The following is a 72089-nucleotide window of genomic DNA, read 5'->3' as shown; positions in this document are numbered from 1 at the left end:
GGCAACAGGTTTAAGGAATATGTGTTATAACACCATTAGAATTGTTTACTAATAAGTTACTATACCTGGCCTCTGTTTCAGGGCTTCTACAACAAGTTCACAAAATCTACAAACTATAATAAAGCTGCAAACAATGAACAAGTAATCCAAAGCAGACTGGTGTCAGTTCTGTGACTGAGGACAAAGAGGAACTGAAGCTTGAAGCTCAGTTAGGTTTTGCTTGTAAAGACTGTCTCTAAATTCAGCCAAATGCTGAACAGTCTTAACAAAGATGAGCTGAAATTTCTCTTCAGCCTGATGACTTTTTTCCTACGGTTACTTTATAACCTTATTTCTCCAATCGAGAAAATCTCTCTCCACACATGGAATGTTACATATTCTATGTGGACGGAATCACCCGTACATGAGGCAGGGTTTTGAAATTCTTTAATACACTCTGGTTTACAAGGTCACACCTCACGGCTTAGTTTGATAGGAACATGTCTCCAAAAGCCCTTGGAGCTGGAGAGATAATCTCTCACTCAGAAAACCAAGGTTTTTGTGGGCCTTTTTTAGCTTTATTGTACAGAGCAGTGAAGAATGACAGGGGAGAGAAAAAGGCGAAGACATGTGGCAAAAGACCATGGGTTGGACTCAACCCAGGCCATCCACTCTACGCAATGCAGTAAATGGTTGCCATCTCAGTGAGCTAATCCGGCGCCCGAAAACCAAGGTCACAAAGTATTTTTACGTTCTCTATCACATCAAGCCTATGTCTCCACTCTGGTATATGTGCATGGGGTAACTCTCCCCGTGAACAGATGGTGCAGTCCAATACTTAAGGACATTACATACACACTAGATCAGGGCCCTGCCAGATGCGAAGGCCAACCCCTGAGAGCAGAGGGGCTATCTGTCTGCAAGATACAAGACTGACACCTAAGAGTCCTTCAAGATGCAGGGACCAACTGTAATAGAGAAGACACTTTGTTCAGCCTGCAAAACGCCAGGCTTACTGTGGAGATGATGCCTTGTTTGCTGTTGCTGAGATCCACCCAGCACCCACTCTCAAAGGAGGGGCTGGCTGCTACATATTGGTGTCAAGACTGTAGAATCTGGAATCACACCACTGCACAAATGAGGCCCCTGCAAAATAAAAAAAATAAAAAATGTATTAATCCAGAGAGAAATCGAGAATACTGTATGCTTTTTTCTTGATGAATTAAAAACATTTAAAACACTAAAATCCAATAAATTCAGACCTGCAATGATTGTGTTTAATTTAAGAAGAAGCAGTAAGTAATAAAAGATCAAAGTACAAACATGACAATATGTTGTTATATATGTTTTTCTTCTTCAGAACAGGCTTTAATGTCTAAATTTGTGCAGAAGACTGGTGGTGGTTACCATCTGCTCTACCACATCTATTGATAGTTCAGGTCACCTACAAAAGAGGAAATGCAGCCTGTGGTTTCAGTCTGAGATCTTCTGTTCAGCAGATGTCTTGTTTTATGTTATCAGCTCACAGCAGATAGTTAACGAGGAATTAAGACACATGTAACAGTGATAATTATTACTGCTATTCTAGCACAGACAAAAATGTGCCTTGCATACAAAGGCCGAAGTGCAATTCACACTGTGGTATCTAAGTATACTTGTCACAGTGTGAAAACAGGTAAAAGTGGAGTCATCGTGGTGATCACATACTAAAGAGAAAACAATGTATGTGTGCATCAAGAGAAACTGAGAAGCTTGTTTCTCATGCTGAAAAGCAGCTGCCTTTAAAAGTCTCTGTATGTACAAGCTGTAGCTGTTCATCCATCCATCCATCCATTCTCTTAGAATTATCCTTGTCAGGGTTGAGTGGGTTCTTTCCATGTAGATGTTCATAATTGTGTAAATTAAATTAAATACGCTATATTTTCATCTTGCTGATATGATTTTCTTCTTATTGAAACTCCAAAACAAGCCAGTCCATCTTCCCATATTAACAACATATAAGACATAACTCTAAAGTATAATCAGGTTTGTAACCTGTCAGTAAAGTAAAAAGTTGTAGGTAGTCCTGTGAAAATGGTCAGGTACAAGGAAGGTACTGAAAATGAGGGAAATTTTTTGTAATCCTTGAGGAAATTATGTGGTCACAGTTGCTCCACGACAGTGAGAACAGTAACTGACTAAATTAAATAATACAATATATTACAAAGTTACAAAATATAAGAAATAGCTTTAACATGTGCAAATAATTCAATTATAAATATCCCAGAATAAGGCAAATAAATAGAATAGAAAAGAATAGAATAGTATAAACCTTTATTAGCCCACAAATTAGAAAATTGGGTGTCACACAGCTCTTATAGCGAGAGGAATATAAACTATAGAAGGAAGACACAAAGTGGTCCTATGTATATAAGCAAATGAAATTCATATGTACAGAAATTGTACAGAGATTTGTACACAAGTGTGAATGTGTGAATGTTTCTGGTGAAATATACATTGAACAAATAAGCTGTAAGTGAGTACGTGCAATTAAAAACATGTGATATATCAGTTAAACAGGTGATGAGTAGGATAACCATGTTAAACTGTTATAGAGTCTGACAGCTGCTGGTAAGATTGTATTATTATCCAGTTTGTTATTGAGGTGAACACTAGGGATGTGTCGGTCGCGAATGAAATGGCTCTTAGAGCCGGATCTTTGACGTGAACGTCAAAGATTCTTTCTCTCACCCTCTCTCTCGCTCTTTTTTTCCCGCTTCACTCCGCACGTGAGCCTTGTGCTTTACGCACAGGGGGGAGGGGCGGTAGTTACACTCAGTAGCACATATGTCTGTGAAGGTTCTCAGTCATCCAGGTCATCGTAGTCTAAGGAGCTTGGAAAGAAAAGCGTCTGGACTTCTTTAAGTTGCTTGAAGACGTTTCACCTCTCATCCGAGAAGCTTCTTCAGTTCTAAGGTCAAATGGTGGAGAGTCCCAGATATAAACCTAGTGGGAGTATCCCCCCACAGAGGGACAAAAGGACCCCCTGATGATCCTCTAATCGCCTGAGCCAAGGTGTGAAATTGGGTGTGGGTCCCAATCAGCCAGAGTTTTGGGTGAGTTCATTGTGAAACCTGGCCCCACCTTATCATGCGAATTCCTGAGATCAGATGGCCCAGGATGTGAGTGGGCGTTAAGGCGTCTGGGGAGGGATCTCAAAACTGGATTATAGATGGCAGAGAGTTGGTGTCGTAAACCACCGCCTCTGTTCAAAGATGGTCGCTCACAGTGGACATAGATGGCTTCTTTCACTCCTCTTTCAAACCATCTGTCCTCTCTGTCCAAAATGTGAACATTGGCATCCTCGAAAGAGTGTCCTTTATCCTTAAGATGCAGATGGACTGCTGAGTCTTGTCCTGTGGAGGTGGCTCTTCTGTGTTGTGCCATGCGCTTGTGAAGTGGCTGTTTGGTCTCTCCAATGTGTAGAGGTCTGGGCATTCCTCGCTGCACTGTACAGCATACGCCACATTGTTAAGTTTGTGTTTTGGCGTTTTGTCTTTCGGGTGAACCAGTTTTTGTCTGAGCGTGTTGCTGGGTCTGAAATGCACCGGGATGTCATGCTTGGAGAAAACCCTCCTGAGTTTTTCTGATACACCGGCTACATAGGGGATGACAATGTTGTTGCGTCTGTCCTTCTTATCCTCCCTCGCTGGTGTCTGGTCTTCTTTTCTGTGCCTCTTTGCTGACTTTAAGAATGCCCATTTAGGATAGCCGCACGTTTTGAGTGCGTCCTTTACATGTGTGTGTTCCTTCTTTTTTCCTTCAGGCTTAGAGGGAACACGTTCTGCCCGGTGGTGTAGGGTCCTAAGTAGCACAGGAACAGAGCAGGAGGGAAAGAGAGAGAAAGAGAGCCAGGGACAGCAACGTCGCATTAGTACGGAGCCCCGCAGGGGACATGGGAGAAAAAAAAATTAAGACGGACTTTTGCGAGATCTCGCAAAACAAACTCGGGATCTCGCAAAACTTTTAGCCGCATTCTTCGCATTCTTAGCCGCATTCTTCGAAGCCGACCGGGAGGTCGAGGCACGATGTGCCAGGAAAGCGGTGTTCCTCCCTGTTGTGATATTTTGATACCACGGTTAGCATTTACAGGATATTGTTTTATACAGGAAAACTGTTACTCAATAAGGCCCATCTACTAGTTGTTTTTCTCTTTCTCTGTGACCCAAGAATTAATGTGTAAGACTCACAAGCTGGTACCCCAAGGTCGAAAATACCACAGAGACGAGACCACTTCCTTACTCCCATCCTCCCTTTTTCTTTATCTCTTAGAAAAAGGCTCGTTAAAGGCCAGGTGGTTTGTTTCAGAATTCACTAATGAAAGAACTCTGTATTCTATGTCTAGGAGTGTATTTTGCTGGGATGATCATAAATTGTAGCTGAACTGATAAACTACACACAGGATACTTCTTTGCTCACAAGGCAGGAAGACGTTTCCTTATTTGGTCTGTACCGGAACTTGCTGACACACGAACCTTTTTTTCCTCTATATAAGCTGTTGTATACTTAATAAACCTTTGAGTCGATTGGGAAGGCAACCTAAAGCAGTCTCTGTTTTCTTGTTCTCCCAAGCTGCTCCCGAGCTCGTACTAACACGCTGAATGGCATACCTGAGTGTTACTTTAAATAATTAGGAATCTTAGAAGGAAAGGACAGAACTCTGCTTATCGCTCGTGCCTTGGAGGGAAAACCGGGATGGACATTTTTTTCCTTCAATTTGGCGTCAGAAGTGGGATGGACTGACAGAAGGTAAATATGCGTCTTTCATATTTATATAAAGACCGTATTATACCTCTCTCAGTGATCGATCCATAAAAAACGGGATATGCTGACGAAGTTTCACTTAGTGATCCAGAGAGATACACTGACGACTTCCTCAGTCCCCGAATAAAGTAAATTAACCCTTGTGTGGTGTTGGTGGACACAGGAAGTTGCCTGTTGTCTTGAAACGTACGTTAAAAAGTGAGAAGTTGCTCACTCAGAGAAAGCTAGCAAATAATTAAATTTAATTTTGTTAAAAAAAAAACAAAAAAAAAAAACGAAAGAAAAAAACGAAAGAAAAGAAAACTGAACACGGGTCTCACAGACCCGATTACCATACAAGGGTTAAAAGCAGTAAATTAAAAGCAGAAAGACACAGGAAGTTGCCTGTTGTTTTGCGAGAAGTTGCTCGTTAAGTGAGAAGTTGCTCACCAAAAAGTGACACAGGAAGTTGCCTGTTGTTAAGCGAGAAGTTGCTCGTTAAGTGAGAGTTGCTCACCCAAACAAAAATTGCTAGCAATAAATTTAAAGTGACCTCAGCTGTGCCGCAGCGAAAATACTAACCTAAATCCTCCTAGCGTGTAAACCCCTCTGGAAATCACTGAACATGGGTCAGAATTATTCAAAGACCACAGACAGGTCCGATAAAAAATCTAAAGTACCTGTAAAACCAAAAATTAATAAAATACAAAATAAAGTCTCAAATAACGGCTCAGTACAACTCCCATTTCCGGTTACGTGTAACCTACGTCCGCGAATCGGTGAAGACGTCCATGATCACGTATCCAGAACATGCGGAAGTGCTTATGTGACTGACTTTGTTTACAACTTACGGACTGTAAGTACAATGCATTCTAATTTCTTTTCGGAGCCCTATCCCGAACGATTATCGCCAGAAACCAGGTCAGTAGAAATGTTGAATATCATTTGTGATAAGAAAAGTAGTCTGCTTAAAAAGTCCTGTAGAAAATATATGATAGAATGCCGCGACGTGATGCATCAAATGTTACCGCTATGGACAAAAGGACCGGAACCAGGTGTAGATACTTTTACATCAAATAAAACTAGTGCAGGCTCCAGCATAGAAAATAAATCTACTGCGGGAAAAGCTAGTCTTGCATGTTCAGCCGTTCAGCCTACAGCCCCACACCCTTACGATGAGACCGAATTAATAGTCGCTGTAGCAGCTGCACGCAAACAATGTCAGCATTCTGATCCAACCAGCTCAAAAGAAAGCGACGAAAAATCTGAATCACATGCAACGGATCTTAGACACCTAATTGAACAAGATCAGGAAAAACAATATATACGCCGCAAGGAAGAATTAGCAGAACATAAAAAAAGAGAAAAACTTTTGAAAGAAGAATGTGAGGAACTTATGAAAAACAATTTAGACGACTATGAAGAAAAACTTTTGCATCAGGCAGTGTCCACGATAGACACCCACATGAAATGCCACGATATCGTAGCTAGAGGTTTAGAGGTAGCTAAAGAAATACCTGTTACCCGAACTTTAATAAAGACTTATCTAAAAGGAAAAAAGGAAAAACAAAGCCGGAATGACAAAGGTCCTCACGCCAACACTCGCGGTAGTAAACAAACAGAACCAAAATCTAGTGACGTCAATGACACTTACCCCTTTATGATAATAGGAGATCAGTGTTGTATTCAGCCCCCTAAAATCTCAGAATTAGTGACAACTATTAAAGAGCTTCCCGATCCTCTTAAAAATCCTACAGCCTTTGTCTCTGCACTACAGAGAAGTACCAGATATCACCATTTGGGTGGTCCGGATTACAGGTACATATTGTGTCAATGCATTCCTGGAGTAACCGAGTCACAACTCATAAGAGAGATAGGTGAATTAGACCCAAAGCATGATAAAGCATCCACAACTGCAGAGTTTTTGTGGGTAAATAATGACAAAATCACCGATTTCTTTAAGAATCTAAAGAAATTCCTGCTAACAATGTCCAGAGACAAAATTGACTTAAATGCAGTAACTATGTGTAAACAGAAGCCTGATGAATCTATCCTAGTATTCATAAAACGCTTTATGCACTGTTGGACAAGCTAGAGGTGCAAATTTAGCTCAGTTTTCCAGCAGCCGCAGACACCCAGAGCAAAAATGAATTTGTGTATTTCATTTAACATAAAGGGTGAAATGTTTGCTGACACTGATAACAGCTTATGTTTTCTCTGCCCTATGTACCGACATGATGGAGAAGGAACATCCTCTGTGTCAGCTGGACCCTCAGCAGAGAATGAACTCAACATCCTTTTTGTCCGGTACTCTATGTCACACACTGTGCCAAAAAAACGTGTACAGACGCCACTACCAGGTAATCCCATGACTGGGAGCCACACTTTTGTTTCTCTAAGGTCAAACAGTGATTTTGTCACATAACTCAGACATAGTTTATGACATAACTACACCATGTCGACACATAGATCTAACCTACCCTATCCACTGTACTATTTCTGCAGTTACATTGCCAGCTGAATACCAGAATATGACATTATGGTCAAAAAGTGAGAATGATATAGGATTTATTGACTGTACACTTTATCACGTACACCTATTAAAATACAACAAGCCAGTATATGTCAAGCAATGTCCCATTTCCACGGAAAAAGCCGCAGCTCTAGATGTCATGATAGGAGATTTATTGACTACAGGAGTAATAAAGCCCACACTCCTGTCAATCCTGTGCCAAAGCCTAACAAACCTGGCGTATGGCGTTTCATACAAGACTTAAGGCAAATTAATGCAGTCAACATTCCTCTGCCACCTCTCGTTTCAGATGTTCACAGCATATTGACATGCATTGCATACACATTTTACCGTGGTGGATTTATGCTCCGCTCCTTTTTCTCAGTACCTGTGCATGAAGACACACAGCCGTTATTTGCATTCACACATAGAAATAAGCAGTACACTTGGACTCGTTTGCCCCAAGGCATGATAGACAGCCCTGCTGCTTTCTCAATGGTGCTTCACTCCTCCAGGGCTGCACCCTGATCCACATGTGGATGACCTCCTCCTCTGTGCTGAAAGTGAAAAACTATGTCAAACTGCTACACACATGCTTCTCCAGCACCTCCAAAAGACTGGCCACAAAGCATCAGCAAAGAAAATGCAGTACTGTCAGACTTCTGTTCAATATTTGGGATTCACACTGTCTCACGGAAAACGTTCCATGACTGCAGACAGGGTCAAAGCTGTGACCTCCGTCCCTCGTCCCACTACACAGAAGGAAATGTTGTCCTTCCTGGGCATGGTGAACTATTGCAGACAGTGGATACCAGACTGTTCTTTTCATGACCACATTCTGCGTGACTGTTGTAAAAAAGACAAGCCTCCTCGAATACTGTGGTCCACAGAAATGACTGCCTCTTTCAATGCATTAAAGGGAGTGCTGATCTCCGCCACTCAAAGGTGCTGTCCGTGGTTGTTCAGGGAATGCCGGCCTGCCTGAGGGCAGTAGCAGCTTGCTCTATCATGATAAGGGACTGCGAGAAGCTCACACTCTCACATGACACTATTCTACACACCAATCACCAGGTCACGACCATTCTAGCAAACATAACTACACAACATATGCAAATCTCACTATAAAAGCGAGCAGCACACCTGATTCGCCAGCACATTTATTGATCCTATGCTGTGTTCTTCTGACCGACAGGATGGCTCAGACAGGCTTGATGATCATGACTGCATGACACGTATACAGGAATCCACAGCACCACGTCCAGATTTAGAGCAAACACCTATCCCAGACTCAGCCACGGTTTATGTGGACGGGTCCTGTTCAAGGCCGAGTGACAACTCATTTCTTTGTGGCTATTCAGTGGTAACAGTGCCTGACATCATACTAGAGGCTCACTCATTACCATTTCACTCAGCACAAAAAGCAGAGCTCATGGCTTTAATACGCGCCTGTGAGCTCCATGTGGATAAGCATGTGACGATTTACACAGACAGCCGCTATGCATTTGGCGTTGTGCATGACTTTGGCACATTGTGGAGACAGAGAGGATTTAGATCTGCTGATGGAAAATAAATTGCTAAATTCTGATTTTGTTCAAAGACTTTTTCAGGCTATACAGCTACCATCGGCCGTTGCAGTTGTAAAAAACGAAAGGACACAGTACAGCTGACACAGACGAAGCAACAGGTAATGCCTTAGCAGACGTGACTGCCAAGGCTGCAAGGCAGCTCCCACCTCCGCAGGAAGTATTATCTGTGCCCGTACAGCTGCCACTTGTTAAACTCCCAGACTATTTAGACACAAATGTTGATTTAAAATTCATACAAGAGCAAGCCTCTGCATGTGATTACACCTATTGGGAGAATAATGACTGTACCTTAGATGACAGAGATGGCTTATACAAAATCTTAAGGGTTTGATTGCCCTCCCATATTCCCTGATGCCAGTCCTTGCCCGACATTTTCACTGTGTGAGTCATGTCGGACAAAGAGGGGTAATAGGGGCAATAAAATCAAGATTTGTAATTGAGAAAACATCACATGCAGTAAAAGCATATTAGCAACCTGTCTAACATGTGCACGAACTAATGTAGGAAAATCAAAAGCAAAACATCAGCATTTACCACAACCAGATTTTCCATTTCATACATTACAAATTGATTTTACACATATGCCAGCACAAGGAAGCATCAAGTACTTACTGGTAATAGTGGATCAATTTAGTAAATGAGTAGAAGCTTATCCAACCTCAAAAGAAACTGCAGAAGTAGTCTGTCAAAAGTTGAGCAATGAAATAATACCCAGATTCGGAATACCTCACCAAATTAACAGTGATAGAGGATCTTCATTCACATTAGAAGTAATTCAAAAGTGTGCTAAAACTTTAATGACCTGGGTCAAATTACTTCCTCAAGTCCTCTGTGAGATTAGAATGACTCCATCTGCAGTAACCAAATTATTTCCATTTGAAATAAGACTATTTCCAACACCATGGTCAGCTTCCAGAGGGGCACCGCTAGTAGAAGGTGATGTATATTGCATTGTCCACTGATGTTCACAACCTGGTAGAAACACTGAATAATAACTATCAGAAAGTTTGTCTCTCTCAGCCTTTCCCCTCCACAGTTCCACCAGTGGAAACAAGGAGATGCGTGTTGGAGAAGTTGCTAAAACCAAGGACACTCTGGGAGGCCGCGCGTGTTCCAGCCCCAGACTGTACTGGCAGTGACGAAGAACCAGCATCCTCACAGACGGACAACCTCAGTGGATTCATGCCAGCAGGGTTAAGACCAGCCCAATCGGACCATCTCAGGCGTCGGATCAAGCAGATGACATCTCCGGCGGGCCAACGCCCGGAACCAGAGCAAATAAACACACGGGTAGATGACATCTCAGGCGAGCCAGCGCCCGGATCCAATGTACATACACACACGCAATCACTGATTAACACACAACGTCTGAAAGAACAACAACAAGGTACTCAAACATCCAGCAGGAACAGAAAGCCGGAAGTACCACATGATGTCTAACCTGATAAAGCTAGACTCATTCCATCCTGATAATGGAGAAAATGAAATGCCCATTGTCATCACACGACGCTTATTCTGTGTCTCTCGAACCTGGGACCAGGCCAGGAGACGACTGAAGAACTGTTTTTCTTATATATTTAGGTTATTTATCATATCTATCGCATTAACCTTAGGATTTCTCTTTGCTATTTTGTATTGTAGACTGCAACCATGTTCACATTTCTGCAGGTCATATTTTGCTGACGATACCTCATGCTCCATTTTGCAAGACACCTACTTAATGCACTCATTACGTTCCCTAAAATCAGTAAATGACAACATAGACGCCACTAATAAACCATTTTATGCACCCTCTAGAGCAGGAGCTAACGCCTGGTATGAAAATGCCAAAACAGCCGCTCGTGATTTAGGAAACAGTAACTGTTATGTCTGTTCAAAGGCTAATCCAGAACAGGTAATAGTAGGATACCCCATATCCGGTTTCCCCCTCACTGAGGGACTAGAGAAAATTGGTGGAGATAATGCTCTCCTTAAAGACACTTTACAGTTGACTCTGAGCCCTCTCGACTGCCTACTTAGACACACACACACACCAACTAACCCTGAGACTCCATTAGGCGAATTATTGAAGTTATCTAATGACACCGCAGGGACCTGCGCCCCAATGAAACGCCCTAAGAATAGGTTAAAACCCTCACTGCCCTTAGGACAGATCCCTCTCCATTTTAATACTAGTATGATATGTCTGCGCAGACTAAAGTTAACTGGCCCAGACACACACATAGATTATACAAAGGATAACTATACATTCTTCTCTGACTCCCCAGGTGCACGCTGTAATGAGACATGGCTAGCTGTCTCTGTGGCTGAAGTCGTATCATATCTGGAGGAACACACACACAGTTCAAGTTCGAGCGGAGAATCGATCATTGTTCCCCCAGAGGGTGTATTAAATGACACTGACTGGGGGGAGTTAGTTAAATCACACATGGTCACGCGCCTAACTAGAGCAATCCCACATGCTTATTGGATGTGCAATAATACTCTTAGATTAGCTCTACCTGTTAATTGGACCGGTACCTGTGGTCTAGTAACCGTTGATGTATGCTGTACTTTCATTCCCAATAATACCGCTCCTAACGGTCCATTCACACAAGCTATGAATAAACTTGAAGCATTGCAGATAGAACTAATTGCCGATACAGGTCACGGTCAGTGGCTAGATAAGTGGCTACAGGACACGTTTGGAAAATGGAAGAAACTAATTGTAGCCTTTGTAACCGTTGCAGCATGTTTTCGATGATTATTGTCCATTGTGTGATACCATGTATACGCTCTCGGAATTTTTGATATTAAGCTTGCTCGAAGGACCAGTTACAGTTATGATTTGTTTTATGTTTATGATTTGTCTTTATATTATGTTATTACATTCTGTCTTTATACTATGTTATCATTTCATGATAAAAGGAGAGAACTGTTGTGATATTTTGATACCACGGTTAGCATTTACAGGATATTGCTTTGTAGTGAAAACTGTTACTCAATAAGGCCCATCTACTAGTTGTTTTTCTCTTTCTCTGTGACCCAAGAATTAATGTGTAAGACTCACAAGCTGGTACCCCAAGGTCGAAAATACCACAGAGACGAGACCACTTCCTTACTCCCATCCTCCCTTTTTCTTTATCTCTTAGAAAAAGGCTCGTTAAAGGCCAGGTGGTTTGTTTCAGAATTCACTAATGAAAGAACTCTGTATTCTATGTCTAGGAGTGTATTTTGCTGGGATGATCATAAATTGTAGCTGAACTGATAAACTACACACAGGATACTTCTTTGCTCACAAGGCAGGAAGACGTTTCCTTATTTGGTCTGTACCGGAACTTGCTGACACACGAACCTTTTTTTCCTCTATATAAGCTGTTGTATACTTAATAAACCTTTGAGTCGATTGGGAAGGCAACCTAAAGCAGTCTCTGTTTTCTTGTTCTCCCAAGCTGCTCCCGAGCTCGTACTAACACGCTGAATGGCATACCTGAGTGTTACTTTAAATAATTAGGAATCTTAGAAGGAAAGGACAGAACTCTGCTTATCGCTCGTGCCTTGGAGGGAAAACCGGGATGGACATTTTTTTCCTTCACTCCCGGCTGTAGTAGGTCTCGACCTCCCGTTAGCTCGAAGCTAACGGGAGGTCTGCAGCTAAAACTTTTGCGAAATCTCGCAAAAGTTTTGCGAGATCCCGAGTTTGTTTTGCGAGATCTTGCAAAACTTTTGCGAGATCCCGAGATAGTTTTGCGAAATCTCGCAAAAGTCCGTCTTAATTTTTTTTTCTCCCATGTCCCCTGCGGGGCTCCGTACATTAGAAAGGTATAGTAATCATCCACAACTATTTTCAGTTGCAGATGATAAAGGATTCAGAAAGTTTATACATGCAGGTTCATATGACAGAGAATATGCATGTTCTTTTTGTTTTCATATTTTAATTTATATTTAATTGTTTTGTGATTTGCAGTGTTTTGTGTTGTTAAATTTGTTTAAAAGGAAAAAGCTGAAAATTTAAATAGTTAAAAGTTGAAATGTGACTAGTTGGTTTTTGTATTATATGATTTATTTATTACATTTTATGTGGAGTGAATAAATAAAAGTGTATTTACGGTGGCCCCTACAGACAAAGCAGCACGCACAAACTTCAAAACACATCAAGACTCAGAACCACGTAAAAACTCCAAAACACGTACAAAACACAACAGAAGTGCTCCAGGATGCTAGGCACAGTGTTGAGCTTTTTCTTTACCTAGAGGCTACACAAGCCAGCAAGTACCAACGACTGGATTTGGTGTGTGGTAGTAACAGGTAAATTAACATTTTTTTTTAAATTATTTGAATATATATGAGTGCTTGTGTATAAATACACAAACAATACACATATGCTTTCAATTGTGTAATTTAAGTGATCTAGGGTAGCTCTGTTTTGAAGTTCAGTTAACGCTAGAAATGTGTTTTGGAGCCACCGTATATATTTATATATAAACATATATAAATAAAACCACTTTTTTTTTACATTAGTAATTCCTTTTGTGCATAATTTTATATTATTGTTAATAATACATTAATTAACGCAACAAAACAACCTGAAGAGCCGGTTCGGAGCCGAAAGACCGGTTCTCTAAAAAGAACCGGAAATCCCATCACTAGTGAACACCCAGGTATTTGTACCCTTCCAGCATTTCATGGCATGCTTGCTTACTTACATAAAAGATGGCGCCAGCAGTATGCACGGCAACATTTCTGTTGACATTGCATCCATCAACTCTGCCAGCTTTGCGTTGGCTTTCGCTAGCTTTATCTTTTTCTACATTATCCCAAAATGCCCTTGGTTTACATGTGTACAATCGCCAGCTACCTTTTATAAGTTAAAGCATCGTATGATCTGGTTTTTAGTCAAACAATGACAGGAGATGATTATGGACCTCCTCCACCACTTTTTGAGCCCCCTATTCTGGCCTATCTGTGCCAACACTCCTACACCACTTCCTGGAAGAATCGCCCAAGGAAACAAGGAAAGTGGGCTGGTACACTTATCCGAGTCAGGGCTCTTCTCCATGCTTCCTGTTGAACTACAGGACCAGCAGAGTGCATCTTTAGATGGATCCTGTCTGTTGTCCCTGTAGCTCCCACAAACAAGACGTTTGTATTAAACGACTTCCTAAAGTCACAACAACTGGACTTCCTGTTTCTGACAGAAACATGGCTTCAACCCTGTGAGTCTCTGTAGCTTTTTTAGAAATGGTTCCTCCTGATTGCTCATTCTTCAGCCTCCCTCGCTCCTCTGGAAGGGGGGAGGCTTAGCCACCGTGTTCAACACTCGATTTCATTGCCATCAAACATTACAGCACTATTCCTTTTCTAGTTTTGAACTCCAGCTGTTTGAGTTAGGATTTTATCAGTTTTAACAGTTATCAGTTAGGATTTAATCAGTTTTCAGATTTTATGGGTGGAATTGTTCTTAAATTTGACGTTTTTTTTTAATCCTTGACTCTAAACTTTTGGTCAAGGACTTTTTAAATATCATTGACTCTGTTAATGTGACCCACACTGGACTTGGTGCTTTGCAGAAATATCAAGGTTGCGCATTTCTGATAATTGTTCACTCTAATGTTGCGCTTCTCAGTAGATAAGCCGTACACCCTAGCACTCAAAAAACAAGCACTTAATGCTCTAACAGCACCAACTTTTTATGCTGCCTTTCTGGATTCTGGAATAATGAACTCCAGTTGTAAAGGTGTTGAGGACCTTTCGTACAGTCTTCATTCTTCCTGCACTGATATTTTCAAGTCTATTGCTCCGTTCAGGACTGTGTGTGCTAAGCCATTATCAGTGCCATGGTTGAATGAACCCTTAGACGTGACTATAAATGCGCCGAAAAGAGATGGAAAAAGGACAGACACATTTCTCTACAGATTTTAAGGACTCGTCTTTCTGCTTACCAACAAGCTGTAAAACCTGCAAAGACACAGCTTGTCTCAAACTTAGTTTCAGTAAACAGTCACAGGCCTCAGGTACATTAAGGTCTTTAATCATTTTCTTAGTCCACGTGATAATGCCAGAGTCATTTTTTTAGCAAGCATTTTTTAACGACAAGGTTCTATTTATTAGGGCTCTTGTCTTGTCGACAGTCTTTCTCCTATGTGCTCAGCTGCCTTAGAGCAGTTTGATCCTGTCTCCCTTAACGATTTGACTGCGGTAGTTCGTCAACTAAGATCATCACACTGCCCCTCTGATTGTCTCCCCCAAGGTTGCTTAAAAACACTTTTAATACTGTTGGGCCTTTTATCCTGAGAATAATTAATACGTCCCTTGCTACAGGCTGCGTCGAATCATGCTGTAAACAAGCTATAGTTCAGCCTCTTCTTAAAAAACACAACCAACTGTTCTGTCCAGTTATTGGCCAATCTCAAAGCTCCCTGGTTTTAAATTACGACATAGGCAGAGATGGCAATTTTAAGGATTTTTAATGATATTCTCTGAACTCTGGCAGCCCTGCTGCCCTTTTATTGTTGGACCTGTCAGCAGCCTTTGACACGGTCGACCACGACATCCTGTTATCAGGGCTGGAATTTCAATCAAATCAAATCACTTTTATTGTCACATCACATGTGCAGGTACACTGGTATAGTACATGTGAGTGAAATTCTTGTGTGCGAGCTTCACAAGCAATAGAGTTGTGCAAAATACAATAACGTAAACGTACATGCTGGCCTAAAAGGATCTGCCCTCCAGTGGTTTTGGTCCTACTTGACAGGAAGGTCTTTTTAAGTTAATATGGGCGCCATAGCTTCAAAATAGCCCCTCTTAATTATGGTGTACCTCAAGGCTCTATTTTATTAGTTTATTAGTCTAATCTCAAATCTTGTGGCATTAGAGCCTTCTCTGTGGCAGGTAGTCTTCCCCTACATATTAGGTCTGCACAAACGCTACTAAAGACATATTTTTATCCCCTGGCTTTTAACACACTATGATCCTTTTGTTCTGATTTAATAGTCTTAGTTATTGTTTTAATTCTCTTATTGTCCTATCATTATTTTTATATTGTTTTTTATTGTTTTATATTGCTTCTTTTATGGACTTTTATATTGTTAATTATATTGTGATTTATGTGGTTATGTGATTCAATTTTGTGTAAGTCTTTCAAATGTAATTTTATTAAATCATGGCCTTAATTTTCAGATTTTTGTTTCACACCACAAGGGAGCACCGCCTTCCAATTAGGAATTAGTGTTGCGTCACCACCGGTGTTTAAATTTGGAAGAGGCCAAAGAGTAAAACACACTACCTGCCTTTATCTCATCATTTACCTGATTTTTTCCCTTTTTTTAGGTTAGGAAGTTTTAAAAATCGCACATGTGTTCCATACGAGTGATGTAAAGCTAAAACCTGATTTTGTTTATTTTACACTTTGAAATGTAACATGTTGCTGCTGAGAGCTAACTTATCTCACCAAACAAGCCTGAGCTGCCTGTAACAGCTGTGTGTGTGTGTGTGTGTGTGTGTGTGTGTGTGTGTGTGTGTGTTTTCCAAACTCCTTTTTATAACAATTATACAACACATGTCCTGCACTTTTGATTATACAGAGAATGTTTTGTGTGCCTCTGCAGTGATCGTCTGTAGCTAAAGACATACTAATCCTTTAGCTCTACCATGCTTATGTGGAGTTTTCCTTAACAGAGGTAAGGCCTTAGTGTGTCACACACACACACACACACACACACAGTATGTTGCATCTAGTTTAGCTTAAATGTTTGCAGTGGACAGGAAATGTGAACATGTCAGACAACTGCTGCGGTCAAAGCTGCAGGAGCTGTTTCAGGTTGGTGTAATGAGGAAGAAGGCACAGAGAGATGATGGAGGGAGGAGCTGAATAAAAACTCTGGTCTTATCTACATTAAGTGCAGTTTCTCTTTGTTCTGCATTTATAATGGACGTGAGGATGGGGCACTCTTTGCTCTGTTTGCTGGGCTTATTCTGTGAGTACAATAGCATCTTTACTGTTTGAATGGCAGTGATGAAGGAAAATGTTTCTTACTGGTGACAATTACAGTGTATCACTTTAACCTGTTTAACCGGCAGCTTCAACACGGCATACAACCGTCTATGTTTAACCTGTTAGATACGCTGCTGCTGTTTGCAAACATTACATGTACTGTTCACAATTTATTAATATTGTTTTTGTGTTGATTGCACTGAAAAATGATATTCTTTCATATTTTACAAACTTAATTTTAACAGTGTGTTTTTCATGTTTCCAGACTGTTTGACAGCTAATAGAAACACAGAAATTTGGTGATGAGCAATAACTGTGCCATCTGAAAACTTACCTTTAAAAAGCCTCAGTTTATTTATTTATTACGATTTTGTCAGTTATATAATGTCTGGTGATGTTTCATTCATTACTTTAGTGCTCAGTACAGTCAACCATGGAAACACTGAAGGTGAGAAATTGTTTTCTCTTCCATTTATATCATGTGTGTTGATCTTAACTTGTGATTAGCTTCTCCTGTGTTGCTCTAAATGACGTCCTCTGTGTTATATTTTGTATCATAAACCAAACATTTCATTGAGATTATTGGTTGAAATGTTAATATAACCATGTTAAGTGTGTGAGCACTCAAACACACACCCACGATACAAACTGTATATTTACTGAAGAGCTGTGGCTTCATACATGTGAATTTTCTTTTCATTTTTTTCTGATCTGAAAATATCAACAGTGTGTGTAGTTGTTAAGGGGGCCCAGAGGCCAGTATGTGGATCCAAACAGTTTCAGTCACAGGAAGCAATGCTAAGGTTTCTCTCACAACTTTTCTTGTGAAACAAGAACAAATAATGACACAGGGGAAAATGCTTAATAAAGGGATATGGAAACGTGAGGGCTCTGTGAACAGAAGGAGAAAATGAGTAGAAAAGATGGAGGTTAGGGAGGGTGAGACTGAGCTGGCTTTTGTGGCTTACTTGGCAAGTGGAGTAGATGTTGCTCCAGGAGGAGTAATGTTGGCCGGGTGAGTGTTCTGCAAGTGGAGTAAGTTCAACCTGATTATTCCAGTGATTGGTTAAACAGTTGAAGGCAGGAGGCCAGGCAGCTAATGAAGAGTGAGTCTGTGAACATGAAACGGCGTGAGGTATTACAAGATAGTGACCAGCATCCAGGTAGGAATGCAAACTGCACGCAATGTGAATGGTGGAAACTACTGAGAGCACAAGGAGAACAAGGTAAGTTAATCATAGAAACAATGAACAAGAAGCAAAGCCTGCCTGTTATTAACATGTGGTTAGTTGACAAACTGGCAAAATAGAAACATTAACATTCGTCTTAAATATGGCTGATTGTCCTGGATCACGATCAGATGAGCAAAGCAGGAGCAAGGGCGAGGGCTCCTCCCAGAGGTGAAAGTGCAGAGGCATCATGGAAAAATGCAGCCAACTCACCCCGACCATGACAGTGCATATTATTTCACTGAATCATGCTGTAGGCATGTATCCTGGATTATATTGTAGGATTTTTTTGGATTACCTTTTGGAATTATAAAATTATCAAAAGCTACACACAGAGGACACCTTCAAGGAAAACCAACATGAAATAAGGTAACCAAGGGCTGCTCTCAGCTCAGCATAGAGTTTGTTACCTTCATACTCCCTCATTTAGTGTTTTAATTAAAAGCTGTCAAAGCAAAGCCTCTGTAGATGTTAAGTGTGTTGAATTGTGTGGCTGCATTTTACAACAAATTTGCATCAAAACATTCAGCAATCTGCTTTTGAACTTTTTCTAAATTACAAGAGGGGAAGTGAAGGTCACTCTGACAGCACACAGATTAATCATACCAGCAGGGGGCAGTGTGACACTGACCTGTGATGTGAAGTACTCTGCTGACTTAAAATATGAGTGGTTCAGAGATATGGAATGCCAGGACTGCCATAATGAATTAATTAAATACACCATTAAATAATTAATTAAATGTGTCAATAATTAATTAAAATTGGAATTAATTAATTAAATAAATAGTTATGACACATGTAATTAATTAATTATTGACACATTTAATTAATTATTGACACATTTAATTAATTAATTATTGACACATTTAATTAATTAATTATTGACACATTTAAATTAATTATTGACACATTTAATTATTTAATTATTGACACATTTAATTAATTATTTATGTATTTCACATTTTAATTAATTATTGACACATTTAATTAATTATTGACACATTTAATTAATTATTTAATGATATATTTATTTATTTCATTTTGGCAGTCCTGGCGCCTGGCTCTCATCTTGAAATAATTTTATCTGTCAGCCTCACCCATCAAACTCAGGGGGCGGGGTTAACGCTGCCCATGCAGCTTCTCTAACATTTGATTGGTTGCCGTGCAAAGTAAGTCAAAACAGGTCGATCCTAGATAATCGATTGCTTGTGTAGACTTGGGGCAGCCAGGTATCCCAGAATGCAGATCAAATCACAGGCAGCAATGGTGGTGGTGTAGTTTTAAAATACCCCGTTTTTCTGTCACCAACTACACTTTTAACAGTGTTTTAGCCGCGAATGTCGCGCCGTATGTCTGGTCAGGTTGTCAACATAGAACATGTTTGCAAAAGTGCTCAGATGTTTTCAGAGATTTCACTAGCTCTGCTAACAATTAGCATGCAGAGTGCACCCAGGGGGTTGTTAACCGGTTTGTTTACATATTCCACTCTCCGTGTTCCACATGTTGCATTCGCAGATTCTCATTTTCACTGAACGATCGTCTCTTTCCGCCTGGTCTTGTGTCTCATTTTTCTCACGAAACCAGCGATCAGCTCAACAGACCCTCAGTTTACCTGCATGCATCCTCCTCCTCATCTGTCAGCTGTTTAACACCTGCTGCTAATTCAAGAAACACGCCTACGTTACCTGGTGATAGTCACAGTTTAACTGGGCAGCCGGTGCTCGATATAAAGCAATGTCAGCGCATTTTTCTGCACAAGATAAGTAAATATAGTGTTTTCCCCGAGCGCAGAGCTGCTGGAGCTTGTTTCCTTACAGAGCACTTTATAGGCGAACCAGCTTCATCAGCGGCTGATGTCCAATCACCGGCGCACAGCTTTGAAACCTCAGCTGAGTTTTAGCTCTCAGTGGTTAAACGCTGGACTTCATTCACTCAGGTTCTGTCTGTCGGGTCACGTTTACTTCGCTGTTTTATTTACAACTGAGCAAATCGGTTTGGCTGAGGTTAAAGTTACGTTTCATAACTGCATAGTTTCACAGACGTTTAATGGTTCACTGGCACATGTGTTAGACTGAACTATTCGCTTTTCTTTATCTGGTGTGTTTTGGATTTAACAGTGAATTTTGAGATTAAACTGACTTTTAAAATGTTTTTATACAAAGAGGAAAGAGAAGGCGCATTTCCACCGAGAAGAGCAGGGTTTGCAACAGCATGTTCATCATGAAGTCTGCAACCTGGACAGAAATATTATATCATCTGCTTTTTAATAGTTATTCAACTGTATTCTAAGCACCAGCTGTCTGTTAGAATGTGATTTTTTTTTCTCTCTCTGTTGGCAGAGGTATAAAAATGCGCAGGAAAATCTGACGTGCATGGCAAACTTCACCGACGATATTTAGGGAGGAATAAACACACATCAAACATAAATGAACCATTTGCCTGTCTCCATAATTGAGAGCATTTTCTCTTCTTATGTCAACACTCTCTCTCTCTTTTTTTTTTTTTTGCTTTTTCGGTCATGTTAGGTTTACCTGTCAAAGGCTTGTTACAAACTGAAACACATCGTGCAGACTTCTGGATGTTAGAAGAAAACTAATACTGCTCATGAAGGAGACTAAAGGCAGGAAGGTGTCCTTTATAACTAAACATGTTAATAGGACCTCCCTATTTATATCATAGTTTATGATATAGCACGTGTATTTCAGTAATAGCCTGCTGATTTCAGTGTAGTGGTGAACAGTCACACAGCTCACGTGGGCGTTATCTGTGATACTCCTTAACTATAATTTATCCAAGTCAACTTCAGTTAACCATTCAGACAGTTCTTTTGCAATGAAAAACATAAACACCCATGCTGCCGGTAGGTTTCCTCAGTGCCAGCTGTTAACATTATAGCTGCTTATGCAGTAACCACGGTAACCACGGACTCTGAGCGGCTGGATCGACGGAGGTCAGACAACAATTTTACATGTATGATCTTAAAACAGGACACAGCCACTATACGTGCTGGCCTCATATCAAATGTGAAGGCAGACTGAGTCTATGTTTGACGTTTGTTTATATCTAATCTTCCTTTTCAAACATTTAAACAGCAGCGAGTCTGCAGCTGAGGGAATACAAACTCAAATTGTCGGAACAAGTTTGCTCGTTTCTTGGATTCATTTGGTGATTTATTAAATGTATAACTGTTATTCTAATCTGCTGCTGAGTCTCTTACACTTTTCTTTATGCTGTATATTTTCACGTCTCTGGAATAGTTGGAAGTTAGATAGTCAGCTGGGAAACTTTGTGTTAACTCATGGAGCTGAGGATATCGTGGATATGCTGACCTCGCTCCGTGGTGTACAGGGCCGTTTACCCTCATGATTAATATTCACAATAAAAATATTAGCCGAACATCATGAAGTCTGTATGTGTTTCATAGTGTCGAACAACCTTTGTACAGTTAAAGCCAGCAGTTACTACATGACGGAAACACCAACGTTATCTCTTTTATGCGTTTATACACAGGTCACGCTGATTACTGAACAAAAACCCAAAGATCAGATGTTAAACAGATTTATTTTCTCTCTCTCCTCCTTAAACATGTTTTTAATGTTAGTTATAATTCAGAATTGGCGACTGAAACACGTAGGACACATAAGAACATCAGGAAATAAAACACCGATAAATATAACCTCAGTAAAAGAAGTCAGCGGGGGTTACTACAGCTGTGTACCGGGGCCTCCGCTTTGTCGGTGGGATTGCTTGCGAGGCGAGCGGGTCTATCCCACGCTTTGCCGTGAGACTGGGCAGACATCTCCGAAATCATCGAAGCACTTTTGCAAAGAGGCTGTATCTTGACAAACCGACCAGACACATGAAGATTAAACCACTACATTCTCGGCTAAAAAAATATTAAAACGGTATTTGGTGACACACAAACAGGGTTTTTCAAAGTTCAGTTCTGTTAGCTTCCACATGCCGGTTGCTTGGTGCTAGAAACAATGGCCACCAGGCCAAAGCAATGGTTTTGACTCGATCAGCGTTAACCCCGCCCCCTGAGTTTGATGGGTGAGGCTGACAGATAAAATTATTTCAAGATGAGAGCCTGGCGCCAGGACTGCCAAAATGAAATAAATAAATATATCATTAAATAATTAAATAAATGTGTCAATAATTAATTAAAATGTGAAATACATAAATAATTAATTAAATGTGTCAATAATTAATTAATTACATGTGTCATAACTATTTATTTAATTAATTAATTCCAATTTTAATTAATTATTGCCACATTTAATTAATTATTTAATGGTGTATTTAATTAATTCATTATGGCAGTCCTGGTGTTCCATACAGAGAAACCTCATCTGCAGTGAAGTCCACAGAAGCTGCTGGATCAGATAAAGTGATCAGGATCTCTAAAGAATGCAAATACCAATGCACTCATAGCACAAAGTGATCCAGTCATCATTCAGGAAACTGGTGACTTTAAAAATGTCATATGAAATAAAACAACATGGATTCTCCAAAGCTTGGAGATCAGAGAGGGATAATATTATGATATAAAAATATTTCACAAAGTGATTTAATAAAACTGTCATAAAGTTATAACAAACATTATTGAGGTTATCATATTTAATGATAATGTTATTATTTTGTTAATAATAATATAAGTCAGAAATTAAATGTATGGCTCAGTCATTCATAAATGTGTTTTGTGATTTGGCCCCTGATGCTCCAGTTATTGTTATCAGTTTTTGGACAGAGTGATAGGCTCATTTCACAAGCCATCTCGACCAATGGCTGTAGACTGTCATAGAAACCTTTCTTGAATTATTCTGAAGATACTCTGAAGAGTCAGCTCAGTGGGGCCCGTGATTTTCACGTAATTATTACTGAGGATCAGTGAAGAGGGCAAAACACAGCGAGGGGTTTGAAGAACTTCATGTTCTGGGACCTTCAAAGAGCAGCTGACAAATAATGAGACAGTTATAACAATAATAATAGTTTAATAATTAATGACTGAAACAAAACGTTTTTTTATGTTACGTATGGACTTCAGATGCAAGCAGCACATTTTCTGTACATCTGCAGTCACTGACTGGGCGATCAAACCTCTGTACTGGTTGTTTGTGTCTCTGTAGACATGTGACCTAAGCGTGGCTACAATCATCGACATCATCATTCATAAAACTTATAGAACTTCTTTCTATGCTTATTTAACATTCTCACACACTAATGGGATTCGAATCAAATAGTTATGTCTATGACTTCTGTTCCCTGAAGGAGAGGAATGAGGTACAACAAAAGTATGGGATATCACGCCCTTGCGTGTCCTGGCTGAAGAAACCTTTATTCACGCCTTTAAGGCAGATGACGTGTGATGACACGCGCACGGCCCTGCGTACACATATAGCCGCTGTCATCACAGTCATCCCTCAGTTCGATAACCGCTCTTCACCGAGCCAGTCTGCTCAGTGGGGCCACCTTGTGTTGTACCTCGTTCCTCTCCTTCAGGGAACAGAAGTTATAGACATAACTATTCGTTCCCTTTCAGTCGAGTCATTCGGTACAACACATAAGTATGGGACATATATACACGCCCCGCAGAGCCACCGAACCGGAATTGGACCACCACATCCTTAGTGAGCTGTAGACCCAGCAGAAAGGACAGTATAAGCCATCGAAGGGGCTGTAACGTCCAACCGATAAAACCGGACAACAGTGTGCGGTTGACGCCCAACTAGCTGCCGCACAAATATCGGCTACAGGCACCCCTTTAAAAAGAGCCCATGAAGTTGCCATCCCCCTGGTGGAATGAGCTGTTACCCCGTGGGGCAAAGCAAGACCTTTGGTGTCGTATGCCAGTGAGATAGCTTCTATAATCCAGCGGGACAGCCTCTGTTTAGACAGAGTTCTACCTCTATTTGGATTAGCGAAGCAGACAAACAGCTGGTCACATAAACGCACATTCTGAGTGTGCTCAATGTAGGCGTGTAGCACACGCACTGGACAAAGAGAATGCATCCTCCTCTGCTCCTCAGATGCAAAAGGAGGGGAGCAAAAGCTCCGCAATTCAAACTTCATTGAGCTATAAGATGCAGGCATGATCTTGGGAAAATGCGCAGCATTTGGACGCAATACGACCTTGTGGCCATCAGGAGAGCAGAAGGGATGCACAGATAGCGCATGAAGATCACCCATACGCTTTGCTGAAGCCAAAGCAAGAAGTAATGCAGTTTTATATGAAAGAAATTTCATATCCACAGACTCAATGGGTTCAAACGGGGAGCTACAAAGGGCCTCCAGCGCCAAAGACAAGTCCCAAGCAGGGACACTGGACTTAAGCATGGGTCTCAGCTGGCGAACCCCTTTCAGAAAACCTATGGCAAGGGGATGTGCACCTGGTGTCACCCCGTCAAAGCCAATATGAAAAGCACATATAGCTGCTAAATAAACCTTAATAGTTGAAAATGAAAGGCCCTTATCCAGCAGCTCCTGCAGGAATGTCAAAACATCCACAATAGAGCACTGAAATGGGAGAGTGTGGCGGTCCTGGCACCATTGCTCGAAGGCTCGCCATTTGTAAGCGTATAAGCCTCTAGTAGATGAGGCCCTGAATTGTCGCTATCACACTAGGTGGCAAACCCTTAGCAATCAAGTTTAACCTCTCAGCAGGTAAGCATGAAGGTGCCACAGATCTGGGCGCAGATGAACCACTTCTCCTCCTGCCTGAGAGAGGAGGTCCCTGCAGAGAGGAAACTGCCAAGGACTCGCTGCTAGCAGGCTGATTATCTCTGCATACCACGACGTTGTGGGCCACCAAGGGGCCACTAGAATCAGAGAGAGGAAATGCCGACACACTCTAGAACTGGAGATATCATTTCCACTGGGGGAAATGCATACAGGAGCACGTCTGGCCATTGGTGCGCTAGCGCTTCCAAGCCCAAGGATGCATCGTGGTCGATTATGGAGAAGAACAGGGGGCAGTGAGTATTTACCCTGGAAGAAAAAAGATCTATTTGCGCCTTGCTAAATAGATCCCAAATCTCAGCCACTATTAAATGGTGTAGCTCAGGTGGCAGAGCAGGTCAGCCACTAATCAGAAGGTCGGTGGTTCGATCCCAGGCTGCCTCCTGGCTGCATGCCAAATATCCTTGGGCAAGATACTAACCCCGTGTTTGCCTACTGGTGGTGGTCAGAGGGCCCGGTGGCGCCAGTGTCTGGCAGCCTCGCCTCTGTCAGTGCGCCCCAGGGCAGCTGTGGCTACAATGTAGCTTGCTATCGCCAGTGTGTGAATGTGTGTGTGAATGGGTGAATGACTGAATGTAGTGTAAAGCGCTTTGGGGTCCTTAAGGACTAGAAAAGCGCTATACAAATGCAGGCCATTTACCATTTAACCTCCATTCTCTCACCAGAGGACTCCCCCCTGGAGAGAAGGTCCGGCCCCAGGTTCAGGGGGCCCGGAACATGGGTGGGTCTTAGAGACAGAAAATGAACACTGAAACGCAGCTGAAACTGAGCAAGGCAGCGATGAAACACGGCCACTCTGTGCTCCGACAAATGTTTGCGGCTGGAAAGCGAGCATATTTCCAAACCGAGGAAATATGTTGTTAGCGAGCTCTTTTGAAAGTTCACAGAGAACCCCAGTGTCTGAATGTGTAACAGAACCAGTGACAGCTGTGTCTCCGCCTGCTCTCTGGAGCAAGCTACGAGAGCCCAGTTGTCTAGGTAGGCTAAGATGCGGATGCCTCTCTCTCTGAGGGGCGCTAGCGCTGCTTCGGCACATTTCGCAAAGGTGCACGGAGTGAGTGACAGCCTGAATGGCAGCACTAGGTATTCGTAGGCTACACCCTCTAATGCAAACCTCAGAAACGGCCTGTGTTTCGGGTGTATAGCCACATGAAAATAAGCATCTGTTAGATTGATTGTTGCAAACCAATCTCCCGGACCGACTGCATTCAAAAGTTGTCTGAGTGTTAGCATCTTGAACTTGTACGTTCGTAGATACGTGTTCAAGACTCGCAGGTCGAGGATGGGATGATGCCCTCCCACTTTTTTCTGAACAACAAAATAACGGTTGTACCAACCTTTGTCTGTCTCCGAAGCGGGGACCACTCGTATTACTCTTTTCTGCATAGTGCCTTTATTTTCTGTCTGAGTACCATGGCCGCCTCGATGCCGACAGTTGTGTTTACGATTCTCTGAAAACGAGGCGGCTTGACCCGGAACTGCAACCGGTACCCATGGCAACGTTTGGCAACACCCATGGAGAGGGAGCACAAGCACGCCACTGAGGGAAGTGAGCAGCCAGCCGGCTGACCTGCAGCACCGTCGGCGGGGCGTTGTCGCTTCCCAGTGTGTCTGCAGGGGAATGCATCACCTGCCTGACCTGGCTCATTCTGCCTGCAGGCTGAGCATTTGTGATTGTTTGAGAATACAACACTCTTTATTGATTGTAACATGGGAACATGTACATTCATACATGTTCTTGGAGGCACCTTTCCTGGGGCACAACAATGAAAAAACAGCAGGAACACTTGATGTGGTCAACTGAACATTTAACACACCTGAACAGGGAGTTACCTGAGGCATTTTGTGTGCAGGGGGTTTGTGCTTGGGAGACAGTGTTAGGAAAGTGCACTGACGGAGCTCATGGTGCGAGCAGTGCTGGCCTGAGCCCAATAAATCTTCTCTAGCTGCGAAGCAGATGCTGCCTGGTGTGACAGGTGCCTGGGAGGGGTGCGATCCTAGATCCCACAGCTGTGTATTGAAATAAAGAGGCACAGATCATGAACTTGTTTACAATTCAACTGCAGGATTTATTCTGCTCATCAACAGGGGAACAAATCATTAATCGCCTCTCATAAGAACCAGCAATTATGTGTAACGTGTGGCATAACAGCTGTCAGCGCATTGTCAAAAGTACAGGAATAACCTTGGCAAGTATACATTAACCATCATAAATATAGATAACATTGGCTCGCAGTGACCAGGTTGCCTCAGCCTTGGTTCCGGTTACACATACATATCACTGCATCAAGAAATACAATGTACTGTAACTCACAGCCCGTGAATAGCAAATAACCATTCATATACAGCACATGAGCAGCTGTGCAAGCATTAATTACAGCCTTTGCATCCTGTCTTACTTCAACAAGATATATAGAGAACACACAACTGACAACGTGCCTTAGCATCGCTACGGTACTTCAAGCTCACTTCCCCCGCTAGCCAGTCCATTAGCCTAGCCGATCACGTTCACATCACGATCTCATTCAAAACACAATACTTCAACAGTACTTAACTTATAACGGTATACTTTCATTCACGAGTTCACAACAGTCGTATTGCTTCTACTGTGTTACCTATTAGTCATTTTGAGGACTAGTAACCCACCTGTGTATTGAAATAAAGAGGCACAGATCATGAACTTGTTTACAATTCAACTGCAGGATTTATTCTGCAGATTTGCCTCCCAGGGGGGTTTACGCTCCTCCTGGCCGCTATGCGCCACCTAGTGGTATTTTTTAAGTAATGCCATGGAAGATGTAAAGTGTAATTAGAAAATACTGAATCAACACTGAACGATATAACAAAGGCCAAAATATAACTGGGGTGTTCCCTTTTTTCCTTGTGTGAAGACATAAACTGAACTAACATCCCCATAAGTCTTTTTATCTCTTAACTTTTTAACTATTACTGTAATCCAGATTTACCAGTCACACATTTCAACTTAAACACATATGTTAACCTTTTACACAGAGAATCTGCAGTGCATTGACGGCAGAGTTGCAGGGCCACCGACACCATGGTTACGGGGCCAGATAAACAGCCAGAGACGGCTCCATAGGGGGTGGGTTAGTTAAGCCAGCCCCCTCAGCACCGTCCAGTTCCATGTACTGTCCATAGCCGGGCACAGTGACGTGGGTAGACAGAGGTTTGTCCCATGATGTTGTTAGCTCGCAGACAAAGTCTGGGAACATGGGAAGGCAGTTTTTGGCCGTTGCGGGCTCCGGTGGGAGGAAAAAAGCCGCAAACCGCAACGGCTTCTTAGCTGGCGGAGGAGAGGGCCAGTCCACCTGCAGCTTCTCAGCAGCACAGTGAAACAGGGAGAAAAGAGAGGTATCATTGTGGCCGACTGGCGCAGCAGCGGCAACACATTGGGCCGACAATGAGCTCTCCTGCTCATCCTCCGGCAAACCATGGATGTCCAGGCCGATGTCCAGCACGTCATCATCTTCCTGGGGAGCTCTGGCGGGCTTCAACCCAAGCTGAAGCCCGTCAGCGCTCCTGCATGGTTCCGGCTCGTCATCAGCTAACCCGTCAACATATTCCATGTGGTCAGCCCAGGTAATTGCAGGGACATCGACCGGATACTCCTCGTCTTCAGACCTGGAAAGGTGAGGGTCATGCCATGCGACAGCCGAGCGTCCCAGCACTTTTTCTACAAATGTCACCTGTCTTTCCAGGGCCGAGTGCCGGAGCTGGCGACAAAACGCACAGTCTTTGGGCTCCGTCAGCGCTCTCCTAGCGTGGATGATCCCCAGGCATCGTGCTGGTCGCTGTCGTGCAAAGAAACCGCATCCCTGAGGACAGGGGCGAACAGAAGATTTCTGCTTTGATTGCTTCGGTTTGGAGTCCATTCCAAAACGCAAAGCAAAACGCTTTCGTGTGTTGGTGGGTTATTTGTTTCTTAATGTGTGTATGCAAATTCACCTGTGCAGGGGCTCGGCTGTGATTGGTGGACCTAAGGAACGGCCTGATGTAACTGGTTCCTGTGGTGGACATGAACTATAAAAGGGCGACTGAAGAGCTGTGGTGTGGGAGGTGTGGCAGACTTCCCGTGCACTTGCCTCAGGTCCAGACGGAGCAGCCGTAGCAATAGCTATTTGGTTAAAAGGTCGGGCATGTGTGTGAAGTTACGACCCGGCTCGAAATGACTGTAACAAGTGCAGTGTTGGGTGTCCCGTGAGAAGTCACGGGACACCCAACACTGCACAGGAAAACTTGAAATTAGCGCTCCGCGGGCAGCCTACACACCAACTGCGCGGTGGAGGCTAACACCAACAGGGGCAGTTAAGCTAAGTTCAAGTCGGCAGACAATGGAGCTAACTAGCAGCAGCTAGCTAGCCTAACTCAGCAGAAGTGTTCTCAGCAAGGTGAAGAACGTAAGAACTGAGGGATGACTGTGATGACAGCGGTTATATGTGCAGGCGGGGCCATGCGCGTGTCATCACATCTTAAAGTCATCTGCCTTAAAGGCGTGAATAAAGGTTTCTTCAGCCAGGACACGCGAGGACATGATATCCCATACTTATGTGTTATACCGAGTGAATCGACCTAAAGGGAACAAGGATATTTGGCATGTGTTACCGGCACCAGACCTAGGGGAATCTGGACTGGCAGCAAGCGGCACACAGGCTAGAGAGCATTGCGTTGCCAAGTATGAACAAACTGTGGATTAGTAGAGAGGACACCGAAGTTAGCGTCTTGCTCAGGCCAGTGCTCATTTATTTCTGCAACATATACAAAATACAAATCACACCAGACCATGCATTCTTCCCATAAAACAGATTTCATAAACAAAAATAAAGTTACAAAAAGCATTCTCTCAAAATCAAAATAAATACAAACTAATTCAAAATAACTTTACATACACACAACTTAAACAAAACACACATCTAAAGCATAACAACATACCAAAATAACCCATCTCACCTGCACACAACCTTTCCCCACATTCGCGCCATATACGCTATTACTTTTGAACATGGCGTCCCCCGAACGCAACACAATATGGCGGCACACGACTGCAAATGTTGTTTCACCAACGAAAAGCTTTCCCCTTAACACATGTACTCAGTACTGCTTGGCTAATACTAAAACAAACACTACAACACATTTTCTGAAGTCGCAGAATGCCACTGTCATAGCATGTACTTATAGTGATATGTAACGTAATAGCATTATGCTGATGCTACACTAATACTCATTACAACAAAATACCACAAAACAACATCATCACAATCATCCCAAAATATGGCCAAATAGTTGTTACTCAACTTACATGACATTTAGAACCAGTTCAGTAACATAAAAGTTTGTTTGTCAGTACCTGTGGATTAATAGCGAGCACGGAAGTTAGCGTCTTGGTCAGGCCGGAGCTCATTTATTTCTGAGCTGCACATGCGCAGAGCTTATAGCTAGAGTCTCTCTGGTAGTTCCACAGCAGTGCAAGAGCACCATCTAGAATAGAATAGAATAGAATTAGAATTCAACTTTATTGTCATTGCACATGCACAGGTACAGGGCAACGAAATGCAGTTTGCCTCCATCCAGAAGTGCTTTAGTGATATAGATATATTACAATATATATTAGCAATTGTATAGATATCTACTGGCATAATGAAATATAACTTTGGCCTGGCAACACATAACAATGTCAAAATAAGTCACAATAATAAACAAAAAATAAGGGGGTATTTGGTTTTCTTACAAAAATAAACATGTAGCCTTTTCCAACCTGCTACACATGCATACTGAAGCAGCCAAGGATTGAACTACCAACCTTCCAGTTAGTAGGTAGAGCCACAGCCACCCAAACCTTACTAGGAGAGTATTAACTTGAATGGAGTGTACTAACCCTGTGAATGACAGCGTTAACCATGACACTATGAAGCCACTAATATGCAGATTATAGATCAAACATAATATCTAGGCAAAATAAATATTACAACACATTACTAAAAACAGACCCTTAAAGTTTAAACACAAGTTGTTTATGTGATATTGTGATGTCTATATATGTGTGTTGATCATATTCAATCTGACAAGCAGTTTATATCCTTGAATCAGCTGTTTTTTTCCTTCTTTTCAGTCTCTCTACTCTCATTTTATTAATAGCAGACATTGTAGGCTGTTATTTGTCTCTAACTGGATATTTTTCTGTGAACAGTTCCCAGTAAGCCCACTGTGGTCTTGCAGCCATCCTGGACTCAGATATACAGCGGTGAGACAGTCACTGTCAGATGTGAGATTCAGGGAGGTGAAGGAGCTCAGTGGACGTATGAATGGAGAGCAGCCAAGTTAAACACACCTCCAACATCCAATGAATACAGAATCATCAGAGCTACTGAGTCTGACAGTGGAGGATACAGCTGCCGGGGCAGAAGGGACTATTTCTTCTCAGAGTGGAGTGATATCATCACACTGACTGTATCATGTAAGTTGGAGAAACTTAATCTGAAGTCATTTGTTGAAAATTATTATAGTGTTATTAGTAAAAAATTTGTAGTATTATTTGTTACAAAATTGTGTATTATTTGTATTATGCCGTAGTTAATTCAATATTTAATATTTGTGTACAGTATTTAGTAATCAATCCATAAAGTTTTCAGGTTTTGGTTAAAAAGTGTGGACACATGAGCAACATGTGCTACATGGGTTTTTTGTGAAATAATGAAAATATTGTTATCCACATCTCATTATTCAGGTGTCACTGAAATCACACTTGTTTAGTTTAATGTGCATCGACTCATATATCAACTAAAATAAATAAATCTTATTCATTTATGTGTATATTTACATTCATTAGTGCCAGCTTTTTAGAGCTTTGTCAGTTCAGAAATGTTTCCACAGTCGTCCTGGCTCATTATATGGTTTAACAATTTACAAGAGAAAATATCAATTTATTTATATTAATCTCACTCAGTCTCATTTACTTTTATGTTCTTTTTCTAAACTGAACTGCAGCTAAACCAAAGCCCACACTGAGCGCTGACAACACAACTCTTCCGTTAGGGGGCAGTGTGACCCTAACCTGCTCTGTGAACCCATCATCATCATCATCTGGATGGATATACTTCTGGTACAGAGATAATATCCTACTGAATTTCTCCTCGTCTGATGGACAACTCAGTGTCTCACAGGAAGGACTCTACAGTTGCAAAGCAAAAAGAGGAAACCCAGCTTACTACACAGAGGGAAGCCAAGAAGTTCAAATTAACAAAACCAGTGAGTTTGGATTCAGCAATCATAAATAATTTCATGATCTGTATTCATATGATTGCAAAACTCAAAATAGTGATGGTTACTTTAAATAGTTTTTTATTTAAATGTTTGAATGAATAGGGCCAGCCAGTGCCGTTGTAACAGTGCAACCCGACTGGCCCACATTATACAGTGGAGAAATGATCACTCTCAGCTGTGAGATCCAAGGAGGAGACACTGAGTGGGAGTATGAATGGAGAACTACAAGCTCACATAAACCATCAAACCAAAGTGAAATCAGAGTAGATTCTGCTTCTCCATCTAACAATGGTCACTACAAGTGTAGAGGCAGAAGCAAAATTGCACAAGATCATTTAACAGAGTGGAGTGTTCCTTTAAATTTGATAGTATCACACAGTAAGTAAAATCATAATCCATTCACCCAGTCATTTTTGATTAATTATGTGATGAGATAATAGTTCAAATTTATGGCGCTAACATGCTAAAAATGTAGCGTACAGGCATTGTATTTATGGATTGGCATGTATTTGATCATCACTCCAAGAATTTCCTAACAGATAAACCCCGTCCTGTCCTCACTGTGTCTCCATCATGGCTGAGTCCTGGAGCCTCAGTAACTCTGAACTGTGAGGTTGAACATCCGTCTGCAGGATGGAGCTTCTACTGGTATAAAGCTGTTCCTGATCTATCAGAGAAATCCTCCAGTTATGAGCTGCTACCTGATGGCAGTGGGACTGCACAGGACTCCTACATCATTCATGGACAGACACACACAGCAGGATATGTGTGCAGAGCTGGAAGAGGAGACCCAGAGTATCACACTGATCACAGTCAACCAAAGTTTGTCTGGTCTGCAGGTGAGGAATTTTTAAATTAACTGTCAATCTTGTAAACATTTGGCTCTAATTAACTGTTCTGCATGTGCTCTTTTCTTTCCTTAATTATCATGATTTGTAAAAGAGAAAACATGACGTATCCAACTGTTAGTCACATGAATTTTCTGTGTGCTATTCTATTTCTTTATTTCTCCCCAGGGAGTTTTTAAACTGGTACAGCATCTGTAAATTGAAGATCATAAAAGAAATTAAAAGAAAGACATAAAGTGTTATCAAGAGAAATATTAGAAAGAGCAAAGAGCACATGTAATTAATGCCATGTGTACATATGGAAAAAGTCCAATACAACAAGTCAGAATGACAAAATGAAATACAATGTTCATATATGTGAAGATCACACACAAAAGGAAGGAGACAAATATAATGTTACTATAGGACTATAAGACAAGGATATTTGTAACCCTTATTTGTCTCGTAAGGGTTACAAATGTGGAGGATGTCTGTAGGTCAGGTCATCTACTAATCTACTAATAAGAAGGTTGGTGGTTTAATGCCTGGCTCCCTGGATTTTCAGTCAGGTTTCAAAGCTTATCACAGCACAGAAACAGCTTTATTGAAGGTTACAAATGCTCTTCTTATGGCCTCTGACAGTGAACTCATCTCTGTGCTTGTCCTACAAGACCTCAGTGCAGTGTTCGATACTGTTGACCCAATATTCTATTAGAACGACTAGAACATGCTGTAGGTATTAATGGTACTGCGCTGCAGTGGCTTGTATCATATTTATCTAATAGATTCCAATTTGTTCGTGTAAATGGAGAGTTCTCTTCACACACTAAGTTAAATTAGTGTGTGAAGAGGATGCAGAGGGTTCAGTGCTAGTACCAATTCTATTTATATTATACATGCTTCCCTTAGGCAGTATCTTCAGAAGACAGCATACATTTTCAGGAGACAGACACTATCTCTACTTTTAAGATCAGCCTTAAAACTTTCCTTTATGCTAAAGCATATAGTTAGGGCTGGACCAGGTGACCCCCAGCAGACAGTAGGCTGCTGGGGGACTCCCATGATGACATCCACCCATGATGCATTGAGTATTTCCTTTTCAGCCATTTTTCTCACTCAACATGTGTTAATAGACCTCTCTGCATCGAATCATACATATCTGTCTCTCTTCAACAGTATGTCTTTCTTCTCTCACCACAACCGGTCGCAGCAGATGGCCGCCCCTCCCTGAGCCTGGTTCTGCTGGAGGTTTCTTCCTGTTAAAAGGAAGTTTTTCCTTCCCACATTTGCCAAAGTGCTTGCTCATAGGTCATATGATTGTTGGGCTCTTCTCTGCATGCGTTATTGTAGGGACTACCTTACAATAGCACTGTATAAATAAAAGTGAATTGAACTGAATTCATTTATATATAATTAAAAAGTAATAATTTACACACAAAATGTTAAGTTCAACTTTACAAGTTTGATCAGTTTTGCTCTCAAAAAACTCCCTGTCTGTGCAAATGTGTAAAAGTGTTTCTCCCTTGCCGTTGCCTGATATGCTCAGAAAAGGTCACATGTGCAGGTAACTTTACAGATTCCCAAATGTAACCTGCATTCATGTGCTTGTGGAAAATGGGGACATTGGGGCTTCATGTGTGTTTTTGGGCTATTTCAAATAAAATGTTTTTTTTCCTACATAACCAGAATAGTTCATCGGCCCTCTACTAAAAACATTCACTTCCCAATTACAGATGCTATATAGTAACCTATAAAGGTTATTATGTGGTTCACATGGTGCTGCTAGGACATTCTTCTGCTGAGAAAACAGGGCCGCAGTCTGCAGAGGGAGAAGAAATGACGAGGCATTTTGAGATGCAAGAGAATGAACAAGAACGGAGGAGAAAAGACAAAGTTCTGAAAATTTCAGAAAATCTTCAGAACTCATTGGACTAAATGCGAACCATAAGGAGAAGGCTTAACACAGTGATTGGAGATTGAGCCTGAATTATAACCCTGTTTTAACCCTTCTTACATCCTGTTTTTCAGATGTTCATTCAGCAGCGTCTCTCACAGTGAGTCCTGACAGAGTGCAACACTTCACCTCTGACTCTGTCTCACTGACCTGTGAGGGAAACTTCACTGAGTGGAGAGTGAAGAAGTTTAGTGAAAAAGGCTTTTTTTCACACTGCTGTGACTGCCAGAAACTGAGTGGATCCTCTTATGAGATCCACAGCTTACAGGAGGGTGTTACTGTGTACTGGTGTGAGTCTGGATCAGGAGAGTTCAGCAATGCAGTCAACATCACTGTACGAGGTGTGTTTAAATGACTTCACTTTATTTAATTATTTATTTTTTGGGACAAAAAACTGGAGCTGAAGATTTAATTGTATTCACTAAACTAAACTTTTCAAACTTGTTGCTACTTAATTAAAACAGACAAAAAGACCACTGGAGATGAAGCTGCAAATTAGAAAAAAAATGTTTATTGAAATGCAGTTTTAATAAACTCAAAAACCAGTGTAGTAGTGACTTAACATAATCATAGACGGCTCTGCGACAGCAACTCTGCTAATATACATGGTGCTCTCGTATTTAATGCGGTTTATGAGATAACTTTGCTTTGGTAAAACTGAGTTTTATATGTGCTGTTTAATAACGACACAGAATAAATAAGGTTAAAATAATAAAGATGATTATATTTTCCACATAAACATTTCAGATTAAACTAGGTCAGTTCATTGTGTGGCAGACAGGGTTGGACTCAAACACAGGATTCGGAAAGCCAGGCATAAAACACAAAAGTAGCTTCATTGCTGAAATTATAACACAAGGCAGGAGCCTCTCCAACAAGAGAAACCTAACTTGGAGACACACAAGGATGAAACACAGCATGAGGAACAATGCAACAAAACAGGAAGTAAAATAAAATACTGAGTTCAGGACTAAGACATGTGAACTTGACCCAGTGAGAGAAGATAAACAAACATGGAGACATGACTGACTGCGGAGACAAAGGAAACACAAACGATCATAAGTGAAGATTGCATAACCTAATGAGGAATGCTGAGTATAAACAAAGCAAAAGTAACCATGAACAAGAAATATAAATAATATAACGAGGACTATAGAAAATAAACAGAAGACTATGGAGCTCAAACACAAAACTCATGATAACATAGAATAAACCTAAAGACCCAAAGAACAGGAGCACAGAACTATAATACAAAGATATAAGAAAAGAAAAGAAAACCCCTCAAACATCTCAAACTCAAAACTATGATCGTAACTTTATATATAACAAGACTTCTAAACATAAAACTTCTTGCTGTTAAAATGGGTCTTTAATAATAAAAAAACCCCTTTTAAAGTTGTTTTTAGGTTCATATTGTTTTTCTTGATGTGGCCTAAACTTTTCGGATTTTATTAGATCTAGTTGGACTTCTTTCCGAGTTTGACTTTGTGTTTTGATTTTACCAGAAACTTTAGGCTTCGGATCTGAAATCGGTTCATTTATTGTTCCATTCATCATCGGACTTGTTAGTGGAATTATCCTTGTGATGCTGCTGCTGTGTTGCTGCAGAAAGATAAAGGGTGAGAGCTTTTCTCATCAATGATTTGATGTGACACATTTAAGTAAACTGATTACAAACCAGTGCAACAATAATTTTTAATTTTCTTTTATAGATCTTTGTTGTAACAGGTTGGTGCAAAAGTTTTCTTTCATTTTAAAAATAACATGAAATTATAACTATTCCTGATTAAATTACACAGTGTTTATTGCATGTTTTAGTCTCACTCAGTCTCAGAGCACCAATCAAAACTCTGCTGCACAACAAAAAGCCAACAAGAATGAGAACAACGTTTACTCCTCTCTTCTTCCTGGTCAGTCCTAGAAACTATTACTTGCATCATTTTTAACACTAAGTTTGTTAACAAACAAATATCGTGAAAAAGTAATTTCTCTTCTGTTGTCTGCCCTGCAGGTGATTTTCCAGTTTATGAAATAATCACATCCTCTGGAAACACTGGAAGTGGTACAGTATAATAATACTGAGCTATAACAGAGCTATAAGAGATATAATGATTATAAACTGACTGATCAGACATTATGTCATGTTATTATTTAAGGTGGCAAAGCAGATGAACATAGAAATGTCACATCTACACTTGAACTTAAAGTTATTGATGAGAAGACTGAGTTCAGAAAATGTAAGGATATCATGGTTTATTAATATGTTATTGTGACTCCTAATCTTGAAATACAGATAAAAGAGAGCTGTTCTTAATTAAATGCACTAATACTGTCTGAACAGGGAGAAATGATGACCCAGACGTGAGCTCTGACTACGAGGATGATGATCATGAGACAGGCTCAGGTACAAACGTACAAATACATCATTGGATCACTGACAATCAAATGAGTTTAAGAATGAAATAAATCATATTGTTCTTCCAGTAAAACAAGTTCAGAGTCCTGTTGGAATGGCTTTCATTCATTTTCTTTAGTTACATTCAATCTGTTGCTTGTTTAGCCAAATAATAAAATAACAGGACTTTAAAATTTCGCAAACATGTACATCTAAAATCAGGAAAAAACGGATAATAAATATGTTTTTTTCATAATATGAATGTAGAAGTTCACAAAGCAGACTCACAACATCAGCACCATTATATATTTGTTTCTGTTTTTACACTGTATTTGTTCTGATTTAGTTTCAGGTTCATAAGAGGAAGTGGACGTTAACAGAGAAACTTGTGGACAAGAACATAAAGTAAATAGCTGAACTTTCACAATGTTTGATAACATTGCTGCAAATGCATAAATCACTGAGTTTCTGATCATATTGAAGAACTAAACTCAGCATTGATGGAAGACTGATAATACCATCTACTTTTGTATAAAATTCTTATTTAGGTTGCAGTAACTGTATATTTTCCTCCTAAGAACCGAACTCTTTCATATTGAGTCTTTTATTGAGAAAGCACGCAGTATGGCTTTGTACATTGCTTTTGTTTTCAAATTTTTAAACTTATAATTGGAAAATGACCAAAAAAAATAGGGAAAAAAAGTAAATAATAATAATTAAAAAAACTAAAATAGAACAAAGCAAAAAGAATAAAAGCATTAATTGAAAAGAAAAACAAATCAAATAAAGAAACAAAGAAAACCCCATAGAAACTTGGGGAGGGGTGTAGCAGGGCAGCCAAGTTAGCATCACATTATTGACATGGGTATTTAAATCAGTGCATCAAAATAATAATAATGATAATAATAAAGTGTCATGGTTCATAGAAAATCACACCTCACAGGCTTAACGTATTCCGTCCATTTAGACCATATTACAAAGAAGAAGGTATCCCTCTGCACTTTAAGAAAGAATGACAATTTTTCCATTGTATAGGTCTCTTGTACATAATATATCCAGTCTTTTTATCGCTGGTGGTTAACAGACTTGAGCCATCTCCTCGTTTTTTTATGGTAAATGGCCTGTAATTGTACAGTGCTTTATAGTGATGTGCGGATCGATACTGAAATATCGATTCCTCCGATACCAGTCATTTATGTTCTAGAATCGATTCTCACATTAAAATATCGATATTTTAGTAATTTAGGATAAATTTGTAGTTTATCATTAACAGGAACACAGTGGAAAGAAACTATATCATTCAGATTGTCTACATTGGAAAGAATTTCTCTTTCCAGAACTTTCTCTTCCGCCTTTCATAGTCATGTGCGAAGTACGTCTGTATAAATGTGTCGCAGCCCCTGGCGTGCGCACTCACAACAATGGCTGAGCGTAAATGGAGCCATTTGTGGATGTATTTTACATCCACAAACAGACGCGGTTTGCGATTCATGTGGCAAGACAGTGAGGTGTTGTTGCAACATCACTAACCTCGTCAAACACCTCACAGTAAATCATATCACAGAATATGATGAGCGCATGTTGAGGCGAACTGAAGAGGGGAACAGGGACAGGTGCTGCTAGGGGGAGACAGACGTCTTTCACGGCGACCTTTAGTGCTGCAGGCAGGCAAGGTGTTCAAATAGAGCACAACTTGAGTTTTCTTATTTCTATATGATGAACTCTGCATTACTAAGTGATAAGAACAAGTAACCTGAAGCCCTGTAATCATTATGACGCTATAATTTCAGATACAATAAATAAAATACGTTTTTGTGCAAAGTATCGGTATCGGATCAGTGTCGTCAATACCACCCTGAATTATACTTGGTATCGGATCGGCAAGGAAATCAGTGGTATCGCACATCACTAGTGCTTTACTCACGCCCTATGGACCCCACTGACTACTGACTCGTGGTCACTAGGATATACAAAAGTCTTCTATCAATGGAGTTCAGTTTATCCACTGGTATGTTACACAGAAATATGGTCTCAAAGGAGGAAAAGCAAATGAAAAAACATTTTGTAGATGTTCATGGATTAGAGACCAATACTGGTGAATTACTTGGCAGTCCCAAAAGATATAGAAATGGTTAGCACCATCTCCCCCACATCCCCGATACCTTTTCTGAGCAGGGATGATGAAGAATCTCAGGATGCTTTTCCAGCAAAATTCACGCCAAACATTCGACCCGGTTGTGGTCCACTGTATCTTGCATATGTTGCCCCAAAACTTGTCTGTAATGATTAGACTACACTCAAAAAAATCTGTTGTTGGATGAACACAATTTAATCATGGCACCCTTTTTGCACACAATTTAACCAAGTACAATAAACCCTTTTCGATCATGTCAAACCAACACATTTAGCATTTGGTGGTTTAATGTAATCAGATTACGTTGGATCAACATACTATACTTACATTGATTTGAAGTGATTTATTTAAGTATGTAGAGTGAAATTTGTTTTAATTCATTCTACACAATTTAAAAAGTTTAGGAAAACAGAATTAAATCTTGTTGTTTCAACAACTACTTTGTTAATCAAGGCAATGATTTCACTCATTTCAACCAAATTATTTCAATTAGATTTGTTTACATTTGTTACACATTTAGAAACCCACTACTTTACAAAAAAAGTCACAATCAGATTATGATAACATTATCTTTATTAACTGGATTTAGTGGACAATATAAAAGCTTACCATTTTTGTACACCTGCAAGCATATACTTCAAAAGGTAAAATGTTAGAATACTTATTTACATAGGTAATATGTTGGAACCAAAGCTTCCACAACTAAAAACAGATGCAAAATTTGCTCAATATATCGACTGCATTTTAAAAAATTAAACTAAAAGATAAAAATACATCTCCCACTTGGCAAGTTAAAACATGTGACAAAATCGAATTGTGTGAATTTGGAAAAATAAAATAAAATAATTAGAAATATTTTGGGGGCAATACAACAACAACAAAAAATTCCATAGGTGATGAAAATCTATATTTGTTTGGTGTATCTCATTAAAATAATTATTAGTTTGACCAATTTTTATATTTCTGTATTTATTTTTTTAATTTTGGTTGCAGTCCTCCACAGCTAGCAATATAGTTTTGCTGTGTTTTAAAACATGCTAGCAAGCAAAATGGAAACAATAATACAGTGAACTTAACAGGTGGCAGTGGTCTTAAACTTTACAGGACCTTGATACATAAACACAACATAGTACTTCTGTCAGTACTTCTGATCCATTTTGAGCCATCTATATAAGGACAAACAAAAATCATCTGCAGTGCTGTATAAAAGGTGAATTGCCCAACAGAGAGAATCCAAAAACTTAAAAAAAAAATGTTTTAAATGAAAGAAAAAAAATATAAACAACTCAAATATTAACATTATATATTGGAAATCACCATTGCACCAATGAACCATTCAAGACCTATCAGTCATTTTCAAGTGCTCTCACCCCATAAGCTTGTTTTTCAGAAACTGTACCTTTGAAGACAGCTTTTGTCCATCAAGATTTAAAAGTATCTTCTGGAGGACTTCAAAGGTGCATTTAAGTTCTGGTGGGTAGCTCAGGTTCAAACGGTATATGAGTCCAAACAACAGAGCACATGCTTGTGCAATGTTACCCAAATCAGTGTTAGCCTCCACACCCTCAATCACGACACCAACGTCCTCTGGGTCATCTTCAGGTTCAGCACCCTCCTTCTGGATGACGTACACCTCCATCACAGTTTGCTCCATGCAGCTTTTTGCCTCGCTGTCCGTATCGTACATGAAAAAGTATAAGACAACAAAGTAAAATTTAAGAGATTGTTTAAACAACTGTTTCTATGCTGTTCATAAAATCCAAGTAGTCAAAGTAATAAACAGAAAATTACACCACTAAAGTAGTTGTTAGTAATTACTCCAATACATAAATTATAAAATACACCTCTCATGTCAAAAGAGGTGACATAATTGACCTCTCACCGGCCCCTCCCCCGAAAGGGCCATTGTCCAATTACACATTATAGCAACCGTTACTGTGTCTGACAAACATTAACCTCAAGCAAGATGGAGAAGCGGTGTGCCCACCGATACGCCGAGAGATTGTGTCTGGAGGAGTTGTGTTCTTTCCATTCACAAAGTCAAAAACAACGTGAATGGATTAAACAGTGTGTATGGCCCCATTCCCAGGTAAATGTACCGAACATTATGAAGCATGTCTGCTCGCACATTCGGGTACCCATTGGTGCGCAGAGGAAACCATTTGTTTGTCGGACGTAGCAAGAGTAACTTAGGGGGACAGGACTCGAGAAAAGGCTAACTCAGCTGCTAAAATAAAACAGGTATAGAAGTGTTAGTACTAAACAGCTCAAAGTTCATAGACATTTCTATTTACAAATACTGATGACCATAACAATGAAAAAACAACAGGACTTGTTTTAATCCAAGTACAGATTCAAAAGCAATATAGTCTTGATGCATGTTAAATGCATTGTATGTTTGTGTATCAAGTTTAAGTAGGCATAAATTTCTTTCCTTCCAATACCAAATTCCAGAAATTCTTTATTGCAACGCTTAATACTGTTTGGTATTCAAGACATCCTTTCCCCAATACCAGGTGTCTTGTTGCTAATCTCAAAATTTTAATTTTAATGATTTGCATTTGAGGCAACGTCACAATTTGTATGAGAATGTTACAGACAACATGCTGTCACAATGGCTCACCAAGTACTCCTTTATTAACTTCTCATAGTCTTCGTTTAGGTGGATGCACAAAGACTTCAAGATGCATGCTCGTCTGGTATGGATGTTGTCATGCTGGAGAGGAGGAGGAGATAATATGAGCCAAAACCAGTCTGTTTTTCTTAAAGCTAGGGTAATCAGTTAACTTGCATAATTATTCTTTAGGTTAGAACCTGGCATGTACCACTTGTTAAGCAAACAAACAAAATTGACAACTTCATCTCCAAATAAAAGTTATTTTTGCTGCCTATGACAAAGTCTACTCAATCCTAATACAAACCTTGGAGATGGCAAGCATGAGACCTCTTATTTTCTTTCCACGTGTCCCTCCTTTGGTCAGAAAGATTTCCATTAAGCGTGGCGCGTATTGGTCAAGCTCGGCAAAGAAAGTAGATAGCAGAGGCTTTGTGGTGATTCGCAGAAACTCCTTCTCAATCTGCAATAGAGAACAAATACATTGATTAAAAACGCAACTGTATATTTCACTCACTTCACATCTAAGCTGACTAAAGCTGCTTTTAGAAGACCATGCAGACATCAGTGCTGTCTGTGTAGGACATGAATCAGTCTGTGTCAGATACTGAATTTGAAATTTCCACTAAAGTCACAAGTAAGAGGCAAGTGGAACCAAGATCTAGGCCATTTGCTTTTTGAAGTTTGCAAAGACTGCTAAATTGCACCAGTGGTAGTTCACTCTTTGCAACACAGTATGCTGTTCTAAACAGATTTTTCAGGTTTATTTTTAGTATATTATTTGCAATTGGTGTTTGTTCTGGGAAAGATATTGCAGACTGAGCAATAATCCATTTCTAATGGGGGCCTTTCTTAAAATGACTGGTCCCAGTAACAAAGGCGCTTGTCGACTCAGAAATCGAGGGAAAACCAACAACACACCCGGCAGAACATTATGTTATTTACACGGGTGCACATAAGTGGTCCGCATGTGCGCATTCGCTGTCAAAATAAAAGACGCGCAACAGATAAGAAGTTGCAACGCACGTTTGCATCCATATAAAAGGCACTGTTTTTGTCCGCTAGAGTGGGATTTTCACGGCACATTCTGCACCACATCTGTGTGTTCATCATTTGTTTGAAGCCAGCTCACCTCCTGCAATCACTTTTGCGAGAATACGCGCTTCTTTTGTGGTTCGGACTCCTTCTGACATTTCTTTGGAGGTGGAGGAAAACCAAAGTAATTGCTTAAAGGAGCTTCTTCGACATATTTAAGAGTTCTAAACAAATATGTCCTCCTCCAGAAAATCTTATGTATGCAAACACGCGTTGCAACTTCTTATCTTGTGCGCGTTTTTTATTTTGACAGCAAATACGCACTTGCGGACCACTTATGTGCAGCCCCGGTTATATAGCTCGTCATGTTGCAGCCACAGAAATTCTTTTGTCCATGAAACCATAAAGCTGCACTTTCTTTTTGCCTTATAGTCTGATTTGTCATAACTTTTCCGTTTTGTGGTAAGCTTTTCTTTGGCTGTCACTTCTTCACCCTGACCTCTCTTATTTGGCTAAGCAGAACTACAATTAATATCCTGCTGCTTTTACACACGCACTCACATAACACTCAGCGATTGTCTGCGCGATCAACCTCTCACATGTTTAAGCTGCGGGAGATTTCACTTGTCATGTTTGCATAGTAAGCTAACGATTGATAAGACGATGTCAGAGGAATTGGTGCACAAATTATCATCACTCACAGATCAGTGCTGTCGCTCTCTATACACAGGTCGCGCTATTGCAAAGTGAAAGCAAAAAACAAGCGCAAATTCAAACGCGATTTCAATATGTCACATATTGACAGTGGCTCACCGATGCCAATGACATAATTACCCAGCTACATTTCCGAAAGAATGCAGAAGCATTGACATATATTTTTCCTTCTTATGACAGCCCGACGGGCAGGGCAGAGATAGATTTTGGTAGCCCGACTGGAAAAATCGCTAGCCCTGGGACGTCGGGCTAGCCATTTTGCGAGCCCTGTACAGTGTTTCAATAATTGTACCTACTACTCTTCCTGATGGAACAACGCTTGCACTGCCACATACAAGTCACTGAAAGAAAAAAAGAAAAGCAGTTTTAAGGATAGTTTTATTGGCACCTTTTTTTCATTTTGATTAAATCATAAAACTATCATAAAAAATATATGATGGTAAAAGGCTTACCATGTATTAAAGAGGAGGCACAAACAATCAGAAAAAGGGGTCAGCTTTCTTTGTGGTGTTACTATGGTAAAGAAAACAGAAAAAATTATTTTATAAAAATTCCACAGTGGATTTTTTTTTACTTTGTTGCAAATGTATAAAAAAAATACAAATACATATAAATACCTCTTGCAATATAAAATTCACAGATAAATATCCAATCTGTTGCTAAATGTAATAGCAGTGTTTCACACTATGCAATAAAGATGCTGGTAGTTGTGGTAAAGGTCCCACAGGCAATTTTCATAACTATCCGCCATTGCCTTTTCCTCTGACCTCGTGGTTATGCTCTTTTTCCCATGCACTAGCATCAAGTCAATTCGAAGGATGCAGCCCCTGAATTTGGACACAGCTAATATTTAGCAAATCGCGCATGCTAGTTTAACTTGCATTACTGTGAGAGGCCGAATGCTTAAAATAAAAGGAGAGAGAAAGAAAGAAAGAAAGAAAAAATGCAAATGATAATAAAAAAAGTGAACAAAGACCATGTCTTGCAATAACCGTCATTTAAAACCAAAGTGAATGCTAACAGAGCTAGGTAGAAGTTCAATGAGACAACCATACTAGCTTTAGCTAACTTCATTTACTTTGAAAGTGAATTACAAACGTGTTAAATATTGAATTAAACATATCAATAACCGCTAAAAACACTATAAGACTAACTGCAAAAACGGGTAAAAAAAAAAAAAAAAGAAAAACAATGAAGTGGAAATGCTAATAATAGTATAAATATACCCAGAGCGGATTATAAATCAGGTATTAGACGGTACCGATTGGCACCGTCTAATACCAGATTTTCACTGTATTTGCTCCACTCCCGCTGTCTAATGACAACTTACACATTTGGAATTAAAAACATTGTTAAACAATTAATGGACAAAACAACTTCGTTTGACTAAGATATTTTGAGTTATTTATTACTTACCTGTATTGTGGAAGATTCCGCAGAGGGAAATGGCAGTCCACTGAACACATATAACTTCTCCGCGTTCCCGCCTCTTCACTTTTGGGAAGTTTGAGCATGCGCACTAGGCATCGGTTTTAGAGTTGTTGATTTAAAATAATTACATTTAATTGAACTGAAGAATGCAAATCTAGTTCATTAAACTTTTTGTTATTTTATGTTAAACCAACAACTGATAATGATTTAAAAACCTAAACTCAATATGTTCATGTTAAATAGACAAATGTCTATTGAATTAATCAAACAACTGCCTTAGTTGACTTTTTTGAGTGTACCTTCTTTTCCCCACTTCGCTTTAATATAGACAGTGCTGTCGTTTTTACACCACAGGATGTATAATCTGGAAGTAATTTTTGCGCTCCAGATTTAATTAATGATAAAAAATGTTTCTACAAATTGTAAATTGTTTAGATTCACTTTTAAGTTTTGAATAAAATAATTTCTGACCTGTAAATATTCTGATATTAAGGCTTTAACTGGTACTCCTTTAACAATTGTTCCTTCAACATCTTTCCGTCCCGTGGCGTAATATACACAACAGAGACATATCAATAGTCTTATCTGAGCTGCACAGTTACACTCTCGTAGACAAGGACGTCCACAACCTCCATTATCTTTCTTTAGTTGGAGGGTTTTATATTTAACTTCTTTTTTCCCATTCCAAATGTATTTCAAAAGCTTTCTATACCACGCCACAAATTGTTTTTGTGGTATGAGAATCGGTAGGGACTGAAACAAATACAGCCATCGGAGAAGAATGTTTAACCTAATTGATTCAATCCTAGAGAGCAGGTCCAGAAAAGCTATGGTATTCCATCTTTGTATATCAGATTTTATGGATTCATTCAGTGGGCCATAGTTGGCATCAAACATTTTGGTGAAGTCAGGGTGTATTACCGCCCCTAGGTACCAAATGCTGTCTGCATCCCATTTCCATTTATAGGATTGTTAATCGCATGCATCGATTAAGAATCACTATAAATGGAATCAATTAAAAATCGGCATGCATTTTTAATTTCTCTTTGCTATGTGGGCTGATTGGGACCTGATGAATGTAAAACCAAAGATTTTTTTTTTTACCTGATGTAGTTTCTGAGAAGAGGATATCAGGCCCTTGTAGAGCAAAATTTAATATTGTAGTCTAGACAACCCAAAATGTGAGGTCTTGAAGGTTAAATATTTTTCCCCTCCTTCAAGCTCGGGTCCTCTACCAGAGGGCTGGGTACTTGAGGGTCCTGTGCAGTATCTTAGCTGTTCCCAGGACTGTGCTCTTCTAGACAGAGATCTCGGATGTTGTACCTTGGCTCTGCTGGTACAACTGACTCGTGGTCACTGCACCTAACTTGGAGGTCACTGCACCAAGTGTTGTGATTATCACTGGGACCACTATTACCCTCATCCTCCAGATCTTCCTGATGGTGTTCCTTCTTCCTGTTGTTGCTGTCATTCGATATCGCTACATTTGTCACTACAGCTGTCTTCCTCTGCTTGTCTATCACTAGTATGTCTGGTTGGTAAGACATGACTATTTTGTCCATCTGTATCTGTAAGTCCCATAGGATCTTAGCTTAGTGTTTCTCACCCTAGAGTGCATCTCAAATTTTGACCTCGGGACTTCCAGGCCATACTAAGCACAGATTTTTCTGTATACTATGCCAGCCACTTGGTTATAGCGTTCCATCTGTGCTGTCAATTTGTCCAGCTTTGTCCAGCCACTTGTAGCACTTCTGAATGTCAGCCAATTCCTCTATCTGCTGGTCCCCAGTCTCCTTCCTTCCGTACCTGATCACAGGCAAGGCGTAGGTGTTGATAGCCCAGATCTTGTTCTTACCATTCAGCTGGCTCCTCAGGACCTGCGTTAATCTCTGCATGTACTTGGTGGTTACAGCTTTCATAGCAGCCTCTTTGTGGTTCCCATTTGCATGTGGGATTCCCAGGTACTTGTAGCTGTCCTTGATGTCTGCAATGTTGCCTTCTGGTTGTTCTATCCCCTCACCTCTGACAACGTTCCCTCTCTTAGTTACCATTTGACTACACTTCCCAAATTCGAAAGACATCACAATGTCATGGCTGTAAATCCTGGTGGTGTGGATCAGTGAAGTGATGTCTCGTTCACTGCCCTTTATTAAATAAGTATTACAGAAAATGCATTTTTATATGCACACACTGTACATATATATATATATATATATATATATATATATATATATATATATATGTATATGTATATATATATGTATATATATATATATATATATATATATATATATGTATATATGTATATATATGTATATATATATATATATATATATATATATATATATACACACATATATAATGTATATAATATATATATATATATATGTGTATATATATATATACTAGGGGTGCAACGATATTCGTATCGATATTGAACCGTTCGATACAGTGCTTTTGGTTCGGTACGCATATGTATCGAACAATACAACATTTGTAATTTATTTTATCAATTTTCCTTCTGACGATGCTGTCTGTGTGGAGCGCTCAGTGAATCTGCGTTCGACTACTCCGCCTAGGCTGCACTGTCGAGCGCAGATCCACTGAGCGCTCAACACAGACAGCATAGTCAGAAGGAAGAGCGCAGGGCAAGCTAGCGAGACAGCTGTTAGCACATGATTCTCCTTATGCTGCTGAGAATATAGCCCAGAAGAAGCGGATAGTATAGCTTTTATTTTGGAAAGAGACATTTCTCTGTAATAAACTCTCTTTTCCAAAAATGAGGGATTCCTCAATCAGATACAGGGCTTGCAATATCGCTAGCCCGACGTCCCGGAGCTAGCGATTTTTTCAGTCGGGCTACCAAAATCTATCTCTTCCCTGCCCGTCGGGCTATTGTAGGAAGGAAAAATATATGTCAATGCTTTTGCATTCTTTCAGAAATGTAGCTGGGTAATTATGTCATTGGCATCGGTGAGCCACTGTCAATATGTGACATATTGAAATCGCGTTTGAATTTGCGCTTGTTTTTTTGCTTTCACTTTGCAATCGTGCGAACTGTGTATAGAGAGCGACAGCACTGATCTGTGAGTGATGATAATTTGTGCACCAATTCCTCTGACATCGTCTTATTAATCGTTAGCTTACTATGCAAACATGACAAGTGAAATCTCCCACAGCAAGCTTAAACATGTGAGAGGTTGATCGCGCAGAGAATCGCTGAGCTTATGTGAGTGCGTGTGTAAAAGCAGCAGGATATATATTTTAGTTCTGCTGAGCCAAATAAGACAGGTCAGGGTGAAGAAGTGACAGCCAAAGAAAAGCTTACCACAAAACGGAGAAGTTATGACAAATCAGACTATAAGGCAAAAAGAAAGTGCAGCTTTATGGTTTCATGGACAAAAGTATTTCTGTGGCTGCAATATGACGAGCTAAATAACCAGGGGTGCACATCAGTGGTCCGCAGGTGCGCATTCGCTGTCAAAATAAAAAACACGCACAAGGGTTAGGGTTAAATTTAAAAACTGTACTTTTGAGTTAAAATATATATTTATAATTTTAATAAATGACAAATTAAAAAGGCATGAACATTTTTTTTGTATCGAAAAAATATCGAACCGTGACACCAAAGTATCGAACCGAACCGTGAATTTTGTGTATCGTTGCACCCCTAATATATATATATATATATATATATATATATATATATATATATATATATATATATATATATATATATATATGTATAGTTATATACATTATATATAATGTATATAATATAATATATATATAATATATATATATATATATGTATATATATATATATATATACAAGTTGAACAGCCACAAGGGGCAGTACCCTCCATGGAGAAGGAGGCTAGAGGGCAAGATCAAAGTAGCACGGAGGGAGGTTAGCCAATTAACGGAGTTGCAGAAAGGTGCGACAAAGAAGGTGCATAAGAAATACAGCAAGCTGTCCATACCTGAGGCCTTGGAAACTGCCAAGCAAAGACTCACAGCCTTGGCCAGCCGCTTGAGGAGGTACACCAGAGAGATAGAAGGCAGGAGAATAAACCGGCTGTTCTCCACAGAACCAGCAAAGGTGTACTCTCAGTGGCAAGGGAACAATAAGAGAACAGCACCACCAAGGCTGGAGACGGAGCAATACTGGAAGAGCATATGGGAGAAGGACGCAACCCATAATGGCAATGCTCAGTGGCTAGTGGATCTGAGGGCAGACCACAGCGACCTCCCTGAGCAGGGTCCAGTAACCATCACAGTGGCAGATATCCAAGAAAGGGTCTCCAGTATGACGAGTTGGACAGCACCAGGGCCCGACATGGTTCACGCCTACTGGCTAAAGAAGCTGACTGCACTCCACGAGCGTCTGGCAGCACAAATGAACCAGCTGCTAGTTAACGGGAGACACCCGGAATGGCTAACCGAAGGTCGGACGGTCCTGATCCCCAAGGACCCCAAGAAGGGACCGGTCCCCTCCAACTACCGACCAATAACCTGCCTCAGTACTACATGGAAGCTCCTGTCAGGCATCATATCGGCTAAGATGAACAGGCACATGGGTCAATACATGAGCGGGACACAGAAAGGAATTGGCAAGAATACCAGAGGCGCAAAACACCAGCTACTGGTAGACAGAACAGTCAGCCGAGACTGCAAGACCAGACTGACCAGCCTGTGCACTGCCTGGATTGATTACAAGAAGGCCTATGACTCAATGCCCCACAGCTGGATACTGGAATGCCTAGAATTGTACAAGATCAATCGGACCCTAAGAGCCTTCATCAGGAACTCAATGGGGATGTGGCGTACAACACTAGAGGCCAACTCCAAGCCCATAGCACAAGTCACCATCAAGTGCGGGATCTACCAAGGAGATGCTCTGTCCCCACTGCTGTTCTGCATAGGCCTGAACCCCCTCAGTGAGATCATTAACAAGACTGGCTACGGATACCGACTACGGAACGGAGCAGTTGTCAGCCACCTCCTGTACATGGATGACATCAAGCTGTATGCCAAGAGTGAACGAGACATCGATTCACTGATCCACACTACCAGGCTATATAGCAATGACATTGGAATGTCGTTCGGACTGGAGAAGTGTAGTCGGATGGTAACAAAGAGAGGGAAGGTAGTCAGAACTGAGGGGATTGAACTACCAGAAGGCAACATTGCAGACATAGAGGACAGTTACAAGTACCTGGGGATCCCGCAGGCGAATGGGAACAATGAAGAGGCCGCTAGAAAAGCTGCAACCACCAAGTACCTGCAGAGGGTCAGGCAAGTCCTGAGGAGTCAGCTGAATGGTAACAAGATCCGGGCCATCAACACGTACGCCCTGCCCGTGATCAGGTACCCTGCTGGGGTAATAGGCTGGCCAAAGGAGGAGATAGAAGCCACTGACATAAAGACAAGAAAGCTCCTTACCATGCATGGAGGGTTTCACCCCAAGTCCAGCACCCTGAGGCTGTACGCTAAGCGGAAGGAAGGAGGCCGGGGACTGGTGAGTGTCAGCACCACAGTCCAGGATGAGACAACGAACATCCAAGAATACATTGGGAAGATGGCCCCAACTGACCGAGTGCTCAGTGAATACCTCAGGCAGCAGAAACCCAAGAAAGAGGAGGGAGACGAGGAACCATCATGGAAGGACAGGCCCCTGCACGGTATGTACCACCGGCAGATAGAGGAGGTGGCTGATATCCAGAAATCCTACCAGTGGCTGGACAAAGCTGGACTGAAAGACAGCACAGAGGCACTAATCATGGCAGCACAAGAACAAGCTCTGAGTACAAGATCCATAGAGGCTGGGGTCTATCACACCAGGCAAGACCCCAGGTGCAGGCTGTGTAAAGATGCCCCAGAGACAATCCAGCACATAACAGCAGGGTGCAAGATGCTAGCAGGCAAGGCATATATGGAACGCCATAACCAAGTGGCCGGCATAGTGTACAGGAACATCTGTGCCGAGTATAACCTGGAAGTCCCGAGGTCAAAATGGGAGATGTCCCCAAGGGTGGTGGAGAATGACCGAGCTAAGATCCTGTGGGACTTCCAGATACAGACGGACAAAATGGTGGTGGCTAACCAACCGGACATAGTGGTGGTAGACAAACAGAAGAAGACGGCCGTAGTGATCGATGTAGCGGTTCCGAATGACAGCAATATCAGGAAGAAGGAACACGAGAAGCTTGAGAAATACCAAGGGCTCAGAGAAGAGCTCGAGAGGATGTGGAGGGTGAAGGTAACGGTGGTCCCCGTGGTAATCGGAGCACTAGGTGCGGTGACTCCCAAGCTAGGCGAGTGGCTCCAGCAGATCCCGGGAATAACATCGGAGATCTCTGTCCAGAAGAGCGCAGTCCTGGGAACAGCTAAGATACTGCGCAGGACCCTCAAGCTCCCAGGCCTCTGGTAGAGGACCCGAGCTTGAAGGATAAACCGCCCGCAGGGGCGTGCTGGGTGTTTTTATATATATATATATATATATATATATATATATGTTTTTAACGAGTCAGACTTACCATCAGCATAGTGGACTAATAAAAGAAACATTTAATAGGATTTGAAAGTTAAGGATGTCAAAATGTGACTGAATTAATATTTAACTTTATTGTTTCCAGCGTGACAGCAGTAAAGGCTATGGCGTTCTATGTATGCCCTGGCTGCTACAATCTTGCACCCTGCTGCATTTCTTTGTCTCTTTTATGCTAAATATTTATGAGCTAGAAATGAAAGATTTGAACAAATTAATTTTTGGTAGTGCTTGTTTGTGTTTTCTTCTCTCTGTAAACATGATAGCTGAAAAAATGGAGTTGTGATAAAACTTTGTAGGGATGTAGAGTGGTGGCATGTTAACAGCCCATTAAAAGTTGGCTTACATCCACCAAGGTCATGTTGACATGGGGCACTTTTTGAGTATCACTGATTCCTTTTATTATGACTTTGTTATGTACATCACACTAACAGGTTATAACTGTTTCTGAATAACTATTATTTTTGGAAAACAAAATAAACTTATGATCAAAAACTTTCACTTGAAATTCATCACTGAACAATGAAATGAATGCTACACATGTACTATATCCATATAAAACAAACAAACAGTTACAGTCAAAATGATGCCAAACATGTCAAAATGGGTTTCAAGAGGAAAAATGAAAAAAATCCAGCACTTTGTATTTGTTTTTACACTTGTTTCTACAAACGTATTAAAGTATGTTTAAAAAGAACAAAGAAAACAAAATTAATATATACAAGATACTGTTCCTTTTAAAGTAAATACTGACCAGAGTGAGATACCTTGGTGGAGGGTTGTTATTATTTTTTAAGTGCTTTAGTCATTATTTGGAGTATCTGTCTGAAATAAAAAAAACAACAACTCAGTTTCTTTGTTTTGTTTCTGTTCTGTTTCCTTTTGTTTCCCCCTGTTCACAGATCTTGTTTGACCTCTTGGTGGTTCTGTGTATGTAGCAGATTTGTTGCTGTAAACTGAGTCAGTCTGTTTGGAGGGCCTCCTCCATGGTGGCCGTCACTTCTGGACAGTTGTATCTGCTTTGTGGCTTTCAATGGAGATCATTTCCTCTCTTTGGCTGCTGGTCTGTATGGACTGAAAGACGTTCACGCTCTCATTAGCCTGCAGAATATGTTGTTGCTCTTTAAAACGTTTCTGCCTTGGAGAGTTATTGCTTGTGAGTATTAATGTACAACATGTTTACAAGTTTATTCGGTGCATTTCTATTACAGAGATTTGTTTAGAAACCAGTTATTTAATCTGTTATGTTTATCTTTGAGGAAGCTAAACTCGCTAAGTTGTATTGTGATCAATACTGAGTGGCTGTTGATTACACATACTATATAACAGTATAGTTCATATCCTAGAAGTGTGTGTAAAAAGGAAAAAGACATCTTGTGACATTTACTTTGTGTTTGTTTTTAGTTTTACGGGAAGAAAAGGATGTCAATCATTGAACTACTGACGAAGTAAAAAGCCTTAAACTTACTTCCGCCTCCAATGTTCATTGAAACCGTTAGCTGTCTGTCAAGTTGGGCAAAGGGACGCACAATAAGGACAGAACAGTATGAGTTGTTGTGATTTCTCTTCATCTTTATTAGATTTAAAACCTGCAGATTTGAAAACATAGTTTCAATTAGTATTTCTTTTTTTCATTTCAGACATACAAATAAAATCACTTTTATGATAACAAACAATAGGGTAAAGATATGAGAACATTTCTTTTTTAGACATTTAACTATTTAAATTACAGGGAACGATATAAAAAAAATATTCAATTCAATGTATTTGTCTAAATAAAATCAACAGCCAGTTATTTTTAATTAATATTTAATACTTACACAGTGTTAAGCTTTCAGAAGCTTTATTTGTGGTTGTTGCATCTACAGACCACAGCTCTGTTCTCAGTGAAGATGGTGATGTTGACCTCACTGAATGATTTCTGAGATGTTCTGCAGCTGTCTTCATCACAAACAGACCAAAGCCAATAATCCTGGATGGAGCAGATTACTGTGAGTCCAGCAGACTGGTTGGAGCTAAGCTTTGACATTATAATGACAGGTCTGGGAACCACATCTGTAATTTTGAGCCAAACAGATAAATTAATGATTTAATGCAAAAAGGAGAACAGACAATAACCTGGATGTTTCTTAAATTGTAGGATATATGATGTTGTGGTTAAAGACAATGACAGATTCTGTTTTTCTTTCAGTCACAATTGTGCACAGGCTAAAGACAAAGTTCTCATTGTGACTTACCTTGAACAATGACTTGATGTTTCTCTGACATTGTAATAAAGTTTTGGCGGTATGAGACTTCATATATCCCAGCATCTGTATCACCCAGGTTATTAATACACAGGGAGAGGTTCCCAGCACTATAAACCACTCTGTCTTTGTATTTTGGATTGATTTTTCTATCATCAGCAATAATTGTCTTGTTAAACTTCCATTCGACACATTCATATTCTGGCAATTTCTTAACATTCAGACACACTGAGCTGTTTTTCAGTTGATAATATGTCGCTGTTTGGTCCTCTGCCATGAGACCTTAAAAACACATTAAAACACCTTAAAATCACACCATGAATACAATACACATATTGAAGCAGGTGTATGAAAAAGGAAATCACTTTGATATCTTCTGTTTTGCCACATTAGGCTGAGAGTAATTATTTTTAATCATCAAAAGAAAAAATAGATTTCATTTCATTTATTAAACTTTGCTTCAGTCATCACAGTGACAGTTATTTTCCTAATGAAATCTCTGATACGTATCTTAAAAAAATAGATTCACATAAATAATAAATAGATTAAGGTTGAAATTAGCTAATAAAAAGCTATTATATTCACCTTACCTGTGACAATCCAAAAACTCAGAAGCAGAATCATTTTTAATCCATCAGAGGTTTGAATGGAAGAAAAGTGGAATTCCTCAACAGGAAATCTGCTGTTCCTGGATTCTCTGGTGTAGGCAGCTATGAATGCAGCAAATATGGCAGGTGACAGATAGAAAAAGAAATCATTCAAAGCCCAGCGAGCGATGCATCATCTGCTGGTTCAGAGAAAGAAAAAAATCTGCCAAATGCAGCTAAACTACACTTCAATTAATTAATGATGATCTGGTTATTTCTGTTCATTCATGATGTTATGATTCAAATACATAAGGTGAAGAGGATATTAGGGTAGACCTTTGTGTGTGTGATTGGATGTTAGCATGCTGTGTGTAGCACAGAAACATTAAGACTGTTCATTTGATTAGAGCAGTAACTAGTTTCCACACTGAGGGAGCATTTAGGATGAAGAGTGGAAAGGCAGACCCAGATGACATATCTGTGACATAAAAAAACAAAGGACAGGGAATAACTATGGGAAACTATGGGTTGTTGAAGCGAAGTTGAGAAGAGAGGTGACGATCACTACAGCTATATGGTTTGCAGATGATGGCACTTACAAAAAGACAGGAGGCCGAGCTGAAAACAAAGTCAGAGACACAAGGCTGAGATGGTTTGGACATGTGCAGAGGAGGAATAGTTGATATTCTAAACAAAGGATGTTGAAGATGGAGCTGTTAGGCAGGATGAAGAAAAGGACCACAGAGAAGATTCATGGATGTAGTGAAGAAGGAAATACAGAAGGTTGGTGTGACAGAAGAGGATGATAGGGATGAAGATGGATGGAGTTAGATGATCCTGTATTCACCAGATGTCTGAAGGTTGTTTGTGTTGGGTGGTGCCCGTTTGTATTTCAAACCCCTTGCCTTCACCTCCTTGTATCTCATATCTTAGAGATGATTGTCTCACCAATGAATATCTGAGGCCAGTTAGTAAGAAGATTCACCACGATTCTGTTGGAAACAATTTAGAAAAATTTAGGACACACAAAGGAAAAATAAAAACTAAACAGAAAAACACAAATATTTCCAGATGGCATTCATGATAAATATATGAATGCAAAATGATTCTTGATTATGGAGTAAAGATGAGGTCACATCATTCACTGTTTTTCTAAATGAATTTTCTACAAACGTTTGGAGATTCTGAGCAGTTTTAATCCAGATTAAATGTTGAAACTGACAATTTTCCTGAATGATAACTGGATCATTTTCTTTTATGAATGAATGTGTCCCTTTTGTACATCGCCTGCAGTTAAAGACGTCCCCACTAGAGGTCATGAATACTCTGATTCACCTGCATGGGCTCAAATTGTGGTCATAAGTATTTTGTACTCTGTACTATGTGTAAAAAGAATTTGTGTGTGCGTAAAAGAGATTTGTGTGTAGACTTAGCCAAAAAATCTGTGTGAAACAAGTTTCAAGTTTCAAGTTACAAGTACGAATTTTGACCCTAATTTTTCTTCCTTTCATCTGATTGGCCAATGTCATGTCAATCACAAATTGAACAATCCAATTGGCGAACAGATGGGTTTGGCTATTGGAGGGGTGCTTTATGGAGCTTCAGGTCCTGATGGAATAAATGTCCTTTTACATGCCAACCCAGCGTTTTCCTTCATCACCACGAAGGAAAACAGTCTGTGGTCGTCCGAGTTTGGTGATTTTTGTGTCGCAGGTTTACGTGCTTATTAATACAGGGACCTCTACAGCCTTTTCAACAGCGCTGCGGACTGAGGGGGGGCAGTGCTGTGGAAATGACACAGTCTTCACTAGTGGGGATATTTACAAAGCTTTGTTCGTTCTGAATTACAAATACATGTTTTTATTGAACATTTAAAATAAAAAAAAAATAAAAAAAACTCTTGTAGAGGACATAAAGTCAGAGATAGAAACGACAAGGAGCAGGTGCATCTAGTACAGGCAGAGCTCAGCAGCCAGCCCAACAAATTCTGGATCCTTGGCTTTTAGTTAGTATTAGCAGCACATGCTGCGTCCGATGTGAAAGGACTTTTATGCTGCTCACTGTGACTCACAGCAATGGTCCCGGATCAGCCCTGACTTTGTGTTAAACTAATCCTAAAGTAATAATGGTATTTCTAACCACTGATATACCACAACTTTCAACAGCTACTGAAAGTTAGGGGACCTAGCTTCTATCAAATATTTATATAGAGATCCTCCAGCTTCAAACTGTATTACCCTTCAAGGTCCTGCAGTTCAAAAAAGTGCCCCTCCGACAGCCAAACTAATCTGTTCACTGATTGGATAGTTAAATTTGTGATTGACATGACATTGGCCAATCAGCTAAAAGGAAGAAAAATAGGGTCAAAATTTGTACTTGAAACTTGAGTGCAGAGTTTCACACGTATTTTTTGGCTAAGTCAACACACAAATTCTTTTTACACATACAAATCCTGATTTACAAGTACAAAATATTTATAACCACAATTTGAGCCCATATACCTGCTGCTGTGGTATTGAAAGTCAGCAGAATACTAGACTTCACAGGTCAGGTCGAGTAAATTGTGAGGTGGGGTCTCCATAGATCAGACTTGTTGTCCAGCACATCCCACAGATGTTCGATTGAAATGAGATCTGGGAAATTTGGAGGCCAAGTCAACACCTCAAACTCGTTGTTGTTCTCCTCAAACTGTTCCTAGACTGGTTTTGCTTTGTGGCAGCACAGATTGTGCTGCTGAAAGAGGCCACAACCATCAGGGTTTGATCAGGTCCACATTCATGGATGGCAGAATCTAAGGTCTCCCAGGAGAATATTTCCCAACACATCACACTGCCTCCGCCGGCTTGCTTTCTTTCCATAGTGGATCTTGGTGCCTGGTATTTCCCAAGTAATCAATGCACAAGCGCCTTGCTATCACAAAATGTAATTTATCAAACCAGCCCACTTTCTTTCATTGCTCTGTGGTCCAGTTCTGATGCTCACAGGAACGTTGTTGGTGGTTTCTGTAGTGAGCAGAGGTCAGCATGGGAACCCTGACCAGTCTGCAGCTATGCAGTCCCATACTCAACAAACTGTGATGCTCTGTGTATTCTGACACATTTCTATCAGAACCAGCATGAACTTTTTCAATAACTTGAGCTACAGAAACTTGTCTGTTGCATTAGACCACCCATGTTAGCCTTCCGTCCAATTGCGCATCAGCGCAAGTTTGGACTTCACAAACTTAACTTTGAGAATAAATGTTCACTTTCCCCCCAATATATTCTACTCAGTAACAGGTGCCATGATAAAGAAATATCCAGAGCTATTGCATTTACCTGTGAATGTTTACAATGTTATGCTTAGTTGATGTGTAATCCTGCATATGTGCCAACAGCACAATTCCGTGAGATAATCTACACTACACACACTGTTGATATTTTCAAATCAGATAAACATGTGTTACGGGCTGCAAGGATGAAGACCACGGTGACAAATATGTTACCTATAAAAGCAGGAAGAGTGGAGTAATGAAGACAAAATGAGTCTCTGTTTTCCTCCAGAATGTGTCCGAGTCTGATTTATTTCACACAAATAAATACTATATAAACACTAAACATGAGCTTCCACTATACAATCCAGCTGGTTCTTTGTTCACATCAATTACATTCACTTATTTCACAACCTCAGTGAAACATGTTCCCTTTAAAATGGTTCAGCTTCTCTAATTTACACCTTTCTTTCCATAACAGTTACATTCCATAAACAATATCAGTAAATAAATCACATTTGTCTAATTCAGCACTTTATTGGCAAAAATCACTATTCAGTGTATCATGAAACCCAGCATGTTGAATGTAGAATATATATATATATACTGGAAGTGCTGGGTATACATGTTTGGCCTAAGTCTTCGGTCAGAAAGACTGCAGCAGTCCAGGAGTTTAGTTCACCGTCTTTAATGAAGCTTCACAGAAGAACTGGTTACAGCAGGGCTTGCCAGGATAAATCCAACTATGATACAGCCAGATATGCACTTCTAATTGTGGCAGATGCAGTACCGGTGACTATAAGCATGGTTGTCTGGAAACAGAAACAGGTAATACTATAATTAGCAGGGTCAAAGATAACTAAGCAACAATCAGAACACATCATCTACTCAGACACAGCAATATTTTACAATGTCCACAAGGGGTCGCCGTAAGACCAGAAGTTGGCTAAATAGCACATATCTTCCCAGTTGCTAGTACTAAGGCAAGCATGTGGCAAGCTAACAGCTAAACTAAACAATAAACAACAGAAAAATCCTTTAACCGCGGGATATAGTCATTGGGGGAGATTCTGGCCACTGGTATTAACTTAGTGCTAATTAATTAAATAATTAAATAAACCTACTAACGTGGTAGCAGTGTACTGAGGCATAACTTTAGCTTAAACATACACAAACAACTATAACTATTATCATACCAGTTAACCTGTCAAAGGTAATAACACTTACAGTCTCATTAACGCACACGGAATCACACAAACTGCGATACAACTGCCATGCTCTGCTGCTTTTCGTCTCTCACTCTCCCTCTGCGCAGTGTTGCCAACTCCTCAGTAAGGAAAATCGCTATTGGCTGTCCTAAAAGTCGCTAGAAGTCGCTAAATGACGTCATCGCCTAATTTGCATAATTGGTCATGCTAATCTAATTGTAACCTATGTTGTTGGAGAGAGAAATAACATCGTGGAAGAGACATAAAGTGAGTAAAAAAACGTCCTAAATGCATTTAGAGTTTATTTAGAACTACAAATTAAATTTCTTTTAGCAATTATTGTTTTTTCTTAATGTCACAATTCCAACCCTGCTCCTTGGACCGGCAAGTGACCCGAAATAGGCACTCTGGTGGAGTTACTTTGTGTGTGTGTGTTTATAAGTAGTTTTAAACCTTGTGATCCACAAAACAGCATAAGAGTAAAAGAAGAACTGACTGCGTTACAGCACCTGCTGCTTGTTGAGAGTAAAAGAGATACGCGCTTTCACGTCTTTTTTTGGGTCTGAAAACTCGCTAAATATAGCGACAAAGTCGCTAAGTTGGCAACACTGCCTCTGCGTGATGCGCACATGATCACTGATGCGCTCATTTGGGTGCGCTTGATTCTTGCCTCTAGACAGAGTTTGACACCTATGTGTTAATGCATCTGTTAGCTACACAGAACTGCTCAGAGTGCTTGTGTTACACTAGCTAATCAACTCAGTCACTCTTAACAGAACTGTAAACATTCACATTGTGAAAGACAACGTCGGTCTCTCCGATTCATTCACTGATGTATATTGAGCAATCTATTATTCTCAACAACAGAAATGTTTTAATTGGAGCATTACAACAAGTTTTCAAAGGTATAGAAGCGCACTGACTCTTCTTCACGAGCGCGTCACCTAACGGGCGGGGCCCGCGATATGGCCGCGCGGGACATTCCTCCAGTTTACTCGGGTAACCGCGGTAACAATAAACAACATTTTTCGGTCTGAACACCATTTACCGACCTGTAAAAGCAGATGAAAAGCGAAGTATTGAAGACACGATGCGTCTCTATTTTTCTCCAGAACGTGTCAAAGGAAGCAGCGGAAGGTGGGCTGCCCTTACTGCACCCCGGAACCCTGGAGCAACCACCAAAGTTCCCCACTGCTTTCCAACATACAATGCCCCCCCCCCCTTATCCTAATGAAAAATTTCCCATACACATGTGTTTTAAACAGTGTTGGGACTAACGCGTTATTAAGTAATGCGTTACAGTAACTACGTTATTATTGTGGTAACGAGCACGGTAACTATTTATTATGCCAAAACCGGGAACGCGTTACTCGTTACTGGGATTTAGGTAGGCTCGTTATTCGTTACTTCGTGTGGTGGCTATCGCGGAGCTTCCACATATTCAATAACATTAGCAAGTGGTGGAAGCCAGCAGGTGGATGAAGGAAAAGGGAGGCAAGAGGAGGGACCCGAAGCAGCCGCCGGTCCGAGTATCAGGTGAACTGAACTTCAGGTAAGAAGTTATGACCTGCAGTGTATCTCAGTCACATATAAACCAAGTTTAGGTGGAGCTTATTTTCGTTATGCTGACTTTTTCGTACTGCGTGCTAGCTAGCATGACGGAGTTTCTATACAGCTGGGTGGGTGCTATGATACTGATGTTGAACTTTATTTTGTTCATAAGGTTAATTATTAGAGTTGCCAACCGTCCCGTAAACAACGGAACCGTCTCGTATTCAGAGAAAATATCATGCGTTTCGTATTGAGGTGAAAAGGAACACAGTTTGTCCCAGACTTCAGCTACAATGAAAAAGACACAAAGCTGGAGTTATTCTGTGTTTACGCTGCACAGCTGCCTCTTCTTCTCTCATTCTCTCACCCTCCCTCTCCTGTTTCTACTTCAATCATGAAACTGATCAATGATCAGCTGATCGGTTTTTCCCTCTTGTTTATTTATCGCCCACTTTGCGCCAGAAAGAGGAAACCAGCGGATGTCGTGGTAAACAACAGCAGCACTTTTAAGCTTGATCAGCTGTTGTTAGAATTTATTTAATATTACTTTCTAGTATCAGCTGATGTTGGCTGGAGTCACAGCTGTAAACCTGCTGGTCATGATATCGGTTTGGTTATGTGATGAGAGGGAAACATGAAGATGAAACCAGGAGATGTCCTTACTGAATCATCAGAGCTGTGATGGAGAAACAGGTTTACCTTTTAGTTAACATGAATGAGTTGAAGGGAAGTTATGAACTGTTTCTGAGAGACAAATAACACCAGGATCCTTTTCTAAGTACCTGACAGCTGGTAACTGTGCAGGGGCGGGTCTAGCAAAGTGTTGCCAGGGGTCCATGTAGGGCATTAAAAGGGAAAGGGGGGCACAAGGAAATACTTTCTTATTCTCATTTAAAATGTCTCACTTTTAAAAAAATAATTATCTGAATCTTGCAACAAACAATTGATAGATTGATACTAGGGGTGCAACGATACACAAAATTCACGGTTCGGTTCGGTTCGATACTTTGGTGTCACGGTTCGATATTTTTTCGATACAAAAAAAATGTTCTTGCCTTTTTAATTTGTCATTTATTAAGATTATAAATATATATTTTAACTCAAAAGTACAGTTTTTAAATTTAACCCTAACCCTTGTGCGTGTTTTTTTTTTTTGACAGCGAATGCACACCTGCGGACCACTTATGTGCAGCCCTGGTTATTTAGCTCGTCATATTGCAGCCACAGAAATTCTTTTGTCCATGAAACCATAAAGCTGCACTTTCTTTGTGCCTTATAGTCTGATTTGTCATAACTTCTCCATTTTGTGGTAAGCTTTTCTTTGGCTGTCACTTCTTCACCCTGACCTGTCTTATTTGGCTCAGCAGAACTAAAATATATATCCTGTTGCTTTTACACACGCACTCACATAAGCTCAGCGATGCTCTGCGCGATCAACCTCTCACATGTTTAAGCTTGCTGTGGGAGATTTCACTTGTCATGTTTGCATAGTAAGCTAACGATTAATAAGACGATGTCAGAGGAATTGGTGCGCAAATTATCATCACTCACAGATCAGTGCTGTCGCTCTCTATACACAGTTCGCACGATTGCAAAGTGAAAGCAAATTCAAACGCGATTTCAATATGTCACATATTGACAGTGGCTCACCGATGCCAATGACATAATTACCCAGCTACATTTCTGAAAGAATGCAAAAGCATTGACATATATTTTTCCTTCCTACAATAGCCCGACGGGCAGGGAAGAGATAGATTTTGGTAGCCTGACTGAAAAAAATCGCTAGCCCGACGTCCCGGGGCTAGCGATATTGCAAGCCCTGTATCTGATTGAGGAATCACTCATCTTTGGAAAAGAGAGTTTATTACAGAGAAATGTCTCTTTCCAAAATAAAAGCTATACTATCCGCTTCTTCTGGGCTATATTCTCAGCAGCATATTAAACATATAAGGAGAATCATGTGCTAACAGCTGTCTAAATGACTCGGCTAAAGTTAGTAGCATGCTTGCTTGTTTTTGTCTGCTTCCACTTGTCTTTGCGCTACGATGATGTCGGCGTAAATGTGCAGTCATATTCGTTGTGTTCCCACTAGTGCTTTCAGGTTAATCTCGTTGAAATGACCTTAACGCCACAACACGGCAAATCTCCGTTAACGAGCTACCGCCGATCGCCCCGTGCATGGGGCTAGACGGCCAACACGTTAACGAGCTAACTGCGCTAACACACTAGTTCCCACCCATGTAATTGAGCATTGCATGGCACATCCAACATACTGTTTTACTTTAGTCCATGACTCGCTTACCTTCAGGGTCATACGTCACATGAAAACCAAAATAATTCCAAACGCCAGATCTGAATGAGGGTGGGGGAGGTCCATGTTGTAAGGAGAGCTTAACTTCTGTCTCGCTAGCTTGCCCTGCGCTCTTCCTTCTGACTATGCTGTCTGTGTGGAGCGCTCAGTGGATCTGCGCTCGACAGTGCAGCCTAGGCGGAGTAGTCGAACGCAGATTCACTGAGCGCTCCACACAGACAGCATCGTCAGAAGGAAAGTTGATAAAATAAATTACAAATGTTGTATTGTTCGATACATATGCGTACCGAACCGAAAGCACTGTATCGAACGGTTCAATATCGATACGAATATCGTTGCACCCCTAATTGATACATATATACCATCAGAACAGTGTACATCACTGTCACAACAGTGTTTGTTTTCATTCAAAGGCTTTATAATTTTTCCTGTAATGGTGGGCCGGTCTCTAGTCAAAATGCCCGGGACGATTTTTTTGTCCCAGTCCAGCTCTGTATGCAGCTCATCTGCAGTCTGGTGTTACCTACATCTTCCTATTCAGAAGGCAGAATTTCCGAGTTCTGAGTACAATCGAAAGCACCACGACTGCAGTTTTTGTGTTGGATGTAAAAAGCAGGCTAGGATAGAATCAGGTGTGGGATTTCTCTCGTGGATATGTGCACATTATTTTTTCCTTTCTATTGGTAGGTGGCACAGTGCACTTGTGGCAAGTAAGCAATCTAGAAGACTGGCAATCTTGCTGGGTATCCAGTTACGGAAGCAACACATTAACAAGAGAATTCTGAGTAAAACCAAAGTTACTTTCCCTAGTAACTAGTTACTCTGAAAGTAACGAGTAACTTAAAGTAACTGAGTTACTTTTGATAGAAGTAACTAGTAATGTAACTAAGTTACTAATTTAAAGTAACTTACCCAACACTGGTTTTAAACAACATAATATTAATGTGGCCATTCCCTCTCTGGGGTGCCACACATGCACGGAGAGAAAATCCACATGTATTAAGCCGCAGCTCTTCAGTAAATATACAGTTAACCTATAATAATAATTTAACCAATAATCTCAATGAAATGTTTGGTTTATTAAACAAAATATCTCAACTTCAGTGTTTCCATAGATAGAACCAGGAAACGGGCAGGGAAAATCATCACAGACCCTTCACACCCTGGACAACCCTAACCTAGAGCTGGGCGATATAAGATTTTTTCATATCACGATATGTTTTTTTCATTTCAGGCGATAACGATATCTATCACGATATAAGCCAAATAACTATATTTGTAAGATTTAAATGTGCCGTTGCTCACAAGTAAAATGTGAAATAATCAGCAGCTTGTTTTTATTTAAATATTTATTTCCCATAATAAGTTCAACAGGGTAGATGTACTTAAGGAACATGAGACTTTTTCAGATAAATAAAGGCAAATATTGCAAACTACACAAAAGGCAGCCGCTAAAGCGTTTAAGTTTCAAAATAGAACAAACGAAACAGACTACTAAATTGTCAGTTCCACTTAGAAACAAAATATTAATTCTAAAAATAAATCTTAGTTTGTTTTACAGAAGAACAGACAAAACTGACTAACTTTTGTCAATATCAAATAAACTGAGCACTAAAAGGAAATTCTCAATCTCTCCTTGTTGTATAGCTTAGCTTTTCAAACAGTTTTAACAGTTACTTTAGTCTGACAAAAGCCGAATGACGAATTAGCGCTTCCAGTCAGAGATGGAGGCTACGTCCACACATACACGGGTATTTTTGAAAACGGAGATTTTCCGTTTTCGTTTTAAAAAATAATCCCGTCCACACATAAAGGCAGAAATGAAGGAAAACGCTGCTATGAACATGCCAAAGCAGCAGGTGGAGCTAGATTCCTAACCGTGCAGAAATGTTGGCCAATCAGAAGTCTAGAAGCCTCGGTGGGAAAAGTAAACAAAGCTGGGGCATAGAAGCAGAACCGAGTCATATGTGTGGAGGGACAGTAACTGTGTGTATATGTAAGCATTTAAACACTGCAGAGAGTAGAATTAACAGTATTGTAGAAATTCATTTCACCAAAACAATAACGTGGCGCACAGTGTGACGTCAAAAAATGCGCACACCTTTGACGCTGCGTTTTCTCCGTTTTTCTCGTCCACACGTAAATGCAAAAACGGAGTTTTTAAAAATCTTCCTTTTCAGTGACCAAAAACGCCGTTTACGTGTGGACGAAAGTTGCAAACGCATAGAAAAATCTGCATTTTCAAAATACCCGGGTACGTGTGGACGTAGCGCATGCACCAGTTTATTGTATTTCCAGACTTGCTTTCGGCACAATTTACAGTGCACGCTACTCTGTTTTTTGTCAGACTTGAAATAGCCGAAATACCTTCACACTACGGAACTTCTATGGCTCTTCCGTTCGACAATCTCTCCGGCATTGGAACCATCATCTGTTTTCCCTTCGGTCACGCTCGGTTGATTTCTCTAGTCGGCACACTCATTTCCTCCATTACCCGGGCGGTATGGTGGCTGGCTGCTTCCCAAACAAATACACATGTGCGGCTTGGCACTTGTGCTGTACGTAACAAGTCACGTGATGTGATGCTGCGGTTGTGATTGGTTCGGCTCTGCGTTACTTAATTTGGATTGGCTGTTCTTTTCTTTTTTTTTTAAGAGGACAAGAGCGGCGAGGTCTATCGCGATAGTTTAATTTTTCTATCGAGAAAAAGTTATATCGCGATACATATCGTTATCGTTCTATCGCCCAGCTCTATCAAGATCAGCCAGACTCTGCAGGAACTGGAAATCCTTCTACCCTCTCCAATCTTAGAAGAGGTTTACAAGTTTGTGGACAAGGCTCAGCGGGCCCAACACTCTAAAGGAAACATTTTCATCCCCTATGTAGCCGGTGTATCAGAAAAACTCAGGAGGGTTTTCTCCAAGCATGACATCCCGGTGCATTTCAGACCCAGCAACACGCTCAGACAAAAACTGGTTCACCCGAAAGACAAAATGCCAAAACACAGACTTAACAATGTGGTGTATGCTGTACAGTGCAGTGAGGAATGCCCAGACCTCTACATTGGAGAGACCAAACAGCCACTTCACAAGCGCATGGCCCAACATAGAAGAGCCACCTCCACAGGACAAGACTCAGCAGTCCATCTGCATCTTAAGGATAAAGGACACTCTTTCGAGGATGCCAATGTTCACATTTTGGACAGAGAAGACAGATGGTTTGAAAGAGGAGTGAAAGAAGCCATCTATGTCCACTGTGAGCGACCATCTTTGAACAGAGGCGGTGGTTTACGACACCAACTCTCTGCCATCTATAATCCAGTTTTGAGATCCCTTCCCAGACGCCTTAACGACCACTCACATCCTGGGCCATCTGACCTCAGGAATTCGCATGATAAGGTGGGGCCAGGTTTCACAATGAACTCACCCGAAATTCTGGCTGATTGGGACCCACACCCAGTTTCACACCTTGGCTCAGGCGATTAGAGGATCATCAGGGGGTCCTTTTGTCCCTCTGTGGGGGGATACTCCCACTAGGTTTATATCCGGGACTCTCCACCATTTGACCTTAGAACTGAAGAAGCTTCTCGGATGAGAGGTGAAACGTCTTCAAGCAACTTAAAGAAGTCCAGACGCTTTTCTTTGCAAGCTCCTTTGACCACTGAAAAAAAATCCAACAAATTCAGAGTTGCAAAGAAATACAAGATCACACTGCAAACCTCACAATAATGAATAACATATTTGTTCTTTTGAACAACCTGCAATAACCACATGTGTGTAAAACACTGTTGTTGGTTACTGTCGGTCTCTCACAGGCAGTTTTTTTAATCTAATGATAGACTGGGCCACTAAGAGTAGAGGAAATGCAGCCTGTGGTTTCAGCCTGAAGTTTCCTTTGTTGCAAAGTTCTTGTTTTATGTTATCAGCTCACAGCAGAGAGTTAAAAAGGAATCCAGACAAATGCAAAGTTTAAATGTTCACTTTAATTTCTGTCTGCATGGCACATTTTTATACAGTGTGTCATTGTGGTGATGACACATTAAAGAATAAAGATGTATGTGGGCACCAAGAGAAGCTGTGAAATATTTGTTTCTCACCCTGAAAAGTTGCTTCCTCCGAGAGTCTGTGCATGTACATGCTGTAAAAGTTAATATATTTAAAAAAGGGGCATCTTGCTCCTCCCTTCTTTTCCTCCCCATCCCCGGCTGCCTCCCTCTTCCCGCTCCAACACACCCACCCACACAAGTAGGGCCTTGGGGTGCGGGTGTGTCATCAGGGTGCAGGGGAGGCATCTCCCCCCCCCCCCCCCCCCCCGTCCCCTTCTGGCCACCTGTGCCTCAATTTTATTCCACAACTTAGACATCCACATTACTCACACTCTCATAACACATACATATAGGGCCTTGAGGGTGGGCACGTTAACGGCGTCCAGTGGACGGTCTGTGTATTCAACCCCATCTCTGGCACCGGTGCCCACCTCTCAATTTTAAATCCATGTAGACATTGAGGGTTCTCGGGAGGGGCCGTGCTGACACCTGCTGCTCTCTGGCAGCAGCACCATGCTCTCCCGTGTTTTTTTTTATATTATTATCTCTTTTATTGGGACAGCTGTTGAACATAACAGTAGTTTTCCTTTTTACATTTTCTTTGCTGTCACATTTTAACTTATAATTGAAAAACCGTGTTTTAAATGCACCTTACAACAACACGCAGCAACACTACACATGAGCGAGAGGAGGGAGGTTTAGGGTCTTCACACACCCCTGTTCTCTGCTGGCCATCGGGGTGGGGGGGCTGGGAGGAGGTGTTGGCCGTCCGATTGGGATCTGGGATGCGGGGCCTCCCTGCTGCTGCAGAGCGTGGGGCGGTCTGCTTGCCTCCACCCCGGGGGAAAGGGTAACACCTCCTGGGTCTAGGTGCCGTTTCCCCCTCTAGGGGCGATGGTACCTGGACCCGGGGTATAGAGTTTGTTTGGGGAGTGTGATTGTGTGTACAGTGTCCATGTATGTCTATCCCTACGTTGGGTGAGTGTTAAGTATTTGTATATGTGTGCATGAGGGTGGGAATGCATGTTTGTGTCTGTGTGTGCCTGTTTGTCTGTGTCTATATGTCAGGTCGGGTCTTACACTCCACCTCTCTGGGAACTCCCAGGCCCTCCCAGGCCTATCTCCCCTCACCACACTCCCACTCCCTGCCGGTAACTGATGCCCTCAGGGGTCGGTGCGTTGGTGGTTCTTGGTGTCCGGGGCTGGGTGTTCAGGTATGTACCAGCTCACTCCCGGTGACTACTTGGCGGGGCCTGGCGCCTGTTGCTCGGTCAGGCCTCTTCCGGGGTGAAGGGGGCCCTCAGGCCTCCGGCCTCTGGGCCTGCGGCTCGGTTCACCCTGGCACAGCTGGCTGCCGGCAGAGCCGGCGGGCACGCCGGTGCAGCCCCCTCTAGCTTCTGCTCGGTGGCTACTGGGTGACACCTCGTCTGGGGCTCTCCTCAGCTCTTCCCAGGAGGGTGGCACGGATGCCCCTCTGGTGGTCCTCCTTGGGCTCTCGCACTCTGGGGCCTCTGGATGTCTGGAGGCTGGATCTCCTCCATGCCTGCTTCATGCCCTGGGGGACAGGGCTATGGCTCGCTACATCCTCTTGTAGACCATGACATGGGGAAACCTTTTGAATACAAGCGCACTGATCCACACAGGTGTGCACTCGAGTGTTCACTGTTCATAGACATAAACTACACCTCTATTGGCTGCTAGTTCCAAGCACATTGTGCGCTGTCGGTCCTGCTTGCTACACAACAACATTCAATAATTAATATGTACTGCTGTTTACACTTAGCTAGATTAACGTGATGGTGTTGTGTTTAGTATGTTGCTCTGTTTTTTTGCTTGTTTTCTCTTCTTTTTCTCTCAACAGGTGATCCAGGAGATTTTTTTTTCTCTTCTTTCTCTTTTAAGTGACCTTTCTCACTGTCCCTCTTCCCTTCTGTTTTTCTTTTCCTTCCTCTTTCTTTCTCCCTTTCCTATCCCTCAGTCATGTCTGTCCCGTCTGTAACAACTGAAAATAAAATAAAAATAAACAATAACAACAAAGGTTGATCAAATGGACCAATACGGTAAGGCCGTGGTGATCCATTTGGCAAAGTAAATCCATTGGGTATCCTTGTTGGTCTTCAGACAACAATTCTGACAGCTAAAGAACCAAATGGGACAGGCAAAAAAAAAAGGAAGTACTGACCTTACTTTGAGTTTGATTCCATAAAAAGTGACAAAAACATTAGCATCCGCTGTTCACTGCATGGGAAGAAAACTTCTTTTTACAGCGAAAAAACCTCTAAACTTCCAAGCAAGCACCGAGTGCGCTACGATGTAATGGGAAATTCACAGAGAAACTCGCAGATTCTTCCACTGACCGCTGCGGCAAACCTGCACCAGGGCAAACCTCCTGCTTTACAGGTGAAAATAGAGCAACAGGACCGCTGAGTGTTTGATTTGATTTATTTTCTGCTGTGTTTCACTTGCATTTATTTAAAAGACTGAGTGTAAACACAAAAAAATATTTAATTTTATGTGCTGGAATGTGCAGAAAATTGGTTTAAATGTTAAACAAATTTCTTCCAGTCAGAGAATGTTGCATATAATTTAATTTTTGCTTGATGCATAAAGTTAAAAGATTAAAACTAATAAAACAAGTTTTAAAAAGAGACTTTTCCATTTGATTACATTTTGTATGATGGGTTATGCAGAAAAAGTAGAATTGGGCTGAAAGATCTATCGCTTTATCACCTATTCAGGTTGTAAATCATGTTTTTAAAAAGTAACTAAGAAACTAATTACTTTAAATAAAGTAATCAGTAACATAATGGGATTACTTTTTTGGGGAAGTAATCAGTAATTAGTTACTGATTTGACCAACACTGGTTATAACACCATTAGATTTTCAATTATATACTAATAAGTTACAGTACCTGGCGTCTGTTTCAGGGCTTTTACAACAAAATTACAAAATCACATTTTCTTTTTAAAATAACTACATTTCTTGTTAAGACTCTCTGTGAGTTCAGCCAAATGCTGAACAGTCTTAACAAAGATGGCCTGCAATTTCACCCTCTTTCTCTTCACCCGTTCTCCAATTAAGAGATGGAGATCTCTCCACCATGTTATATGTTCCATGTGCACAGAGTCTCTCCCCGTGAACAGATGGTGCAGTCCAATACATTGAGGACATTACATGCACACCAGATCAGGGCCCTGCCAGATGCAAAGGCCAACCCCTGAGAGCAGAGGGGCTATCTGTCTGCAAGATACAAGACTGGCACCAGATTCCTGCTAGATGCAGGGACCAACTGCTTTGGTCGGTCCGTAAGACGCCAGGCTGACTGTGGAGATGATGCCTTGTTGGCTGTTAACGAGATCCACCCAGCACCCACTCTCAAAGGAAACAAACAAACAAACAAACAAACTTTTTAATAGATCCTGCTCTTCTGAGCAGGCTGTAATATCTACGTGTGTAGAGGACTGTTGGTGGTTACTGTCTGCTCTGCCACAGGCTTATTTTTGTCTGCTGATAGTTCAGGTCACAGAGAAAAGAGGAAATGCAGCCTGTGGTTTCAGTCTGAGGTCTTCTGTTTAGCAGATGTCTTGTTTTATGTTATCAGCTCACAGCAGATAGTTAACAAAGAACTAAGATACATGTAGCAGTGATAATTATTACTGTTTTTATAGTACAGACATATAAAAATGTGCCTTGCACACAAAAGTCAAACTGTAGTTCCCACTGTAGTATCTAAATATACATGCCGCTGTGTGAAAACAGGTAAAAGTGGAGCCATGGTGGTGATCACATACTAAAGAGAAACAATGTTTGTGTGCATCAAGAGAAACTGTGAAAGGTGGTTTCTCATGCTGAAAAGCAGCTGCCTTTATGAGTCTCTGTATGTACATGTTGTAGCTGTTCACCCACCCATCCATTCTCTTAGAATTATCTGTGTCAGAGCTGTGTGGGTTCTTTCTCTGTAGATGTGTGAATGAAATAAAATTAGCCATATTTCTATCTTGCTGATGTGATTTTCTTGTTATTGAAACTCCAAACAGGCCAGTTTCTCTTCCCATATTAATAACTTATAAGAGGTAACTCTAAAGTATAATCAGTGGTTTGTAAATGAGGGAAAATCAGAATCAGAACGCCTTGCGGAAATTATGTGGTTACAGATGTTTCATGACAGTACGAACAGTAACTCACTAAACTAAAGTAAATAATCAAATGTATTACAAAGTTAAAAAAATATAAGAAATTGGGTTTGTATTCATAATATTACAGCAAATTTTGGTTTTGATGTTTCCAGAAAATGTTTGACAGAATGAAGCAGGAAGGCTGTGTTTGCACAACTGAAGTTTAAGGAAAAAGCACCAAACTGAGAACAAACTGGTTATCGCCATCTTACTTTTTGTAGCTGATGAAGTTTTGGATCTGAATGAGAAACTGACCCACACCGTGTGCTCATGTGGAAGAGACTTGTTAGTCAGCAGCTGTCCCCACCCTGAAACATACAGAACATCCTTGTCATTAAACATGATGCTGCATTCAGTAAGACCTGAAACCACAGTGACTGACACCATTAATGTGTCCACAGAGTGTTTACTGCTGTATTACATCAGCTGAACATCAGGGTTGTTTTCTCATAGCTTCAATACAATCAGACTTCAACGAGAGGCTTCACCACCACCAGCCATTGTTTGGTTGTATTGAGTTTGTATTATTGTTTGGTATGAAGTTGAATAAAGTTCATATTAAGTGTGTTTAATGAGAACCTTGGCTTTATTTTCACATTACGGTTCACTTCACAATAAAGACAAATAATTGGTGGAAAACCTTGTGTGAAAAATTCTCTGTGGTATAACTGAAATGATGACATAGCTGCAAGCTCATCTGAATCATAAAAATAACAATGAGTTCATAGAAGAAGCCAAAGAGTAAAACTCACTACCTGTCTTTATCTCATTATTTACTGGATTTTTGGGTCTTTTTTTATTTTAGGAAGTTATAAAAAATCACATATATGGTCCATATGAGTGACATGCCAAGTGAAGCTAAAACCTGACCAGAACTTTTTGTTGGGATTTGTATTTGTTGGTTTGTTTGTTTATTTTGCACTTCGAAATGTAACATGGTGCTGCTGAGACAGTAGGATTTAACTTAGCTCACCACACGAAC

General features: G+C 40.7%; 1 protein-coding gene and 2 long non-coding RNA genes across 3 annotated transcripts; 1 reads left to right on the top strand and 2 right to left on the bottom strand.

Annotated features, from left to right (window-relative positions):
* Window positions 1-16756: 16756 nt before the first annotated feature.
* On the top strand, window positions 16757-39490 carry LOC101472644 (Fc receptor-like protein 5). Its single transcript, XM_024799202.2, has 14 exons — window positions 16757-16817; window positions 17250-17282; window positions 31007-31273; window positions 31804-32064; window positions 32182-32457; window positions 32619-32918; window positions 34935-35201; window positions 36366-36479; window positions 36573-36588; window positions 36679-36770; window positions 36872-36922; window positions 37017-37097; window positions 37202-37264; window positions 37602-39490. Exons 1-14 carry the CDS (start codon window positions 16769-16771, stop codon window positions 37613-37615), a joined length of 1884 nt encoding a protein of 627 aa, XP_024654970.2. The 5' UTR covers window positions 16757-16768; the 3' UTR covers window positions 37616-39490.
* Window positions 39491-41036: 1546 nt separating this feature from the next.
* Window positions 41037-43529, bottom strand: LOC143414720 (uncharacterized). Its single transcript, XR_013095413.1, has 3 exons — window positions 42311-43529; window positions 42013-42105; window positions 41037-41059 (listed from the first exon to the last, which is right to left on the bottom strand). It is a non-coding gene; the product is annotated as an uncharacterized LOC143414720 (long non-coding RNA).
* Window positions 43530-44048: 519 nt separating this feature from the next.
* On the bottom strand, window positions 44049-45475 carry LOC143414719 (uncharacterized). The gene is made up of 3 exons (XR_013095410.1): window positions 45169-45475; window positions 44205-44265; window positions 44049-44093 (listed from the first exon to the last, which is right to left on the bottom strand). It is a non-coding gene; the product is annotated as an uncharacterized LOC143414719 (long non-coding RNA).
* Between the last annotated feature and the right edge of the window lie 26614 nt (window positions 45476-72089).

The sequence above is a fragment of the Maylandia zebra genome, linkage group LG3 (assembly GCF_041146795.1).
Source record: "Maylandia zebra isolate NMK-2024a linkage group LG3, Mzebra_GT3a, whole genome shotgun sequence".
Classification (NCBI taxonomy): Eukaryota; Metazoa; Chordata; class Actinopteri; order Cichliformes; family Cichlidae; genus Maylandia; species Maylandia zebra.
This window is presented reverse-complemented; position numbering and strand designations above follow the sequence as displayed.

Bases quoted from the DNA above. Each gene is read 5' to 3' on its own strand.
- LOC101472644 (XM_024799202.2), top strand. From the start codon at position 16,769: ATGGACGTGAGGATGGGGCACTCTTTGCTCTGTTTGCTGGGCTTATTC. The intron at 36,771-36,871 runs GTCAGTCCTAGA...TCTGCCCTGCAG, and splicing joins TTACTCCTCTCTTCTTCCTG to GTGATTTTCCAGTTTATGAA. The intron at 37,098-37,201 runs GTAAGGATATCA...CTGTCTGAACAG, and splicing joins GAAGACTGAGTTCAGAAAAT to GGAGAAATGATGACCCAGAC.